The 68,237-nt window shown below is 46.7% G+C and overlaps 1 long non-coding RNA gene and 2 pseudogenes across 1 annotated transcript; all 3 read right to left on the bottom strand.

The window, feature by feature from the left end:
* Nucleotides 1–557: 557 nt before the first annotated feature.
* On the bottom strand, nucleotides 558–3,550 carry LOC135896985 (solute carrier family 41 member 1 pseudogene; annotated as a pseudogene).
* A 19,795-nt stretch (nucleotides 3,551–23,345) lies between these two features.
* Nucleotides 23,346–28,275, bottom strand: LOC135897013 (putative nuclease HARBI1; annotated as a pseudogene).
* An 11-nt stretch (nucleotides 28,276–28,286) lies between these two features.
* On the bottom strand, nucleotides 28,287–35,957 carry LOC139053804 (uncharacterized). The gene is made up of 3 exons (XR_011510792.1): nucleotides 35,795–35,957; nucleotides 35,375–35,464; nucleotides 28,287–31,101 (listed from the first exon to the last, which is right to left on the bottom strand). It is a non-coding gene; the product is annotated as an uncharacterized lncRNA (long non-coding RNA).
* Nucleotides 35,958–68,237: the final 32,280 nt, after the last annotated feature.

Below are 68,237 nucleotides of genomic sequence, written 5' to 3'. Positions count from 1 at the left end.
ATTTCGCTGTTATTCCATAAGACGGGTGTTTTGTGTGAAACAGCAGAATTCCAAGCGCCCAAGACAAACTATACTCAGTTCCATACATAACAGTTAACGCTGTGGATCTGGGACTCGTTGCAGTGGCTTTGTTTGCTTTTGGTTATAGGCCGATGTTTTTTGACTGCAGCTATGGGAAATTTTTTTTATATAGGCTCAGTATTGACTGAAACAAGTTTTCATTCCTAGAAACAAACACACGGTGGTACACGGCAGCTAATGCGTTCTTTTTGATCATTTTTATTTTTCTTGTGTTTGGGTTCTTTACTTGCAACCCATCGCGAGGAGCCTCACGTGCATGCTAGCGCGAGCAAACGCTCTTGGTGCGCAGCGAAGCATATACTGAACGCGCGCAGGAATAGCTATTCATGACCGAACTTCTTGCGTAGCTTCCACAGCGTTGACTGCTATGCATGGAATGGTGAACAGTGTTCTTACCCCTACGACGTACCAAATGCAATAAAACTTCTGGAAACGTCATTATTCCAAGAAAAAGAGAAGACACCAACCTTGGGAAATCAATAGCGTTAAAATTCCTCCGCAATAATTTGCAGACGAACGTCTTTTATAGAAGTGGCACATTTGAACACTTGGCGCAAAGATAACACTCCGAAACAGTTTACTTCACAGTATGTTACTCCAGGACTAGCCACGATATCCTTAGTCTTTCTTGCTTCTGTTAAAACGGCGTCTTTCGCAATCCGCAATAGTCTGAATGACGAGACGTTCACCAACACACACAGTCAGTCGAGAAGCATAAGGGATGCAGGGAAATGTAGTTTATATCACAAATGTGTTACTAGTAGTGCAGAGAAGATGGGCTTGTAGGGAAACCTGAGCGCTGGATGGAAGATGTGACGCCAGTTTCACTGCATGTACTGGATACGCATTGACACGCTATCAGACTCCATTTAACACCTCGTGAGTGTAATTCGGGGCCTTAGTGCGGTATGGGGGGACTTATAACCCTCAGAATCCAGAACACAAGGGCCAAGAGGCCACCGCCGAACAGGTCTCCAAGAGCAGTCAAAAACGGTATGGCCGCGTTGTCCGGATCCACTCCGCGGCTCCATAGAGTATATACTAGAACACGGGCCACGTAAAGCAGGATGCACACCTGAATGAAGGCTGCTACCACGTATAGCGCCACAAAGGGACCACGGAACGCGTCGCCTTTCCCTTCGACGCTGTCGATGACTGCTACAAATACGAGCTGACCCGGAATCAGTAGAAGCAAAAGAAGGCGAGCCGTTCTGGCGTGGAGGCAGCTACCGAAGAAAACAGATATGGGTCCTACGCAGCGGCTCTCGTCCGGTGGCAAGCTAGGCCGCTCGCTACTGAGATGCAAGTACGTGGATATTCGGCTTGCCTGCACGGCCACTAGGTTTCCCCCGACGCCGTTTATGACTGGCTGATAAGCAGCGAGACCTTCGTACTTGGTGCTAGCGATTTCCAGGATGTAACCGCCACCGCTGGAGACGACGACAGCAAAGAGGACGGGCAGCCATCCTTGACTCAAAACCTCCCGCGTGTAAGGGTTCCGGTAAGCCAAGAACGCCCACACCGGGGCTAGAAGCACTACTGCGCCCAGCAGTAAGCCGGACGCCCATTGCTGGTTTCGTAGTGGGACGTGCAGCAACGTGGCGAAGCCCGCAAGCAGCGCCAGGGTAATGACGTCGCCCAGGGAGGCGGCCACAGGCGTTGCCACGTTGTCCGGGTTCATGCGTAGTCGCTGGCACAACACTATAACAAGAACCATCACGCTTGCGAGCACAATGCTAGCGAGCTCCGCCGTAAGCGCCGCGCTAGCGACGAGCGTGAGGACGTGGTTCCAGTCTAAACAGCCTTCTGAGGCGAGTGACTTGACAACAGCGAGCATGGCAGCGACCAGGCCGGCAACGATTGCCTGACACTGGATAAGTGCGAGATTTCCCGCGGCGATGCTTAGCAACGCTGAACGGCTAGCTGCGTTGCCAAGGTTCGCCAGCGTGGACATACGGCAAGCTAGAGTCATTTCGAGATTTCCTTTGAGACCCAGCAGCGGAGGCACCATAACCATCAGCTCAGGGATTTCCTTGAATACGTCCAAGTACTTTGCCTTATTGAGCAGCACGCCGGCTGCTACCATGCCCAGCCCGGCTAGCATGAAAGGAATGAAAACTTGCACGAGAATCTCCAGCGGAGTCTCCACCACCTCTTCGTCCTTGGGCTCTTCGGGTATTGGCTTACTCGGGAGAAATGGCTCTTGCCCGATGATCACAATGGCACTGCCCTCTTCCGCGTCGCTGACGATGGGCTTAGCGGGAAGATCCTGGATGACGTCGTACAGGGAGCCGCGGGGGCAGAATCGCAGCAGCCGCGAGTTGCGGTTACGTGCCGCATCGAATTCGGGGTGCACGCCCGCGGACACTGTGCGTAGCCGGTTAGGGATGTGCGGTTGTCGAAGCACCGAAGTCTCCACTAAGGTGAGCGAGCGCTGGATGGCCGGGTGGCCCCTGTTGGTAACGATAGAAGATGTACAGTCCCCCGTGTGGCAGGAATCCAGGGACTTGGAAACATCTTCAGTTGACTCTGATGCTTCGAATGCTTCATTAGAAAAGCCGATAAGATGTACGCCGTTGGGACACCCGCTGCTGCTATTGACGTTGCTGCCCTTCAAATTGGGGACACCATCACCGATGTTGACGAGGTGCACGCCGTAAGGGTCGTGTGCACCTTCGGTGTTTTCGTTGGTCATGGTTTTACCGGTTCAGAAAGCACGCGGCGCTCCGTTGTTCGATGCTTCCGTGAGGCTACGCAAGACAGGACGACCACGCCTGGCGACCGCCGGGAGGCAGCTGGTGGGTATGAAGGCGGCGCTTGCCGATGTGTCTGCTGTGACAGTCCACGGCATCGGGTGATTGCGGAGGTGGTTCGTCTAAGGGACCCAGCCCGTAAGCGGAAGGCCACTTGCAGTCGACGCGGCTTAGCGGCACCGCGCAAATAAACCTTGACATGGAGCTCGGAACACTCACGCGAACAACACGGCTGTAGAGGCGCAGTCGTCCAAACTCGGCCAGTTATCAAAGGCACACGTTGCGACTGGCCGAGACACGAAGCTGAAACGCTGTCGGTCGCAGAACGTTGTGAACAACGCAGGAAATGACCGTTGTCTGCGCTGTCGAGTGCTTGACGAATGGCGTAATAGTATCTTCGGTGGGCGATAAGGATGAATGAAGTGGCCGCTGCGATGCCGTGCGGGTGTGAGCGCGTGATGTATCAGCACGACATGTGAATATCGTTTTCGGGGAAGGCCCACGCTTGACTAAAGGCTGCGACGCCATAGAACGGTGAATCGCTCGTTGGAACTAACCGTATTTTCCCGTTTTCAAGAGTGACGAAACCTTGACGATTCCATCCGATAAGCGACACCGTCGCGAAATACAATCGGTAACATCTGCGTGAGGGCACGTGGGGCCGGAGGAATTTAGATTGTCGACGACGTATAATCAGAGGTTGGCGCCCACGATATTGCCGTCTGGGCAGTGAAGAGGGGCACCGGCGCCTACATTATGGAGGTGACGTGCCGGTACCTTGATAAGCGCCTATGGGAAACATATATATATATATATCACATTGTAGAGTGCACACGTGAGGTGCGCATTTCATTTCACTTGTATTCTTTAAAGACACCGTGACGAGGTATTACGTAAGAGGTGGGTTACACAAAACTAACGCAGAAACCATGCGTTAAACTATGGTGAAAGCTGATTGGCGACGCTTTCTATGAAGGTGGATGAACAAGGGGTGGCAGCGATGTCGCCTCGAAGTCCATTCCAGTCAGCAGCTGTAAAAGGAAAAAATGACGTAGAAAAAGTAATGGTGTGGGGCACGTGGGCGCACGTCTTCAAGAGGACGGCTACTGCGATTAGATATGCGTGTTCGGTGAATAATGTATGGCGGAATGCCCATAGAGCTATGAAAATTTAATAGAATAAAGACTGGCGATACGGTGGCGACACGAGAGAAGGGGTAAATTAGATTCTGCTTTTAATGATGACATGCTCACATCATAAGAAAACGAACGATGAATAAATCTAGTAGCACGGTCTTGTTGTGACTCAAGGGCGTCTTGAATATATGCTTGTCGCGGGTTCCAAATTGGTGAAGCATATTCAAATTTTGTTATCACGAGAGTTTTATAAGCTAACAATTTTACGTTTTTGTGTGCGTTAGGTAGATGACGTCGCAAAAATCCAAATGCTTTATTTGTAGATGATATGATGTCAGTGCGCGTAAAACCCTAGAAATGTCATGGTAAAAAGTGACTCCCAGATATTTGAATGATTCAACTGCTTCGACAGGAACGCTGCTAATCGCATAACAAAAGAAACAAGTGAAAAGCGGTGGTGGTTCAAAGATAAGGCTGTGCATTTGTGAGGGTTAAGTTCCATTCGCCAATCGTCTCACCATTGCTTTACATCGTTAAGATCACTTTGAAGTGTTCATTGGTCAGAGTTGTTGGCAACAGTGCGATAAACAACACAGTCGTCGACAAACATTCGGATATTACAAGACACATGAGTTGGTAGGTCGTTACTGTATATACGCAATAAAAGCGGGCCAAGGACGGACCCTTGCGCAACGCCTGATGTTTCTGGAAGGGAAGCAGAGGTAGCATTGTTAACAAAAAAAACCCTGAGAGCAGTCATTTAGAAATTCGCGGGTCAACTTTATGATGCCGGGGTGAAGATTTAAGAGTGAAAGTTTGAGTAGAAGGTGCTTGTGGGGTACTTTATCAAACGCTTTCCCGAAGTCCAGGAAAATGGCGTCAGTCTAAAAATTGCAATCTCAGTTAGCATGTAAGTCGTGCGCAAACTTGGCCAGTTGAGTTTCGCACCAGAAAGCTCTGCGAAATCCATGCTGTGCAAGATTGAAGAAATTATTCGAATCGAGGAAGTCCATAATACCTGCGTAACTGGCATGCTCCACGATTTTGCACGGGATACTATTAAAGAAATTGGTCGGTAGTTTAGTGGTGATTCTCTGGTACCTGATGTGAAGACTGCAATGACCTTTCCCTACTTCCAATACGCTGGCCCGTTGAATGTGACTGTAAGTGCAGTAAACACGTGACAATATGATGCACAAATTTTTTGCGTGTCCCTTAGAAATTTTGAATTAATGTTATCGATCCCAGCTGATGAAGATAGTTTAAGTTTGTCAATCTATCGTCATTCTGGGATAATTTTCCGCGGATACCTGGCAAGTCATCAATACGTCTGTCACTTTGCTTCCTTAATACCTGACGTTTTGTCTGCGCAAACAAGCTATGATGTCTTCTGCCGGAAATGGGCGTCGAAGTTGTAATTAGGATTCTCACCCTTTATGTTCCTTGAGCGCTGTACCTAGGTCAGGCAGTCTGTCCTTCGAATAACAAATTCTGCATACATCCATACGTTGTGCATTTTACTAATCTTTTAGGAACCGTTTAATTAAGGACGCTTGGACGCACATGCGCAATAAAAGGGTCACTATACAAGTTCTCAGCCGGGCAGTTCGGCCAGGCTGGAAGACCATGCTTCTGCTTTGTTGGCTTCTTGCCAATCCCTCGAACAACGTCACCGCAGTGGCTGGTTACTTGCTGAAAGTGAATTTACTTTTACTCATCTTCAGTCACTAGCAGCAGATCTCTGCTCGCTCGTGTGAGATATTTTGATAATGGCACTAACAGCTACGCAGCTTTTTCATGTTTATCGTGAACAGCGATAAAAAATCGTTGATGTGGGCCACATGTGGTCCAGGCCGCGCATCAAAAGTAACCGTTTAGCGTTTAGCGGGCGTTTGAATATTCGCCACCCCTAGTCAATGATTCAGTATAGTATATTGTAAGTATATTGCCATGGTAGAATACTATGCGAGGCAATCTTTTTATTTAGTTGTAACTCGTTGCTGTAAGTAGAAAGATGCACAAACAGGATTTCCTTCGTATAAGCACGTGATAGATGAATAAGTTCTTGCCTTTGTACCTGCAGTTGCGGCACTTGGAGGGGCATTGTAAAAAAAGCATTTCGCTTTGAACATCTTGCTTCGACAGATCGCATTGTGCATTCGATAGTCATGGTAAATGACGCCGACCCTACGAAAAGACATGCTTGTTTGAGAAACGACTTTAATTAAATTTCGCTTCAGTGAGTGGCGAGAATGAATGACTGCAGAATTAAAGCACCAATTTGAATAACTGGGTCATTGAAACCAGTGACATTTCTACTAATATTTGCGATAGCATAATTTATTTGCTTATTTAGTCTTTCCTTCCCCTTCAGGGCATTTGGACACGAGAGAAGGTAGTGGGTTATAGAAGAAACGACGTAGGGAGAGTGGGCTAGAAATAAATTCGTCATTACAAACATTAATAATTTTGTCGATTATACATTTATTATTGAGTGCTTGTTGAATACCGCATTATAAGACTGCGTAATATGCGCTACATAAAAAGAACTCGCTTTATTACTGTTATTCAATATTAACTAATGCTTTTGAAAGCTCACGCTTTAAAGATTAACTTGCAGTCGGAAATTTGTTTCTTTCTTTCGATGATCGCGACAATAATGATTGCAAAAACACGCCGTGTAACATATACATCTCAAGCGTTATCCTGACGATCAATGATCTAAGATAAGTAACGGGATCTTGACATGAATTTCGAAAGTATATTATGGTGGTGACATAACATATGTAGCTATACATGAGAAATCATTCGACATGTTCCCAAAAGGCTGAAGACCCAGACTGGATTTCATCGTAGCCACGCTCACAGCACGGCGTTAGATCCGCATTATAAAACGAGTTAATTCCGATATTTCGATTAGACCAAGGGGATCTAATAGGTTTCAATGAATCAGGTCCCATAAAACTGCAGAATATTGTAAGCTTTGCACTAACAGGATTATGCGAAGCAGAATTTCAAAAGAGAGGAAGCACAAGAAAACTTACGGAATAACTGGAAGTGATAGCTTTTAAATTAAATTCTGTTCATCATGTCGAATCATCTATTTGCATATGGGTCACGTCCTAGTGGTAGTCCAGGGAATGAGATTTCATGACTTGGGACCGTTTTGAATATGCACCTAAATCTAAGTGCACGAGTGCATTTGCATTTGCCCACGCTGAAATGCTGTCACAGCAGCCGCAAGCACCAGCTCGACGGCGCAACTGTACATCCACTAGACAACCGCAGCGGGTATTGTTGGTTTTGTTATTTATACTTTCAACATGATCAGTGCACGTTAAGTTCAACGTTACGTGCATGCCTACGCAGTTGTATATATTTACTATTTCTAAAGAAACGGTACTGAGAGGTTACGCGAGCTGGTTAGATAGATTGAGATACTGTCCTAAACTTACAATTGCACTTGTGAAGCTCCATTCGTTTCATATAGTACTTCACGTTATTGAGTTCGGCCATGAGCAGGTTGACGCCATGTTCGGTACTTATTTCGCTGAAGACTACACAGTCATATGCAAATGAGTGTATGTCATATGTGATAGCAGCACCAAAGTCATTAACATAGATAAGGAATACAAGAAGTCGCAGCACGGAGCCATGTGAAACTCCTGACTGACCGCTGCTGTGGTGAATCAGGCTCATTATCCGTTACTGACTAGGAAGAATCAGCGACAAATGATTCAATCCACTTTAAAAGGTTATGATCATGGTTTACTTTCCTTAGTTTATAAAATAAACGTTATTGCAAACGTTGTTGAAGGGGCTTCTGAAAATCTTTAAAATTAAAAGTCGCTGGATCCTGGGAAGCCACTTTCAAGGATACGCCTTCACCAGTCTATCACGGAAGCGAAGGCCACCGAAGACAACCAGCTCAGGTAGTTCAGCATGCTTCCCACTGAATAAACCCTCACATGTTCGTATTGAAGTTCCTTTAACGTTGCGAATTTGGACGCTCCACTTGGTGCTTCAAGATGCTCGATCATCTCGAGAATTTCGTGACTGCATTTCATATACTGATCGGGGCCACCTCAGCTTTGTCAAGAATGGCGAGCTGCGAAACAAGATTGCCACACAGTTACGACAGGGCGACACGACGCGCACCTCTCCCTCTCCGTCGCTGCAGCTGGGAGGCGTTCAAAGAAGCGGCCTTTGCGCTGGAATCCGCCGCCTTCCACCCGCCCCATCGACACTGTGACGGAACTAGTTCGGCGTGTGTGAACAATGATTCCGGAGTTCCCCAACGCGGAGCTGATTTGACACGCATGGACAAGCTGCCGTGGGGACAACGTATTTTGGTGCGTCTCACGCTTCGGCACCCCGCCAACGCCGTCGTCGGGCCTCAGAGCGCGGTTGCCTTTGTGTACGTAAACTGCTCAGCAGAGCAGCGGCGAGTTGGTGATGAGTAAACGAACAGTCGCCGCGTCGTTGCACCGGCGGATCGAGTGTATAAAAACTGTGGTTGTGCGAATGCTGAGGACACTTCTCTTGAGCAGTCATGTTAGACTGAGTCACTTCTCTCATGCAGTCATGTTGGACTGTTACTCTTTTTCTCAAGCAGTCATGTTAGACTGATTTAATTTCTGTAAATAAACCCTATTTCCTCCAGCTCCATCCACAGACCCGTGATGGCGAGCCACGAACTCAGGCCGTACAGCATGCACAGCAGGTCGACTAGCGGACGTCGTTCTTTCGTGAAGAACCACCATTCCGCCATCGTTGCTCGTTGTCGGTTGCCTGTCCTGCTCGAATGTGGCTAGATCCACACAGCGCTGGGTTTGATCACCGGCTTAATCTGAAACAAGCGAAATGACAGTCTTGGTGCTTCAGCAACGCACGCTGCAGCGTCAAGTGGTTGACGTTTGGCAAGCTAAGTAAACACGAGGTAAACACTTTCGCGTCTTGGTTGCCAAGAGTTTATTTAGCACGTGGGCATCTTATTACAGACATATGTGGGCACTTTAACGAGGAAGTAGAACAGCATAAGTCGACAACAGCCTGAACTTGGCATTTCCTTATTTTATATTGGGCATCCATTCGACTCGGGCGTTATTTTGGTCCGACAAAAGACGTTTACCAGAAAGTCGTGTTCGTGAAGGGTGATATAAGAGTAACATATATATATTTCCCTGTCCCTTCTTCCCCCCTGGCCTCCCTTTATAAATTAAACATGCCCATGCATGTTCTTCTGAACGTAGTACCTCAGTAGAACCTTGGGACATAATAGCTGAAGAAGCCAGGCCCACCGATATTAGTGCAGACGCACAGGCAGACTTGAGAAATTGCGGAGAGTGCACGCACAGATGCGGTCCGCCGAAAAGGGCGAAACGTGAGTGAGTCAATACTCGGCCTTCAATGCATTATTTCCGGCAACCTATGTTGAAATAGAACTATTAGTCAAAGGGCAGCTCGGCTTCTCGTCGGAGGACCCGACTGAAAGTGCGTTGCTAAAATTTTAAAGATGCGGCTCATGCGGTTTTCATGCCACAGTGAAGAAAACAGATCGATCTCAATCGGAGTACATCTGATCCTGAACATCCGGATCGCAATAACTAATACACAGTGTGAATAAAAAAAAATGAAAAGAAAAGTAAAAGTAAAATGGATACCAGCGAAAGTATTGCAGCTCTTTTTGGCGCTTATTATTTGCGCATGTCAGCTAAGCATGAAAGGAAACGCGGCAACAAACGGAATGAAAGTTTGGCACGTGTGTGCGTGCTTCGCTGAAAATCACGCTTAAGGGCGCGGCGTACCAGTGCTGCGCTAGTATTTGAAAACACTTCAGTGGCGATCTAACAGCAACTCTGTTGCAGTGTGATTTTGATTGTGTATACTACACTGCCACCTCGACAGACCATACCATGGTGATATAATTCTCTTGAAATTACAACTTAAATTGTAAAAGAACACAAAAATACTGCAGGATTTTCGCGCAGGGTTTGTGAGGTTGCACACTCTTTCCACTTTGAATTTTGTTCAGTGAGCATGTGTTGTCGACATATTCACGCATTCTCTACCACAGAGCCACGTGGCGTCTACTGTAGTAGGCAGTGTGCACCCTGTGTATTTGCCGTCGAACGCGATAAATTAGGTACCGCTGTGTTCATTATGCGAGGTCAACAGAATGTCTCACTAGCTGCCTCGCAGTTGCTTAGTCGATGTCGTTTTGGGTTGGTAAGCACGAGATCGCGGGGTGGAATCCCAGCCATGGCGGCCGCATTTTGCTGGGGGCGAAATGCGAAAACATCCGCGTACTTACGTTTAGGTTCACGTTAAAGAACCCCAGGTGACCCAAATTTCCGGACTCCTCCACTACGTCGCGCCGCATAATCAGATCGTGGTTTTGATGCGTAAAACCCGCGATTTAATTTCTTTCAGCTGTCTTGCATAGTTTCTGCAAACCTTTTCTCATGTTTGGCGTAACGAGTAGAGGGCAGACAATGCAGCGATTAAAAGTTATTTTTGTTAGAATTAATTTATTAGAGAGTTTCCGTTGAGCATCCACGTTGAGATCCAGGTGCTCAGCATCTGCAGAGCATATGACTAATTTCGTAATCTTGCGAAGTGCGCCTCCTACAGGTACGAGCGACGTGCCCGTTACCGCGCAGACAAAATCATGAAGCAGGTTAATGCACGCACCAGTACGCGCAGCTCCATTGGCTTCACAGTGCAGAGAGTGCAGTGTCACACTAACGTCACTAGAGATGTAGCATGGACGAATTGTTACGATACAACTCTCTGACCGGAGTGCATAGTCAAACCTCAAGCTAGCGTTGTGTATTTACAGCATTCACCCTAATCCGACGTGTCCAAGAGTTTATATTTGATATCATCAGCGGTGGTGATTAGAGGGCAAGCATGCAGTGGCGATATTTCAGGTGTCATTAAAATAGTGTATAGACGCTAAATTTAGGCGCTAAATTGACTATAGCATAAGCTTTGAATGCTTCCGAGAAAGGCTTTCACGTAGTATGACTGACAGCAGAGGTTTAAAAGGTATTTCATTTCAATATTACAATCTATAATTCACGTGGCTGTTTGGTCATGTTCGTAAGACAGGCGTGAAGCTTTTAGCGGAAAACAAGACGAGACAGCGCTTGTGTGTTTCGTGTCTACTCCTGTCTTGCTGTGCGCTGAAAGCTTCATAATTTGTATGAATTAAACGTGGCTCCCTTCTCCGGACTCGTGGCGATCGCCACCTTGAAAACGTCATTGTTGGGAGTAAAATAGTGTGACGTCAAATACGCTGGTAGCGACGCAGCTTCGGAGCAGCTGCACGTGGGTTTGTCGAAACAGCGCCGGGAGACGCAAGTGCCCGTCTTCCAGGCAGCTCCCACATCGACGATCGTGGGGGCACGCGTGAAACTGAGCATTCGAGGGGTGACACGTGGTTGGCGTTGACACCTTGACGTCTAGTACACACGAATTACGTCACTCAAAGATTATCCACGCATGCTGGCGGGTATTTGAAATCGGCAATTGTGTCATGGAAATCATTTTGTATTCACTAATTGTGGACGCGATCGTGCATGTACTGGCTGATATTATTGAGCAACCTACGGGCTGTGTATTACCCAAGAGTAAAAAAATGATCAAATTATAAAGCCATCCCACTTTGTGAACGTGTAGGGCCAGCGAAGCTGTTTACCACGCGACACAGAGATGAGAGAGAATTTTCCTGACCGGTGATCATAGTGGCGATAGGTAGACTCTAACCTTCGCGTGTCACCTCTGTTATTAATTGCGTGAACATTTCTATGCCTACTCAAAGAAAAATTTTTCCGTCACTTAAGACAATGTATGGCTCATACTCCCGTAAATAAAACAAAAAGAATTAACGCACCCTCCCTATTACGACGACGTACAAGTGAATTTCTACACTGGAATTGTAAGCGGCAACGGAACAAGCCGACGATGCTCTAGCCATTGCTGATGATAGTTTTAGCTCAAGCAGATTTGTTGACGAACACGAAAAACGCACGGAACCCTAGCCATAAGTAGCTTCGCTCTATTACGACAATTTAGTGCCTCCGCTCCTTGAAGGGGAGGTAATAGAGTTGAGCGGGCCACGTAATGCATACGGCAGAAAGCGGGTGGTCCATCAGAGATACACAATGAGTGCGGAGAGAAGGCGAGCGCAGTCGAGGACGACAGAGATATAGGTGGGGCGACGAGGTTTGGAAATTTGCAGGCACTCGATGGTGTGAGCTACTGAGAGACCGAAGTAATTGATGGTTACGATGACGACAAAGATGAAGGCTAGAGAAAGGTCCCTGCTGGACAAGGCCAGTTATATACCACCAGGCATGGTGAAGTCATGAGTTGGGAGAAATATTTGATTTCAGAAGCCTATTTCAGATAATATCCTGCCTTGGTGTTTCGTGTTGCAACAAATGAAATTATTTTCGGTTCTCGATGAAGTAAACATTGAAATAAAAATGCTGCGGGATCCATCTCACTATGTATGTCGATGGCAGTGCGCTTGGCATCGAATCGATTAAGCAACAGAACGCATTGCCACCGTCCAAACGGGTTATGTGTGAGACGTGCATGGCGGTGGGATTCCTTTATTGCGCTTCCTTAAGAACACTCGGTGCCGTTTAGAGCTGCTGCCGCGAAGCCTGCCTATGGCGTCTGCAATGCACGAAGCGCCGGTACTTGCAAATGCTGAGAAACGCGTTAAGGCCGTCACACATTCAGCGTGTTCCCGGTGTTTCTGGCATTTTGTCACCCTGCGTCCCTCGGCGTCGACGCCTATAGGGTGGTGCGCTCAAGAGACACCGGGGCCGGCTTTCACGAACATTAATAACGAAAATAAAAATATCCAGTTCCTCCCAAAAGACGAAGCATCCATTGCGATAGCAAATTAGTAGATGGCTGTACGAAGTAAGGTAGTAGTTTTATTGGCCGTGTAGCGTTGTAAACATTAGCTCACTAACTAAATTAACAATGATAGAATATGCAAGCGTGACTCAACAAATACGTAGAAATAAATAGACACACGGAGACAGCGCTGTCCTTGTATGCCTGCTTCTTTTGATGTCCTTGCTCAGTAGCGTTTACACATTATATCATGTATTCAAACTAACTAGCCCTTCAATGTGTTTGAATTAAATTAACCAGCACGGTGTCACGTGCGCACAGGCAAACATGAACATATCTCGCTCCATGAGGGCGGCAACTCGCTGTCAAAACTCTAGAGAGGAATTATGGCAGCAGCAAGCGAATTGACCGTCATGCATTTCTCGCTTGGACAATAATGAAGCAATTAAAGAAACGGCATGCCTCATATACACGTGGAGATATTTGTAGTTAATCTGTGATCGTTCTAGAAGGTAAGCATGGCACCACATTGGGCACCCAGTTTTAATCGGTTACAGACGCGGTGATACTGTCAAAAATATGTGTTCCTTGCGTCAATGAAGTTTTGGGCACGTGCTAGTTGCTATTCCATTGTTTCAAACATCGCTAACAGCGCATGCAAGGACAAGGGACCAAAAGAACGAATAAGCGCTTGACTTCGTCATTCTTTTGGCCCCTTGTCCTTGTATGCGCTGTAAGTGATGCTTAAATCAAATTAGCAGATTTACAGGCTGCCCAAAAACGGGGCATTTATATTGAATAATCGTTGGGAACTTGCTTGGCAGAAACGATTAGCAAACGTACGTTAATTCTTTCAGGAACCGGTGCACCTCTGAACAATTAAAAGCAGCGATCTCCAGGAGCCCACACATTCGGAATAAAAGTCCAGCACTTGCATCGGCCCCTCACCTTAGAGATTTCAAAGGTGTTCTCATGCGTTACATTGAAATGGAAACAGCTATTCAATATTCTTAATAGTGAATGCTAAAGACGATTACGACCCGAATAGAAACAACCATTCTATGAAACTGTAAATTTCTACTTCATTCCCCCTGCTGGCACGTTGAAGAACAACGCCAGACAAGCCACGGATATTACATTGGTAAAGACTTCCCGGTCTCCCCGATTCAGTCTGAGTACATAGGCAATAATCTTTTTCCTAACACTGTTGTTCACATTAACGTCCAATAACTGCCTTGGTTCCTTTTCTCGGAAAGTCGATTGGTTCGCCTTGGCTGGTGCAGCTTTTAAAAGAAACGCAATATGGTGAAGTGCCAAGGGACGGTTTTAGGCTTCTAGCGCAGCTCGGAAGAGCAAAAAAGGAAGGAGGTAGGGGTAATCAAAGGGAACGGAAAACAGAGTGAGCGCTAACTTCCAACTGACGGTTTATTTCATGACACAAGACTACTTATACACTCGGCAAGCCATATGACATCAGGAGATAACAAAGAAACTAAGCAAGAAAACTGATAGTATCCAAGTGGTAACATATTCAGACAGCCTGTGGCTGCAGTTGGAGATACGCCAATTCATTGCTTGATAATGATAATGAAGTTGAGCTTACACATGCATGGCCCAGACCAATGATAGCCTTTGCTTCGATGATTTCTCTTGTGAGCTGATTACGACTGCGACCAAGAATGGCGCATTCCTCTAAGACAGGTTCGCAACCACGCGTTTTGCAGTGCTGCGCAAGAAACCCCCCAGCTGTAATACAATTCTTGGCATTGTAACCATGTTCGCGCAGCCTGTCATTCAGACATCGGCCAGTTTGACCAACGTAACGTTTTCCGCACTTGAGTGGAAAACAATAAACAACACAATGTGCGAAATTAACAAACTTATTTTTGTGGTTCTTGTCACAGGAAAGAGGAGCTACCTTATTGGGATTAGTGAGTTTGCAAATCCTCATTAGCTTGTTAGGGGCAGAAAACATTACACGTACATTCGCTCGTTGGGCGACTTTCTTAAGATTATGGGACATGGTGTGAATATAAGGGATGACGTTAGTCCTACCCCGAGTAGTTGCAGGATTACCTGCGTGCTGGTTGTCTTTTCTCGGTAAGCTGGTTGTACTCTCGGAAGGGAATTTTCACGCAAAAGCTGGTCTGGCATTTCTGCCGTTTTTAAGCGTCAGGATGCAGTGTCCTTAAGTAAGGTAAAAGCTAAGGCCAAGAAACTTTGCAGGGAATGCAACTTGGACAAAGTGGACAAACATTGCCAGCAGCAAACGAGATCACCTAGAGGTGTTCTTTAGCACAGAAAACGCACAAACCTGACGTCCCGTTGAGGGTTATTGTTTCAGAAAAGGACACGTGGCAGAAGTCTGTCGCACTGTTTCTGCAGGCCAAGCTAGCCATTTTTTCCGTGAATGACACGTTGTTAATACGCAACTCCGATGAAGTAATTGAATTTTTAAAGGACAACTCTGATGGAGCCTTTGAAGTCTTCTCCGTCGATGTGAAGGACCTCTACTATTCTATTTCTCACAATGATCTGCTGTCAGCTATTTCGCAGACAATTGATGAATTTGGCGTCACCCGTTTTCAAAATAATGCTGGGCTGTCTAGTAATCACTTTTTAGAACTTCTGAGCTTTTATTTGTCATGTACATTCATTACATGGAATGACACCATCTATTTGCAGAAAAACTGAGTGTGCATTGGTTCGTGCATTGCCCCGCTCCTCAGTGATTTATTTTTAGCTCGCCTAGACGTCGCCATGCCAGTCAACCTTTGTCAGACTAACATTTTTAAAATATTTCGTTACGTGGACGATTTTTTGTTTTGTGTTCAGTGTTCTCCGGCTGACCTTGAGACTGAGGTTGCCTCGGTAGTGCCAATAATCCAAGAATGCCTTGCGCCCCTTGACGTTACCTATGAGCTCCCACAGGATCATGAGGTCCGGTTTTTAGATTTGCGCTTCCCTTGTTCGGATATTCATACGTGTTGGTCCTATGAACCTCGTGCTAACAAACCACTCCTTCCGGTTCATTCCGCCCATTCCAAGTTGATCAAGAGAGGCATTGCTAACGTTTGCCTTAATAATGCTTTGAAAAAGTAGTGCCACCATACTGTTTCGTCTAGCTTTGCCTCCCAGTGCGAACGGCTTTCGCAGGCTGGTTATCCCGTGTCCCTACAAGTGTCAATAGCAGAACGAATTCTAAGAGAGCGTAGAAACGACAACCAGCATGCAGGTAATCCTGTAACTACTCGGGGTAGGACTAGCGTCATCCCTTATATTCACACCATCTCCCATAATCTTAAGAAAATCGCCCAGTGAGCGAATGTTCGTGTAGTGTTTTCTGCCCCTAACAAGCTAATGAGGATTTGCAAACTCACTAATCCCAATAAGGTTGCTCCTCTTTCCTGTGACAGGAACCACAAAAATAAGTTTGTTAATTTCGCGCACCGTGTTGTTTGTGTTTTTCCACTCAAGTGCGGAAAAAGTTACGTTGGTCAAACTGGCCGATGTCTGAATGACAGGCTGCGCGAACAAGGTTACAATGCCAAGAATTGCATTACAGTTGGGGGGTTTCTTGCGCAGCCCTGCAAAACGTGTGGTTGCGAATCTGTCTTAGAGGAATGCGTCATTCTTGGTCGCAGTCGTAATCAGCTCAAAAGAAAAATCATCGAAGCAAAGGCTATCATTGGTCTGGGCCATGCATGTGTACGCTCACCTTCATTATCATTATCAAGCAAGGAATTGGCGTATCTCCGACTGCAGCCACAGGCTGTCTGAATATGTTACCACTTCGTTACTATCGGTTTTGTTGCTTGGTTTCTTTGTTATCTCCTGATGTCATATGGCTTGCCGAGTGTATAAGTAGTCTTGTGTCACCAAGTAAACCGTCAGTTGGAAGTTAGCGGTCACTCTGTTTTCCGTTCCCTTTGATCACCCCTACCTCCTTCCATTTTTTGCTCTTCCGAGCTGCGCTAGAAGCCTAAAACAGTCATGACATACAAACTCGCCCAAACTGCCACGCTTTTGCCAAGGGACGCCTGGACAACGACGACGAAGTGACGTCGAAAACTTGCAATCACGTGCGCCGCGGGGTCTGCATCGTCTAGAAGGACAACACCTCTCTGCACGTGCGCACGTGGCGTAGCAAAATAATGAAACAGGAATAAAACTACGAATGAGCAAGCGCCCGATAAGCGCTCAGCGAATAGACAAGAAACGCGAGGCTGAGGCAGCCTAGAGAAGGCAAAGACGCTGCCTGAGCCTCGAGTCTTCTCAGCTCAATCTGCAGGGAGACGGAGCTGAGAAGAGGAGCGACGAAGAGGGGGGACGCGTTGACTTGGTTGGGACGTTCGGGAGGCCGAACGCTGTCGGAGGGACCCGGTCGAGCTTCAACGCACGAGGGGACCTATAATCGACAGGTCTTCCGCTCCCGTCAACCAGCCGACCAACCTGGCTCTTCTGGAGCCTGCCTGCCGCCTCCGCTCTTACCGTTCGTCGAGCGGCGCAACATCAACCGAACTTTGATTGCGCGGAGGTAATCGCTCTCAGCGCTGTGTAGAGACGCTTGATCTTGCTTGCCCGCATGCCCTCTTTCAGTGTGCCTGCCTTTTGGGCGTTTGAATATATGTTGGTTTGCGGTGAGTGTTGCCATGCGTCCCTTGCTGCCCTCGGAAGCGTCTCTGCCTCCCCGAACTTCATGCTAAACACGCTTATTCCACTTGGGACTTTTCGCTTTTTCAGTGTGTTGAGAATATTATGATAATTTTTCTCTTAGATGTATCTGACAAATGTATACATATATATATATATATATATATATATATATATATATATACCCTTAGATTTACCTAGAAGTACATTGGTCATATGCATCTCGTCGTGCCACGCAATAAATAAACCTGGTGTATTTCACTATAATATTATTCTTTTCATTATTATCCGCGATCAACATTCGACTAACAAGAAGAGCACGTAAAATAACACGATATCAATAAAACTTTTTTTCATAGCTTAATGGTGCGGATAGGCGGCTTCTCTTGCAAAAATTACGTGTTACTTTCAGAAAACAGTGTTAAAAAATCGCTGCTCACCTGCGTAAAACTGCACTTGGTATCGGCCGACGAGAGCCGCCGGCACACCAAAGCAAGTAAACTATAAAAAATTCTATTGCACTGACTTTCTGCGCGCCAGCACTCGCTAGGGGACGACGCACTTGACGGCCGAACAATTGAAGACATCATGTTGTATAACGCATGCCGCGATACTTGCCGCGATGCGACGCTATCCAGATGGTACGACTTGCACTGTCTCTGTGTGTCTATTTTTTTCTACGTCCTCATTCAGTCACACTTAAAAATACTATCGTTGTGAATTTAGTGAGTAAGCGAATGTTTTCAACAATATACGGCTGGTAAAATTAATATCGCACAGCGATATACTAATTTACTATAGTGATCGGTGTTTCGCCTTTCGGGCGGAAGTGCGACTTCTTTTTATAGGCTCAGTTTTGAATGAAACAAGTTTTAATCCTCACGAACAAGCACACTGTGGTACGCGGCTGCTGATGCCTTGTTTTAGATTCTCTTGGTTTTTGTTGTTGTTCTCTTCGGGTTCCTTATTTGCAGCCAGTCGCGGGGAACCTCACGTGCATGCTCGCGCGTGCAAACGCCCTTGACGCAAACCGAAGCACGGACGGAACGCGCGGACATTTTCGGCACCGAGCTTCTTGCGTACCTTACACATCGTTGCAAGTTATGTATGAAGCGCAGCATGGGAATTCCACAAGTTGGAGTGGTGTTTAAACGTGCAGCGGGCGCACGCTGCAAAAAAATGTGCGTGCGCGCGGACCGGTAAGCAAGGCGAAGGGCGTGGAAAACGAGCGAACGTTGCGCAGCGCTTCTTAAGGTTACTCTGTTTCCAAGACCATGCCTTTCTTCGAGCTGTTTGTTGGTCACTACGCAACTTTACCAATGTAAATCGCATGTCCACTGTAAAGAATATGTTATTCGGTACGCTCACACAGGTGAAATACGAACTGCAATATAACTTACACGGCACCGAGGCTGTCAGGGGAAGCAGCAGTCTCACCAACGTTGATCACGTCGACCACCGAGAGTACCAGAGAGAGGTTCATGTGTGCTTTGCTGAACAAGTTGGAAGAATAGCTTATTTTTCCTCCGCTGCTTTCTTTTTTTTTTTTCTTGATGGGGAAAGAACTTAGCAGGTTTATACGACGTTCGCCCGTTGGCGCCGCTTCGGCGTATAAGTTGCAAGTCCGGAAAAGCGATGTCGGCACTGTCTATATATATATATATATATATATATATATACATATATATATATAAGGCTGTGTGACGCGCACAAGGTATATACTTTCCGTGCATTGACGAGCTCATGTTGTCACCCATCTGGCGCTTCGCCCCCAGCGTACAGAAAGGAGCGCGGAGGCAGACTCTGAACGGCGAATATGAAAAGCTTCCACGACCTCGTGGCACCACTTGTGATCGCACGACGGGAAGCGGCGAAGCCGGGATGCGATCCATTGCCGGTGCACGAATACCAGAACAACAGCTGTAGACACGCACGCGGAAGTGATGCAACTACGAAAACCGCTTCTGCCATTGTTCTCTTTTTGATCTTGCGCATACTGCCGCCACTAGCGTGCGTGAAGCTGCCCAGTGTTGGGAACTTGTGTTGAAATGGATGGTTCTTAGAGGATGGCGCGCGAGCCTGCACCGGCAAAAAAGACGCGCCGTAAATATGACTTGACGCAACTTAAATAAATTGACAGATGATGATTCAGCGCAGGTGATGCTGCCCCGACTCTACGGTTCGTCCTCATCAACCTGATGACCATCACAAGCCTAGGTTATGTCTGCGACAAGAGGAATTCTTTGCTCATTGATCTCCAATTATTTCTCTCCCGCGCCAGCTGACACCACCCACGCATGCAAAGATCCTCAATTTAGCACACAGCCTAGTTCTCTGCCATCCCCGGTTGTTCTTTGCTCGATACCCTTTCTGCAGCTTTTATCAGAGCACCGGTTTGCTGCTCTACGCACAACGTTCTCTGTGTCAATGCAACCCGCAAAAAAAAAGAAATATTCAATTTACCGGACGAGAAAATGAGCCGCTCAAAGATTCTTACACGAGAAAGCACTATGGATATTAATAAAAAACTTTGTTAAAAATTCTAATAGCCAAATTCTCAGATAAAGACGGCGAGAACAGTGCATCTGACACGCTGTTCTGTGAGAGGTCTGAGATGTGGGCTGCATCGCTTTTTTCTTCCCTCAGTGGTTTAAAGGTGTGCGTGTGGACAAAGTGCACATGCACGCTTCTATCCCCGATGCGCTGCAACACATTCGGGCATCGCGTGAAAGAAAAATTAGTGGGTAGTGACGGAATTCACTGTCACGCAAGAAGGTGAGGCATGCAGACAGGACACAAGAGAAGTGGACAACACGAACGCCGACTATAAACTGAAGGGATCACTGAGGCGAAAAGAAGAAAGAAGACAGAAAACTCATCGGCGCAAGCTCTGGAATGGTATGACCACGTGTCAGTCGGGTGCATGGGCCGATGCACGTGACAGATAGGTGTTAAGGCACTTAATCTCTTCCGTATGTAAAGTCTATAATAAATCTTTACCAACTAGCTCAGCGTTCTGTCATTCTATGAAATTCGCGATGCAGAGCCGCAAATTATAACTGCACGAAAGACCTTTCGATTCTGTTATAATAAAGGTAAACATAGTCAACGGTGTTGGTTTGTGCTAAACACGTCGTTGTGCTGTAAAATGATTGAAATAAATATGTAGACATACAGAAGAATAGTTGGTTAGCGCGATCCACCTTAGGCAATTCAGACATGTTTCTTCCGAGCTCGAGCGGTTGGACGTAATACTTTCTAATAGTTAAGTTGGGGAATCTGATTCCAAAAGGGTTTTAGCCCAGTTTTTGTATACGGTCTCTCGGAATGTCTAAATTGTCGTCGACATTAATGAAAAATGGCGGTATTACCGCCATAGCGTTGAGCTCCCCGTGTCGCAGAAAATCCAGTGTTGGTGTTGGCGTCGGCGGAGTTGTCCGTCCACGGAAATTTCAGCTTATATTTAGGTATACGTATATGGCACGCCTTGCTATATGACATGCGGTACAAGCGAGTCATATTGCCAAACCATTCTATCGCTAAAGTTCCTCGCACCTTGTCTTTTATTCTTTACAAAGTTATTGCTTGCTATTTCAAGAATGACAGCCCACAAACAAATGTCATGAAACAAAACACCAACGGCGCACGGCTTTTGTGTTAAATCTTCATAGAATGAAACACTAAAAGTGCAAAAGAATAACAGAAACTTGAAAATAATGTAACATTTTGGCCCGGTTGAACACAAGCTCCGGGAACGGCCCACGCAAGAGGCCGCGTTTCGACCAGAAAACTGGCCTTCATACATAGCCCTCGCCACCAGCGTTTGCCGGTAAACATTATGGTTACACAAGGTGCTGTTTGCCGCGTAGCGTGCAAAGCAGTCAGGGATCTTTGTCATGACGGCCGAAAAAGGTCAGTTGAAAAAATAATCAAATCAACAAGCTTGAACTTACTAATACCGGTTTCCATTGGGCGAACAGGAGCAAGAGCAGCGAGCAGACAGAGCAGCGCACGAGGGCAGCGGGGACGCGGGTTCACGTCTCGCGACTGGAACGTTCACGCTGCTCCGAGAGCAACGCAGTGATGAGGAGGATGTGACGTCGGGAGTCCCGCGACCAAACTTTTCCCGCGCTCTCGTTGCCGCCTGCATTCCGTCGCGCGCGCGCAGCATATTCGGTGGCGGCCTTGCGTTCGTCGCTGTGTTTAGCATGACAGTGGGTGAAGAAGCACAACGGCTGTTCATGACCACGATTAAGGAGTCACCGCTACCGCAGCATCAGTTAAGCGTCGTCCCTCCCAGAAATAAGCTGTGAAAGATAGCAGCGTCAATCTCATTTTGTGCTCACCACAGCTCACATCGATGCCTTGGCCACTCCTGAGAACGTTGGCGAGATACCCGACGGTAAGCGACAATTACTATGCATGGGGACATGTTTGAGGATTCTTTTCATTAATTTCTTTTATTACTTACCATTTTTTGCGCCGAATGGAGTATTCAGGATAACGGCCGGGGACGTCACGACGTGTGAGGAAACAATGGGCGAGAACGCAGCCGTTAATATTCGTACTGTAACATCACTCGTGATAATGCCGCACCTTCTTGCTCTACTGTAATCTGCGGTTTACAGTCACTTCTGTCTGTTGATGCTTCAGATTACTGCATATGCCTGCTTTACTGTGCAGCATCTGACCAATCAAAGCGAGCCTCTTTATTTTTGCCCACAGCAAGGGCTGATTACATGCTTCGTCCGTCGCAAACATCAGACGCTTAGTAATCTGAAGAAAAAAGACCTTATTTCAGGTCGCACAGAGTAGGCACCTCGGTACATTTTTTACAGATGCAACTTTTATGTTCACTTGCAGAGAACACCGCTGCATCAGACGTGGGCGAGAGGGGACCGCAGCCAGCGCCAGAAGTGAAAAGACGCGGCGGAGGTGAGCTTGTAAAACGGAAGGTTGAGCTGTTGGTACATCTTTGAATACAAAAACGGCGCTGCAAGAGGAGTGAGACAGCGCTTGTACTCATTCATCAAAACGCGCCTCTCCTCCTCAGTTGTCCCGTCTCAGCGCTGTTTTTGCATTTATTGTCGAACTTGTGCTGCCTGCTTTGCTTGACGAATTCGACGTGTTTAGTAAAGTATCCGCATTTATATTTCAGCTCCCGAGTGGACACCAGGAGAAACCAAACTGCTATTAGATTACTATTACAAGTACTTTCCGCAGGTGGGCCCATTCAAAAAGTTTTAAAACAAAAAGATGCTTTTTCAGAAGGTTTCACAGGATTTGGCCGAGGTTCTTGGATGTAACAAAACGCCACAGCAGTGTGAAAATCGCTATAAAACAGTAATGAGGCAGAGGAAAAGGGCAAGTGACAACAACAACAAATCAGGTGCTTCACCTCATCCTGTCCCATTTGACGATGAAATGCAAAAAATCCAAAGCATTGATGACAGTCTCGAGCCAGAGATTCAAAGGGAGTCTTTTGGAGTGACCCACAAGTCAACGTCATCAAGCTCTGACAGCTCAGCTGATCCACTTTCACCTGTGCCTGAAATGTCCAGTGTTCCTTCAAGCAATTCAGAAAGTGGTGAAAGTATGAAAGGGTCAACAGAGGTGAGGAAAAGGGAATGCTGTGCCAGTACTGGTCGTATGCAGCAGATGCAATTTTTTTTTATCAAATGAGGGCTATAAGCGCACAGCGAATAGCTCAAAGGGAAAAGAGAGAAGAAGAAAAGGAGAAGAGGCGTGCTGAGCGGCAAGCTGAGTGCATTCAAGAACGCCAGGAAAGTGGCAAGATGCACGAAGATAAACTTCAGCTCATCCGTGAGGCCTTGGGGCTCAAGCAATAAAACAGTACATACACTTTGGATGAAAATGTTTTTATGAGTGTTTATTTCGTGCAAGACAAAAACGTTTCTGTGCATGGTCATCACGAAGCATTGCTTTGAACATATGTTTAGCCCTGTGTTTGCATCACTACAGGCTTTGTGGGTACCTCTTCTTCAGTCCAATCTTGGACTTAATTTTTTCTCGTTTAACTTCTACACCTGCCCGTAAGAGGCTCTCTTCTCTAGATGTTCCGCTGCAGACTTCATCGGCAGTAGCGCTCTGATCATTGTTAACCTGGGAGCTCAGACGCATGTCCTCAAGTGGACTATTGAATGATTCCCCGTTGTCGATGCAGATGCTGTGAAGGACACAGCAAGAGATAATAAATTTTCACATGTTGTCTACATTGATGGGGTCCAAACGCTGTAGCTGCCTAAATCTACCCTTCAATTCCCCAAATGCGTTTTCAATTAGCACACGGGTGGATGAAAGTTTGGTGTTAAATGCCTTGTCAGAGGCATCCAGGCTTCCATAGTCTCGAATGGGAGTCATCAAAAACTCTCGAGATGGGTATGCAGCGTCGCCAAGAATGTGGTATTTTCCAGCACAGAGTTGAGGCAATTTCTTCGAAATGTTTGAAAGCCGAAAGATCCTAGAGTCGTGAATTTTACTAGGTGCACCAGTGCTGGTATCAAGGAACCTCTTCCGGTTATCACTTACCCCCAGCAGCGTCAATGATGGGTAATGGTGCATATTCACGTACACTGACCGCACCTCACCAACAGGGCACCTAACAGGAATATAGCTCCCGTCAATGCAGCCAATGGTGTCTGGAAACCCCGAAACCTTAAAGTTGAAAAAAAAATGTTACGAGAAGCCGGATTGATAGCCGTCATTATAGCAAAATTCATGTACAACACATGCATAATGTGGAGGTCGTGGCCTCGGCTCTCATCGGTGGCAAGTTATTTTTCCATCCACCTTCCTCCCCTTTTCTTTCTCCTCCTTTTTTTCTCATTTCAGCTTCAAACACAGCTCATTTCCCCCGTGCTTTCCTTGGCTGTTGGCTTTATATGGTTGTAACAGTCTGCTAAACACGTTTACAAATGATGATGGCCTGCATGTTGCCCAGCATGACCGACAAGCCCAATGTTCAGACAATTATATTAAAACAATGGCCCTCACTAATATGGAAGCATTGTTTGCCGGGTGCAAAAACCTTACGGGCATACACATGCATGCAGCAAAGCAATCACGGCATTAGGGCAATGTGTGAAGAGACTGCAGCTAATGCTCAGTGACAGGAGGTCAGAACATAGACATCCAAATATATAGGTAGTGTATAGATGTGTATTTTATTTAGTTAGGTACGTTAAGCCCCCTCGTAGCAACATACAGCCATTGACATTGTTACATGTGCAGGAAGGCATCAAATGCATCCACAGTTTGTTCATTCAGGCTTTTTATTCATACACCAGGGTGTACAGGAGGCCAAGGAAAAGCCGTTCTAGGACGTCTTGAAGAGCCCCTGGCCCCCAACAATACATTAGCAGCAGAACACACAAAGAGATAGTGAAAAAAATTATTACAGCCTAGTGATAACAAAGATCAAAATATTAGCGTGTAAGCATGCACAAGTATAACAAAAAAACATTCAGAGTTACAAGTGTTTCGTGAAGGAAAAGACAGCTTTAAAGGGTAATATAGATGGCAGTGACGTGCTGTTTTGATTAAAGTCAAAGCCTACGCACGGCGCAAATCAGAAGTAGAGAATTTTTGGTCACCTGTTCAAACGCTTAGCAAGCTTCTGCAAGTCATCTGGGAAGGTCACGATACGGGGCGCGATGTCCAGAAGAAACGCCATGACGCGGTACATCATCCTGTGATGTGTGCTTTCCCCAACCTCAAATCACCCTGCGACATCCCGTATGCAGGATTTATTGGCAGGATACCTAAAAAAAAGGGGTAAATTATTTATTAATGCAAAATTGTTAAACTAGCATCTCATGTTACCATCAAGCCTTGCAGCGAAGTATAGGAAAAATTTGCATCTGCCCAGTTGTCTCAAAAAGCTTCACTTGTGTTCATCAGGCACCTTTGGTACAGCCATGCGGTATTTTCCTCCTGAAATACTTCTAAAAACCATAGGCAAGAGCAGGAATAAAAAAACTGGGCACACTGAATTAAGTGTGATCAAACCCATTTACATTCACAGGTGGGAAGATTGAGCCCTTGAGCCCTTCGCATGCAGAAGAGCAGTGACCTGTAAAAGCAATTTCCAGCCATCATAAGCATTTGAGAAATCGGTTGGTAAACCCTCACGCAGTGTATTGGTGCATTCAATTTCATGCTTCGCGCCAGCTTAGATGTACCATGACGCTTTTGTCATCAGATGCCTCCAATCACTCATCCTAAATCACAACTCTTCTCTCTTTATTAGCAAATAATTTCGATATGTTATCACTTAAAACCAGCAGCAGAGAAGAACCAGACATAAGGAAGAACCACACAAACGTGAACGAGCAGCTTCATCCACGTCTGTGTGTTTCTTCCTTGTGTCTGGTTCTTCTCTAAGGCCGGTTTTAAGTGGTTGATGCACCAATTAGCTCAACAATATACCTTATTAACGTTTATTTCGATATCTCACGACAAAAAGGACAGCACATTCTCTTGAGGCGACTTTGGGGGCAGGCCTCCGCGATCAGTTCTTGAAGGGTAGTGCGGCGATTTCGCGAACTCAGCAGCAAGGGAATCTGCAGCCGACCATGACAGTCGGAAATTCCTGCGAAACTAGTGAGGTACAAAGATAAAAACGCAGGTTGGTTATTGATTACAGGTTCTGAGTAGGATGCAACAACTCACCTCTTCGTCCGAATAGGCGGCGACCGTCTTTTCCACATATGACTCGACCTTCGGTCGCTTCTCCGGCGGAGTAAAAAGCTGCTCGAACATCTGCTCATACAATGCTAAATCCTCGTCATCGCCGCTGCTGTCCGAAGAGGAGCTTGTGCTCGAATCTGTGCTACAGCTGCTGTCATCACGAAACAGCAACAACAACTCTTCGTCCAGACGGCAGCGCTTAGCTACTGCCATTACGCTTGCTGGCACCGGCCGACTACCACCGCTACCACCGTCCGCCATTTTTCCACGGCTTTTCCGGGGATGAAACCAGAAGTGACGTCAAAAAAGTCATGTGACTTCCTTCGTTCTCCCTGCTACTCCGCCGCTGACGACGGAGCACCTTGGACTGCTCTCGACTGCTCTCGGCACCGTCAAAGCGCGCCTCCTCTGCCATTGAAACACGACGCTCGCACTCCTGTTCGACCAATGGTAGGCGCTGGAACTCGCGAGAGCACTTTGAGCGCAGTTTCAAGTGCTCCTGTTCTGTGTTTGTTAAGAAGTGTTTGTTAAGAAGCTTGTGTTTCTACTAAAGGCTGGTTGAGCGTCTCTTTATCTCAATTGGTGTGAGATATTGATAGCTTTCTGCGATGTTTTTTGTTCTCTGATGACGTTTTCGAGGATAAATATTCAAAATTGCACACAGTATCCCGAGCCAGCGTTCTTTTTGAATATTCGAATTAGAATCGATTTCAAGATGTGTTCCTTCAAACCTTCCTGCAATCAATATATTAAAAGGTTACATTGTGCAGTTATTGCGCATGTTGCACATCGAGTGCGAGACCTTTAGTTTTTCGACAACCTAGGTTTGTATGACAGTTTGGTTGCAATGTAGCGGCCACCAGTCACTACTGTAAGGTGAAGGCCATTCATGAGTCTTAGGAGTTACATTAAAGTTTGCCGGCCAATGAGAACTGGTGGTACCACAGAAAATGTAGCGCACTTCCAGCCATAGGTGATTCTAAAGACGACATCAAATAAAAGTATACAATCCACCTTGATTCAAAGACTAAACTTCTGTACAAACAAATTCGTCATTGCTAGCGAGAACAGAGCTTTTGTAAGCGAGAAAACAACGCAAGTGGTATACTTTAGTGGCACGGCCCATTTCAGAGAATGATAGATTTCCATGGAAACAAACTATAGATTTAACTCGGCCTGATATTTTCCTTCGGTGTACCCTTAATTCACGTGAAAACTGGCTCCCATTACCACCTCTACTATGTATCACAATGACGTCGTACACACCTGAAAGAGAGAACATTGTCGAGGGCCCCAAAGCTCTACCGCTATGTAGAACAAATTTTCATTGGGTGAGTTGGTATGTGCTATGTATTTATTTTGTGACGCGAAAATTCAAAAATGGAAAAGAAAAAAATTACGGGGGCCCAACGCGCATCTTGGAATGTATTCGAAGCGTAGCTTTCGGGGAGCGAGTTAAACACGTGCTGTAAATTTGCTCATTTCATTGCGGCGTCTACGGCGGGAAGGAAATTGACGCGCGCGCATTAGCTCTTACGCAACCGTGTTACGCAGTATGGCACACACATACTTCATCTCAAAGAGGTAGTTGGCGTTGGTCCGATAAAAACGTAAGTGCGATATGTGGCTAACCTGCTAGAATGCAATCGGACTCTTGTTATCGTGGGAGACTCCAGTTGCGTATGCCATTCATCTGACTGTACTGAGTTAGCAGGGGCCGGTCGAAGTGCTGATGCACTAGCATGCATTACTGATAACGCTGGCCTAATTGATACCTGGTTTTGTGCTACGAGTTCGTACTCCCAAGTGCATTTCCAAAGGCGTTGCCATGCTCGTCTGAATCGCATATATGTTTCTTGAGCACTGCTATATTGCCGTATTTCATGTGCAGTATAAGCTATATCATTCTCGGATCATAGCACGGATATTGCGCGGTTTGGTGGTAATGATCGCGCTCATTTCAAGCCGAAGTGGGTAAATATGAAAGCCTAATGTAAGCTTAATTAGCTATAAAGATTTAATGTGCGCAGTATGTTCACCTCTTTTAAGAATGTACACTCATTTGCAGCTTGGGAAATGTTTAAACTGGGAATTCGAGACATAGCGACCTAAAATAGCTCCATCAGGTCGTATTTTAAAAAAAAAAACGGGTGATAAAGAAACGTACAGGAAAAGTATTTATAACCTTAAAAAGCTGTAATCAGATGCACGTCGTGCATATACAAATGAAATCAGCCTTGTTGAAAGTCATCTTCAAGAGCACGATGCTGAGCGCTGTAAAGGTGCTCGTAATCGCTCACGCACAACCCGTGCCTTGCACTCTGGAGAACGAACGCGCCAAGCGCTATTTGATGCGCGTCTCCATGCAAATTGCAACCTTATAACAGACATCTATTTGAATGGCACGCATGTCCCAAACCTTGACGGCAAAATCAAGTGGCTTCAAAGATATTATTCAAATCTGTTCAGCTCCACTCCCGCGCCAAATAGTTATTTTCGGCCCCACTTCATCTCTTCACTGAATTATCCACCAGAGGATAAGGATAAGGTTCTGTTATTAGTTTATCATTTACCCAATGAGCAGCAGAACTTGCCATTTAATAGTTACCGCTTTCCAAAACAACATGCCTTCATAGTATCTCCGGGGAATTTTATAAAGCATTTAAGTTTACATTTGGTCCTCTCTTACGGTGTTTACTTATTGCTAGTTTTGTTGCATATTGCCTACCACGATCATTTAACAAAAGTGATATTATGTTAATTGGGAAAAGTCGTGGCAAGGAAAAACTATGGCCTGTAGAATGCGATAGACCCATTACAGTTAGGATTGTAGACTACAAAATTTATGCGGGTCTTATGCAATCATCTTCAGTATGCGACGTAATTACTTAGTATACCTCACCGGACTTACGAATTAAAAGGTCATTCGATACAAACGAATGTACATGTAATCCGAACAGCTCTTCTTATTGCTCATCCCACTGTAAACACGTTGCACTGCTTCAGATCGATTTAGTAAAAGCATTTGACCGAGTGAACCATGCCTACATTTCAAACTTTCAGAATACGTCAATGTTGGCTTCGTTGTTTACATAGATGTTTGCATGTGCTGCACTAACTATTCTGCCACTATCATTGTCAATGGCAAGTTGTCAGAGCCGGCGTCTATTCTTTCCTCTTTAAAACAGGTTTGCCTGTTATTGGCACTTCTATTCGCCCTTTATTTAGAGCCATTGTGTAAAACAGTCTAAAGTGCAGTGGCATTCATGGTTTTAACATTTTGGGCAACGAATACAAAGCATTGGCTTGCATAGATGGTCTAGCTTTTTTTTTTTTTTTGCTCAGGCAAAGCAAGCACTGGAAAAGTCCTATCATTCAAAGAAACGTTTGGTATGGATTCTAGTGTCCAGATAAACTGGTCAAAAAACTCTCGTCTTCGCTTTGGTTTATAGGGATGTAGGCCGACTCACTACGCTGGCATAGAATGGACAGCCGTGCCACCTAAATAACTTAGTCTTTATTTTTAAGCGTATAAGATTAGTGCACATGTCTGGTGAGAACATGTACAGGCGCTTCAACGTCATGCGGATACCTATACGCCCCATCGGCTTTCTGTATTTCGTAGGGCGGTGGCATGTAATTTGTTCCTGTTTACAAAAACATTTTATGTACTGCAGATACTTCATTGTGCCCCAATATGACAGTTGACGTTTTCATACAATATTCGCTACATTTTCACGGTCTTCTACCTATGAGCATTAGAGGCGACGCAGTATCTTTAGACATGTATGTACTGGTGAACTTGGTCTGGTGCATCTATTCGTGTGATAGACTGTCGTTTCTTTTTTTTTTCGTGACATTTCACACACCAATACCACAACCATTCATTAGATCTAACTTAGTCAATGCGTTACCCAACCTGGTAGTTTAATCCAATATTCTGAATGACCATGTTTGTCGGTTTTTATCTATGAAATGTATTTCGCTGCTCAATTGCTCTTGCTTCAGTTTTCTACTGACTATCTATACAAAGCGCCCAGAAAACAATTGTGCAAACATTTGGTATCAATGATTTTCCCGCCTTCCCTTTACCGCACTACATTCTCCAGTCTGCTAGGGCATGACGTGCTTGAGCGAGTCCGCAAGATACCCTTATCCCCATGTACAAAACATGTTTCTTTAAATTGCACAGTGAAACGTTACCTGTGAAAACTTGCTTCCACAAAAACGAAAATTTTGCATCCACTGTGAATTGTCGCCTTTGCGATGCACACAGGACCAGAGATCATTGTTGCAGAAGTTGTAAAATATGCGATAATATTTTGGGATTTGGTTCAAGGATTCTTAGCAAAGACTTCATTTTGAATCAGCATGCCATCGGCCACTTGATCGCACCCCACGGAGAAGACATGCCTTTTGATTTGTTTTTCCTAAATGAACTACATAGCTTACGGAAGACACGGATGTTGGACCGAAACGCTGAGCCCATTGTTTCGTCAGAAATTCAGTAATCTCAAACGGTTGGTCACTTGAAGGACATGTATGATTTAAGAGAGTTTGAAACGGACTGGTACTACCTCTTCATAAGTTGCTTGTCGTAGGCACGTTTTCAAGTGCAGAAGTATTTGTGGCTTTTGTTTGATGCATGGCGTGGTCAGCGTGATTTATAGACCTTTTCTGGCCACGAAATCGAGATATGTTGGCTAGTGCCTGCAGGTTTCTCCCGTACAGCATATTTCTGGCATACAATATGTTTATTATTATTATCCAAAATACCTTACAGGGCCCAGAAGGGCATGGAGGAAGAGAAACAAGAACCAGCATAAATAGCAGTGTAGCACTACAACGCCGGCAGATGACAGGGACATGTTCTTCAGGAACAACTGGACAACCTGTTGAAAAACAGTCAGAACAGACGCTAATGTTATTTTAATGTCCAGAACAGGTTAATGTCCCCATCGTCGCGGTCGTCTGCATAGAATACACGCCTCATTAAGAACAAGTATCAAATAACGAAGCAAGATCCAAATCAAGAAGTAAAAGGAAAAAATTGTACAGAGGAAATGATAACAAAAAATGTATATAGGCGCAAGGAACATCGTATTATACCATGAGTAACATGAATGCGTCATATTTGGCTAATACATATCGTAAGAAAAAACAGTGGTCATACAAGAACTGTCACTGATATAAGATGCACAAGATAACAAGGTATACCGCAATAGCAACGAGAATGGAAATGCAAACCAACTCAAGAGACCCAAGTCACTACGTCCCTCCTTAGAAAAAAGTTTCCGCAGCTAATCATGGAATGAGTGATGGCCACAAATGGATGTGTTAGAGTCGGGAAGATCATTCCAAAGAACAATTGGACGTGGAAGTGCCGATGAATTGAAAGTTCGGGTCCATCCTTGTATGCGCTTTATGCTAAATTAATTATGCAGTGCTTCCAGAAGTAATGGAGACGGCCGTGTGCTGTAATGATATTTATGAAATAGGCATAAAAGAGCAATGGAACGACGAAAATGTACTGGTTCGAGAAAGATATCAAGTTTTATCTGCGTTATGCTCGAATGAGGACTGGGTTTTATGTAATGGAACGAGCGGCTCTATTTTGTACAGTTTCTAGCATTCTGATTAGATAGTTTTTATATGGTGACCGAATAGCTGATGCAAATTCTAGTTGCGGTCACACAGTTTTTAGGTAAGCCAATTTGCTTATATTCTTGGGGGAGTTTCGCAAGTTCCGGCACAGATGCCCAAGCGATCTAGAAGCCTTGGCAGATATGTTCTGAATGTGCCTCTCTCATGAAAGATTATGCTTGAGGTGAACATGTAAAAACCTGTATGTTTATGCCGGAGATACTATTGCGTTATGAATGAGGTACGAGAAGTTAGAATTTGTACGCTTGCGACTGAAAGAGATTTCTTTCCATTTAGTCGAGTTAAGCGTCTTTTGCCATTTAGTACACACGCTTGAAATGTGGTTAAGGTCACTTGGGAGAGCGAGGTGATCATCCATAGAATTATTTGAGCGGGAAATCATGCAGTCATCACCGAAAAGAACACTGCCTTAAGATGCGCCAGATGATACGATGCAGAATTATGACGTGAAATTGTTAGCTGCAGTGACCTGCAGGCGGAAAGGAGGAAAATTACGAAGCCATGACAGGGTTAGAGAGTAAAGGCAAAGAGCAGATAATTTTGAGAACAAAAGGGAATGTGAAACGCGGTCGAAAACTTTAGCGAAATCTAAAAAGATACACTTAGTGTAAAGGTTAGCGCCCATGTCCAAATGCTAGTCAGTCGTAAAACCTAACTGTTGCGCGTCGCAAGAAAAACTTTTCCAGAAACCGTCCTGTTTAGGAAACAAGAAAGAATTACGTTCCACTGTATATGTGAGAAGCGATAATATGCTCCCGTAATTTGCAGCAAATGTGTGTTAGCAAAATAGGGCGGTAATCTTCCAGTGAAATACATTGCGGGATGAACTTTGCGAACTTCTTGTCTGTAGGGATATCATAAGAAGCTAACAAACACTGACACCAAGGAGAACACAGGGGAAATTACTTGCGCCTAATAAATGAAATAAAGAAATGATAAATATAATGGAAATAAAAGTAGATGAAAAAACAACTTGCCGCAGGTGGGAACCGAACCCACAACCTTCGCTTTTTGCGGGCGATGCTCTACCAATTGAGCTACCGCGGCGCCGTTTTCCCATCCACTTTCTTTGATATTTGTGTGTCCTAGTAGAACCCTGGGAGTGTTAGAACCCTGGTTCCCACCTGCAGCAAGTTGTTTTTTCATCTACTTTAATTTCCATTAGATTTATCACTTCTTTATTTCATTTATTAAGCACAAGTAATTTCCCCTATGTTGTCCTTGGTGTCAGTGTTTGTTGGCTACTTATGATATGACTAATAAAATATCGGGCCCCTTGGTTAACCCCCTGTCTAGTCTGTAGGGAGCAGGCCAGGTGATAATCATTGCTGGAAGATGAGGCAAAAGATTTCGCTAGAGATCGCTGCAGTGTTTTTCGTTTTTTTTTTTAGTTTTGTTATCAACACCAGCGCTTGCCGACAACTTCAGGTTCGCAACAAGATGAACGATTCCTGCAGCGGAGATGGTAATAGGAGCCATGTAGTGATGTTCATGATGAGAAACAGCGGATATGTTGGAATGATCTTCCCTTCTGAATACGGATGCAAAATATCTGGTAAACACATGTGGACATTCACAGTCCGAAAGTGGTGTGTGATAATCACTACACAAGGGAAAATGCTTGGTAGTATTGTCAGGAGATAAAACACGCCAAACGTTTTGGGATTAGGTTTAAGGAGAGCTGGTGAGTGATGCAAAAAGTACTTATTTTTGGAAGCGCGAAGGGAAGAACATTAAGATTTGAGGCAATCAGTGTATTTAATTCAGGCTGCTGGCATGCACGCCAGCTTAGCCTTTTTGTACAAATGCTTTGTTTTTATGGTGACGGAGAGGTTTCTTGAACCATGGGTTAGTTTTATCGCTAGAAATAGATACTAAAGAAACATATTTGTAAACTAGATTATTTATCATATTCCTCAAAAGCACCCTGTTCTGTTCAACAGACCTGTCCGAAAATGGGGGCAGGAACGTTTTAACGTAGAATTCGTTTCGCGCAACATTCATATTCGTATAATTGGCTCTATTGCAATCGCGAATTTTCCTGGATGCGATAGCTTGGTGGCACATTAAGTGGTAAATGAATAAGCCTAAGGTCATTAAAGCCATGTAGAAATAGACCTTCATCAGTCGTTTCAGGCACATTGGAAAAGGCAAGATCTAAAACGTTTGGACCGCGAGTTAGTTCATGAATCAATTGAAAGAAGTTAAAATCTAAAGTCAACTCAATAAGCGCAGTGAAGCGCGACACTTTGATGAGAAATTCGACCAATCTTTCTGGGGGAAATTGAAATCACCAACCAGGTAAATTATTTCAGCTGGACATTTTTAGATGGCAGAAATAGTACTGCTATGAAGTTCAGAAATGAAGAAATGATCCGCTTCGGGTGGACGATAGCAGGCACCTACCAATACTTTCACCGATGAGGCTGCACAAGCAGCACAGATTATTTCAGGGGATGAGTCTGTATGGATGCGAAGTGGATGTAATGCTATTTTGATGGCGTTTAGAACACCGCCACCTTTTTTGAAAGAACGATCACGCCGGCGTATGCTCTGTTATCTTTAGTGGGAAATATTTAATCGTCCACTAAATATCGGCGTAGCCAAGTTTCTGTTAATGCAATAATATCGCTGTTAGTATCATCTATGAAAGAACACACATCGTCACGCTTAGGGTGCAGGCTTGAGATGCTAGTAAACTATAACGATAGATGTAGAGTAGTGCCGGATGACCTGGAAATTACCAGTGTGTTTTTGCTCTTTCTAGCTATATTGTGAACACACAATTCAAGAAATACCATGTAAGAAAAAAATACATTTTGGACTAATTGTTAGATGACTGCGCTGCTGTGGTGCATGACCTGGGCTCGATCTCACCATGAACGTAATTCATTTTTTCCCCAAATATGAGCAACTAGACAAGACAGCACCAGCTGTCAGCCAGGGTCAGGAATGCACGGTAGAGTTCGTGAAGAACGCGTCGCTTTAAAAGTCAGTACATGTGGAATCACGGGAGGCACTACGCAAGGTTGTTCAGTCAAACACGTCAATCCCTACGTGAAGTGTTCCACAGAAAGTATATATAGGATTCCGCTAAGCTGTGGAAGAACCTACGTTTGACTAAACTGGCTGCGGCGTCGACCACCGAATCAGGGAACATGCAAGGTGTTTGAAGAAGCATTTGGGTGCAGTTTTTTTTTAACGCATTCCACACTTTCCTTCGGTGAACCGCGTTTCTCTGATGTGAGAATTCTGGGTATTGCGTGGAGGCTATTAGAAGCATGACAGATTATATTCAACAGCTAAGCATATGAGCCAAACCGCAATTTCATTGTGTATTGCGCAAATGACATTGCTAAGCTCTTATCTGTTCATCACTCGTCTCTGCTCTTCGTTGCCCCACATTTATTCAGTATATCTACGTAGCAAGCTGTGCTTTTGAATAGACACTTGTAAGTGAAGCGCCTGCCTTAGATCCTCAGCATATCTGTTGGGACTCACCGTCCTCCCCAAGAAAGCGGCAGGCTCTGATCTTTCAATTGACACGCATTGGAAGGCAAGTGCTGTCGGAAGGCGCCATTTTATCAGCATCTGTAATAAACCCAGTGGTGCAATAACTGCTATCAAATACGTGCAGCTATATTTGCGCAACAGTAAATTGCGGTTGCAAATTGGAACAGTTTGCCTAAGCACTACAGGATTTCATGGTCTACGTATATACGCGCTACAATTATGCGCGTCCCTACCATCAAGCGATATTACTATTTGTTCTATCGTTGCTTTCCTCCGATGAGCTGAGCAACCGACTAGTGCAGATTTGGTCTAAGTTAACTGCATAGGTTCTGAAAAAAGAACTCTACTACGTAATACTCTGGAGATATGGTTCACGTGTTCATAAACAAATGACGTATACGTACTTACAAGTAGGGCAAGCGCAGCGGCCTCCAAGTAATAGCATCCGGATCTCCTTGGACGTCGGCACCAAGGTTTGTCTTTATTCTGCGAAGAAAAGCGTCCGACGATGCAGTAATTGGGCACACCCTGTGGACGTAATCGATCACAAAGCCTAAGAGTGGCACGAGGACTTCCCTATCGTTGCCTAAGAACACATGACGTAGGAAGATAAAGCCATAAGAACTCGCACTTGAAAGTTGCTGTGGACTATGCTCACCATAGATAAAATGGTACTTGAATAAATTATCAGTAAGTGGGTCACAAGTCCAGAGAGAAGGTTTCGAAGCTCAGCGAGCAAGGCAGTGGAATTCGGCGGTTTAACAAAATAAGTATTCTTTTTAGAACGGTGAACGAGATGTTTGTTTGTTCTGTAAGAATATGAAGCCCTGTCTCCAGTTATTGTGGAAAAGAAAGATCACTACAATCAGAGAAGTGCCAGTTATAACTTTGTTCTTCGATCACCAGTAACAAAAATCTTCGAGACGATAATTTCTAAGAGCCAGTAGATTCGCCAAGAAAAGCGCTATCTGATGTCAATTACATCTACATACGAACTACTAAATCCATGGATTGTACAAAAGAATTAGAGAGCCGAAGTAGAGGTCATTACAGTGTATTCAGCTACAATCTTAATGGAGGGGCACGCAAGTGCGATCATTGCGTGCCCTGCCACCTTGCGGATGAATCCAAAAACGAAGAATCGCCGAATAGTGCGATCCACAAGTGCAGTGCAATGCACAAGTGGAATACAGCGCGGGGCACATCCATGTTGATCAAGCAATGCGGTGTCTTACAAATACGTGTTTATTGTTTGAGCAGTGGAGGTCGATAGTTGGATGCATCAAGAACCGCAAAGACGTCGAAGGTGTGGCAGAGAGCGATTATATATTTTTAGAGATATTCGTATTACTGATTACATCAGAAACGTCGAAGGGTTCATAGCCGTTATCTTTAAGCACTTCTGCGACTCTTCTTCACTGGAGAATTAGATTGGCAGCCACTTTCCCTTCGTCCATATTCATCATACGTGAACTTTCAACCTGATCACGAAATTAGCACCTGCATCAATCACATCTATGGCCCCATTTGTAAACCTAACCGCTGTGCGACGCTTCGCTGAACATAGCCAAACGTTGTGACTGTTTTCACTGCACTAAACAGCCACTGCTTAATAAGCGACGGAGAACCTCGCTTGTATTTGTCGCACCACCTCTTCCACAACATGCGCTGGGCCAGACGGTAAATGTGACCCAGCGAGAAATGAGGGCTCTCTAGACACGCAAACAAGGATGTTTTCTGTCGCGCTGCTCGTGAAAGATAGCTCTTCGCTTTGCATATTGCGGGAAGAAAGACAGATGAATGGTGACATGCCGAGGGACGTCAGCCGCCGCAAAGGGTCGAGAAGCTGTGATAAGGTCTCGCAAAAACAGCGACAAGTAGGCTGTCTGCCCGCACGATTGAATCGCTGCGAAGAATCTGCGGGATTGGTTGCGTCGCGGAGGCGGCCGCAGAAGCTCCACCCGCGAGCAGAAACGGCGCACAGTTGTTATGCGTATTTGATTAGACAATAAGACTGTAAAAGTATTTAGCTTTGCCTAATACCTGACACGTGTTACATTAGGTCCACTGTGCATGGGTGTCTTGTATCGTTGACTACTTGGGAAGGCTGCCAGAGCTGTGTACCAACATGGCAGCAAGAAGAACAGCCGTAACCAACCGCTTCAAACGAAATTGTGTCTTGCTACTTGCTCTTGGTCGTTTGTGCAATAGATAAATGGTAAGACCAGCCCTGGCATTGTGCCATCTCAGACTATAGGACAATGTGTTATCGATGTCTGACAGTTATTATTTATATGAGCTCTTTGCTGTCATGCTCCTAAGCCTGCAGAAGCAGCAGAGAGCCCGTGAAGTGTTTTGACTCCCTCCAAACCGATGGCGACATAGCATTAGGGTTGATGAAGCGTTCGCGATGCTGAAAGGTCGAAAAGCCAATAATGTATTGTAATGGGTCAGTTTGTTTTCTGACGCGATGGAACATTGCAATCCGATTCAATGCAGTCGACAGGGACATGAAAAACTAAGCCACTAAACGCACTTGAAGCCCAGAACCTTGTGCTTCACCGCGCTGCACTCCATCATAATCCAAAAGCATAATTCTTCACTGTATTAATAATTTTGTTAATGAAGGAAAGAAACAAAATTGGAGAATGCTTGACGTCACGTTTCTGAAACCGGAAATGCCGCCGTGTTGGTGCGCCGTCTCCCGTTGCGCCTCCAATCATCTCGCCGGAGCAGTAAGGCGGGAGATTCGAACTTGCTTTGCTACGAGTCGCTGGTACTGTGTGCAGCCGACGCGCATCAGAACAGAGCTTGTGAAACTTTTGTAACTGTTTCAGTGAAGCAGATGCGCTCCTGTACTTTTCCGTGGCACGTTGAAGACGCTGATGAAGACCCACACCATGATGACTTGTATGCGTCTGTTGTTGACTGACAAATCGCACTCACAGACCCAAAACACAACTTTCAAGCTTAGACACCGCGCTCCAAATTTAGGTTGTCTCGCGGATAGAACCTGCTGCGAGAAAGACACGGACCGTAAAAATCTACCTCACTTTTCAGATGCCTAAAGGAGCAGCAAGAGCTTCAGGAGCACTGTTGCTATGGCAACGTTGACGTTTGGGGTACCGTTCCCAGTGCGAATTTTCGAGAAACCACGCGTGACTTCCGCCACCCTTTCTCCAATACGTCCGTGTTGACCGGCGCCTCTGCTATGCTTTCCTTCTTCTATTATTTCATTCAACTGTGTAGCGCGGTATGAAACTAAGGTATGCTAAGCGGTGCTCTCGGCATGTTACCGCGGTGATGCGGAGTGTCGGCACATGCGCAGAGAGCATGACGTACCGCTTATCACGTTGGCGTTTCACGTATGGCGCGAAACTAAAACCACGGTGCATCGACATAGGTCGCCAAGAGAAGGCGATGCTGAAATACGTGCTGAACGAAATACGTGTCAATTTCTCGCGTGGGATTGCTGTGCGACTATATCTAGAAACTCAAAACATCTGTTTCCAAAAATAAAAAAAATAAAATTAGGGGTTGATAATGTGGAAGCTTGGGCGAGTTGGTGATGCAATATTGACATGTTTGCACAGCGCAATATATGAGGACCGAAGGAAAAACACAACACAGGCGCCTGTGTTCTGTTCTTCCTTCAGTCCTCGTCTTTTGCGCTGTGCAAACATGTCGATATTAAATTATCGGCTTTTACGTGCCAAAGCCACTTTCTGATTATATAATAATATTTGGGGTTTTACGTGCCAAAACCACTTTCTGATTATGAGGCACGCCGTAGTGGAGGACTCCGGAAATTTTGACCACCTGGGGTTCTTTAACGTGCACCTAAATCTAAGCACACGGGTGTTTTCGCATTTCGCCCCCATCGAAATTTCTGATTATGAGGCACGCCGTAGTGAAAGACTCCGGAAATTTTGGCCACCTGGGGTTCATTAAGGTGCACCTAAATCTATGTACACGGGTGCTTCCCCATTTCTCCTCCATCGAAATCTGGCCGCCATGGCCAAGATTCGATCCCGCGACCTCTTGCTCAGCAGCCCAACACAATGGCCACTGAGCAACTACGGCGCGTCATGATGCAAACTAGAAGTGAGGCGTGCAGACAGGACACAAGAGTAGAGAAGTGGACAACACGAACGCCGACTATCAACTGAAGGGAGCACTGAGGCGAAAAATGAAAGAAGACACAAGACTCATCTGCGCATGCTCAGGAATGGTAACACCACGTGTCAATCGGGTACACGTGCTGGTCTACGTGAGAGATAACTGTTAAGACACTTAATCTCTTCCTTATGTAAAGTAATCGAAGGCTGACTCACGCACGCACTTCCACCATTATAGATATGCCAAGCCTCTACCATAAGACGCGTATCTTCATTCTTATGCCTGTACAGTATCGCGCATTCATCTAACTTTGGCTTGCAGTTACAATCTCGGCAATGTAGCGAAAGATTAGAAGGCGATCCACCGGTTAACGACCTTTTATGCTCCATTAGCCTCTGATTGATACACCGTCCCGTTTGCCCTACGTAGAACTGGCCACAGCTAAGGGGAATTTGATATACCACACCCATAGGACATTCTGTAAAACTGTTGTTCTTATTGTGCTTCACTGGACAAATATCTGTTCGTTTTTTTCCTTTAACCCGCTCCTTTTTATTCTGTACGGCAGCGCATATCTTACCTAGCTTATTGGGAGCAGTGAAAGCAACATTAACATCATATCTACTAGCAACTTTTTTAAGCCTGTGCGACACTGAATGAATATACGGAATAGCGACTACTCTTTTTTTGCGATTACTGCTTTCTGTGATTACGTCCGTCCACCTGGAAACCGACTTCTTTAGGCGCTCAGCTACAGTGGCCACCGCTACATTAGGATAACCTGCTTCTAATAGGCGCCGGACCTGCGCATTAAAACTGGCGCTCATTTTGTGCATGCAGGATCTTGTGAGGGAAGACTTAAGGCACGACATGGCGATTCCGTTTTTTACTAATTTAGAATGCTTGGATTGAAAGTTTAGCAACGGCTTCGAAGATCTTGGGGAGTACTGCCAACAAACATGATTTTGTTCGAAGATCAAGGAAATGTCAAGAAACTGAATTACGCGTCGCTGAGGTAATTCCTTGGTAAACTTTAATCCTCCCCCATAAAGTTTAAATTGCTCACTTACTGAGGTAGCAGCCGAGTCTAATTCTTCCCTATTGCAGAAAATCAGGTAATCATCAACGTAACGAAATATCTTGATAACGCTATCACCTAACGCTTTCTCTAAACTGTTGTCAACCTTACTCAGGTAAATGTTGCTAAGAATAGGGGCAACCTTTGAGCCAATGCAAATGCCTGATTTCTGCAGAAAAACGCCATCTCTCCACCCAATCAGCGTCGACTTCAAGTACATTGAAAGAATTTCTAGAAAAGCTCCCGTGGAAACACCGCATCTGTCAATAAAAGCCGACTCTTGCACTTGTTCTTTAATGCACTCATTTACGGAATTTAGCAACCCGTAATGCGGCAAGGAATAATACAGGTCTTCGATATCCATACTAAAAGCTGTACAATCACCCGGATTCTCCTCTCTTAAATAGTGAACTAGCGCCTGAGAATTACGTAGGTAAAAGGGATCTGAAAAAATTAGCGAAGCTAGGCAGTTCTGTAGGTAACTAGCGACACAGACCTGCCACGTCCCTTTCTCTGACACTATAGCACGAAAAGGAATTTCTTGTTTATGGGTCTTGGCCGAGAAAAACAGTTCTAATGTGAGGCATTTAGCTTTCTTGACATTACAAACAAGCCTATCAAGATTATGTCTTGACAAGAGGTCAACCGCACGTTGCTTAACTACCGAAGGCTTGAGTTTGACAGGTTGCAAATTCTTTTCTATGGCTGAAATCGCTTTTTCTGAAAACACGTCATCTGGCATAATTACGAAATAACCTTCCTTGTCAGATATTGACACGTGGTGTTACCATTCCAGAGCATGCGCAGATGAGTCTTGTGTCTTCTTTCATTTTTCGCCTCAGTGCTCCCTTCAGTTGTTAGTCGGCGTTCGTGTTGTCCACTTCTCTACTCTTGTGTCCTGTCTGCACGCCTCACTTCTAGTTTGCATAATGAATCCTTACCAACTAGCTCAGCTTTCTGTCGTTCTAAGCGCGTCATGAGAATTAAACATCCATTGCGTCATTCATGAAAATTTCTTGTGAGTGTAGGGAGAATAACATTACAACGAGTAACTGGTGGTCCCGCGCTGTTTGCTTCTGTGCAAGAACATTCATGAGTGAGAAAATGTGTCACTCTTCTGCAGCTCGCTTTTTATTTCGGGGAGGTGCAAGCTGGATAGTTAACAGCCTTTGGCACTGTAGTGTCGTAAGACTCCCTTTACGTATAACCTTGAAATTGGTTAGTATATATAAGATAGGAGCACTATAAAATAGTCTGACTGTATTTTTAAATTATCTCTTACCCCTATTAGCCCAAACGTCTCCTGAGGAAGTTAACTATAATTTAAGCCAGCTTGTTGAAGTACATCGTAATGTTAACGTTCTCACTTTCGGTGATCTTAACTATCTAAACATTGGTTGGTGTAACCAACTTTCCTTAGTAAGTAACTCTGAAACAACTAACTTAATTATGTTTGCCTCAACTTTAACCTCACGCAATTAGTAACAGAACCAATACGCATCACGCAGGAATGGGCAAATATCTATGATTTAATACTCACGTACAGTTCTGAGGGCTTTTTATAGATTACTTACTCCAAAGACATTATTGATCATAAAGTTGCCCAACCTGCATTCAGCTTCACGACAGGCTCGGGCCAGACATTTAGAAAGACTACTCGCCCCTACGACAGAGCCGACTGTCAAGCTGTAAATGGCAAGTTAATAGAGTTCCTGGCTCTTTTTGAATCTAACATCTACAAGCGAAGCGTAATGACAATTGGATCCTCTAAAAAAATATGACGGACGACCTTGTAGATAAATACATCCCTAAAGTTAGTTTACGTGCTCAGTCCGAAAAGCTATGGCTTACGAAATCACTAATAACGTTAGAAAATAAAAAAAAGGAGCGGCTTTATCGTGGTTTCGAATCTGAAAGGCATTGCGCATGCGTGTGAAAAATACTACGCCGCTGAAAACACATACATGGAAGGAATTCGCTGCGTGAAACATTCATTCTTTCATATTGATCTGCCTAAACTATAAGACAACAATCCTAAGAAGTTTCGCGAAGTAATTAAACCTAACAATGACCGTACTCTATATATCACTAAGAAATTTATTGAAGTATTGTCTGATGTAGAATGTGCTGATACATTGAATTGTCACTTTTCATTTGTTTATGCCGTGGAAAGTGATGCACCGTGTTCGTTTTTATTCGCCCCTCCCCAATAAACCACGAATACCACTTATTGCAATCTCTGCCTGCGGCATAGCATCTGAGATAGACAATATGAAACTCTCATCATCGGGTAGAGATGATATTACCTCAAAGTTCCTAAGGAACACTAAATGTATTTCTGCTGCCTAAGTTTATCATACTCACAGTCTCTTGCTACTGCCAGCTTACCTGAAGACTACAATGGGGGAAGGGTTCCTCCCATCTGCAACGCAGCTAAAAAAAATAATACGCCGTTGGTCTACCAACACATTTCCCTCACCAGGATTCCTTGAAAGGTAATCGAACACGTAATGTACTATGATATATGAATTTACTAGGTTCCATCCAGTTCTCTAACCCTTGGCAGCAAGGTTTCCATAAAGGCCGGTTATGCGAAACACAATTGGTCGCCTTCCTTCACGATTTACACGCTAACCTCGATCACAACATACAGACGCCGTCTATGATTTTGCAAAGGCATTCGACAAAATAGCACACCAAAGACTAACGCTCAAACTTAGCCACGTAAACATAGGTCTCAACATCGTTGTATGGATTAGAACACTGCTGGCTAAGCCCTCTCGAAGAGTTGCTATTAATAACAAGATCTCTGGTTGCCTCCCAGTAGCCACAGGTGTACCACAAGGACCTGTCCTTGGGCCCCTTTTGTCCTTGATTTATATTAGCGATTTTCCCTCAAACTTAACAACTAACATCCGTATGTTTGCTGACGATTGTGTTAATTATCGCACTCTCAATAATACCCTCGACCAAGAAGCCTATAGACAGATCTTAACCACATCCTAAACTGGGTAACCAATGGGTAATGACGCTTAATCTAATAAAGGTAGAACTGTAACCTTCTGGCACTGTTCTAGCCCTTTTCCATTTCCGCACACAACTTCGGGTGTTCGTGTAGAAGCTGTTAACTCATTCAAACACTTCGGTGTAATTTTATGCAGCGACCTGTCCTGGCGTTTTCATATTAATAACACCACATCATGGGCCAATAAAACACTCACATTGTTGAAACGCGACCACTTCCATGTCCCCCTACATGTAAAACTTGTAGTACATGAATAGCTTGTCAGATCGAAGCTTGCGCAAGCATCCACCATTTATAGCACACACCACTGCGCTGGAAGCAGTTGAAAACCGTGCTGCTGGATTAATCCAGTCCACTTATCAATATGAAGGTAGTGTATCAGTTTTAAAAGCAGAATCCGGCTTATCGGCTTGTCATATCTCTGTCTTCGTCGTTGCATTGCCACGCTGTCCTTGTTCCACAAATTGTTTTACAGTTCTGTCGGTCACGGACCCTATACATCTCACCACCAGCTCGCATATCCCATCGCGTCGGCCATTAACTTCAAGTGTCACGTGCACGTGCCCACGGCGTTACGTTTTCCTCTTCATTCTTTTTGCGCACCGCACCAGAAGCATAACAAAATTCCAGAAATCAGTTGTCCACCAACTTTCTTGAATGATTTCGCGAATGTATTTTTTTCTGAGTGACATCATGTGGATATATTGTAAACACGCTGAGTACTTAATACCCGCTAGAGGGGTCTTTAAGGAAATAAGGTGATGGGAAGTGATATGTTTAAATGTATTTTCAGTACTAGTTATGGACTGCAGGTGCCATGTAGGCTAATTTATTGTAGATGGAAGGACCTTTTTTTTGTGAAGGATTTCTTTTTCCAATACGCATCATATACATCTGCAATAAAGATATACATCTGTTCGCGTCGTGCACATTCATGGGCACCTTACAATACGTACGCACCTGGCACACTTATAGCCCCTGCTGTTTATCATTTTTTCCCTTTCGGTTTACTAGACATTATACTTGTTTTATGCCAGTCCATCATAACTGTTCGTTATAATTAATGTTTTCCAGTGTTCTTACATTTCTTACCACTCGTACAATGTTGCCACCTTTTTTTTCTGAATCTTCCATTGCTTCTTAATTGTAACCTTGCTCCCCTCTTTAAAGCTTCAGCGATTGAGGGTATTTAAAATTAATAAAATAAAAAAGTAGACCGCTACTTCTATGTTAAAATAGGGTTAACAAATGTGCGTCAGTTCTACGGGCATATACAAATGCTATAAGTAGCTGGACATCTGAATGAGCTTAATGTTCCGAATAAATCCGTGTACATGAAGTTTCACCGGTTTCACAGACATGCATACGTCAATGATCCGATTCGTCCCACAGTAGAAGGGTTTGCTGAGGTAAAATTCTCGTTCATACTCGCTTTCGTCAATACCTGTTGTGCTCATCGATGCAATACATCGCATCCTTCATGCGCCTGTTTGTAGTCGTTGTAGACGTACGTTATCAATTGTGTACACTGTTCAAGTAGTGGTACCCGACAATTGATTGCTCTGTTTCCAATCCGATGCCATACGGTAGGTTGTAATGAGCGTGATGAATTGATGGTGTCTTGTTCATCTGCCTAAGAGGTTATGCGATATTGGCCATGTGAACAAGGTATTCCTTTTCTCTTGTTTTTATGTAACCCTTGCTCCGGTCACCATGAAAACAGAATATTTTTGTGCTTGCCGTGCTTTCAAAGTGGTGAGCCGACCACCCATCAAACGCACATTGGACGTACTCCAGCCTGCGCTTCATTTATCAGTAGCACGACGCACCGCATTTTTATGGATATAAGTTGTTGAACCATAGCGACCGCATGGCGGAACAAGTCTTCAACAAAAAAGTTGAATTTTTCTCGCGAAAGAGGGTCCTGCGTGCGCTTGCGCCTTTCCGGAAACAGAATCACTTCTGCTTAGTAGCTAGCCCCGTGAGATGTGGATGGCGCTTAGGTGCCCGAAAATCTGCTATTAGATTACTTGTGTATGTGGGATTCTATGCAGCTTTTGTTGCCGTTCTACGCATTCGTTGCCAACTCTATCTTGTTTTACTTTTGCGCTACACGTGACACTCTATACCGTGGTACGTTACTGTGAAACGCCGCGTTGGTATTTGCGTCTTGTACCATGGACTACCGAGGCTGTGGCAGCAGCTAACGCCAGTTACCAAGGTTGCGTAACTTGGCAGTCACAGGCCGCGCGCTTCCACCTCAGTTTCCTTTTGCTGCTTCTTGGCCGTAACGACAGCAAAACAGAAATGATAAATTCATCATCCCCTAGAGCCTTCTCATGCTTAGGACAAATTTTTCTTATTCAGACCTGCAGTGTCTTTTGACGCTGCTACACTTCAAAAACGCCGAAATGTTGAGGATGTGGACCATTCACAGACACCACCAGACTGTGAGATGCACGACAAAGGTGTTGAGCGCCGGAATTATTTGAATCACATCGAGTACATGAGTGTGTTCACATCCCATCCCTATCAAAGTGCAGTTCCTGCGGCCGGGAATGAAGAGCACGGCTTCGTGCCAAAAGTAGAGCGTCATAACCACAGACCAAGCGAGGCTCGTGGTAAAAACATATCGGTAGCGAAAAGTTAAATACAGTAAAAAGTATCCTCACCTACACTAGACGCCCAAATGTACAGTGGCATAGGGAACACGCTTTAAAAAGGCTTTCTCAGATGGACCAGAAAGTAATGTTTAGCTTCACTGAGCTTTCGCCTCATGTACACCGTCTGACCAAGGCTAACCAAATGCTCCTGTTTCAGACCCGTATGCCTTTAACAAACTTGCGTGAAACACATAGCTTTGGCATACACAGAAGATTGAAATTTCCTTACCTTCTGGCTAGGTTAATATGCCGCGGCCGCGTTTCAAAGGGAGGGACAATAAGTCATCATCGTCATGATAATTAGCATCGCATCGGGTCACTTGCATTGCCATGTGACATGCGCATCGCGTAGCATGTATAGACCGTTTCATCGGGCGAGGAGAATAGGGCGCGCGGAGAGCCTTTCCTCCTCTCTGGCTTGGGCGATCCGGCGCGGCGCTGCTTGAAAGTATTGCTGTCGCGTGCTGCGGAACGATTTTGAGATGTTTTAGATGGTACTTTAGGAAATTTACGCCATGTCCGTTCATATAAGGTGGTCAGGGAAGCCTTTCGGGGCATCAATAACTATACTGCAGGCAGAAATATGTCTTAGGGGCGCGAAAATGTGACGCACATAATCAGCCGCGGTGTACGCGCGATATCAGTCGCGGTGCGTGTATGTGTTGTTTACTACTTTGCTTATATCGATTTTAATTCAACAATCAAAACCGGCGTCTCTGTATTACCAGCATTAAATGGTAAATCTGCTCAATATCTGATCGCTTGGCGTAGGAAGTAAAACATAAAGCATAAGAGCGCATGCTCGTGCACGGCCAACCTAAGGATACCACGAAACATCTAAGCGGCAGGCGCAATCAAATATTTGTGACGCACCGGCATCGTTCTCGCGCATTTGAAGTCTAGTAGGGTTCAAATTACCATATGTCTACGGTAGCCTTCCTGCATGAGGCAGACGGCGCTGCTCAACACAGCGATCACTGCGGTTGGTGAACCAGCACGGTACATATGTAAGCTGTGCGCTTCGGCATTGCCTTTTTTGCCTGCATACAGCCATAATATATGAGCGATCGCATAAAAAGAATGCGATGCCTATTTCTGAGGACAAAATTTCCGTAATACATGTGTGTGCGTCGTAGAGAACGGAACGAACACAACCAAAAAAGAAATTCTGTTATCATTCTCTTTCTCGAAAAAGCAAGAGAAAACGGGCTAACGCCGCAACGGCCTCGCATGGTCACGCCGCACAACGTTTATAAATATATAACCGCTGATGCCGTATGCTTGGACCATGCGGTATATATGGAACAAAGATATATATAATCCAGCACCTACCGCTGCTTAGGACGCTCGCGCAGTTCATAAACAGTCCCTTTGCTGGACAAGCGTAATTCAGACTGTAAGGTATGCTGCTATCACTTGCCAAAACTATTTTATTCAGGGGCGGAAACCTCATCCATCGAACCAAGTAGTCACGCAATGTAACCTACAGCGAACAGTTTGAACGCTTGTCAAAGTATAACATCACAGCTCCTATCGTAGCAAAACGGTACCCACACTCACGCTGTTACGATCGTCGCGTATGTTTCATGGCTCCTAAACCGCAGCTCAGAAATAGAGGATAATACTGCAATAAGGTCACATTAGTGACTGGAACATTCAGAAATGCACAAGTGATCTCCGAGGCTGATTGTAGGCACGAATATGCATGCGCGCACACATCGCGCTGCGTGCTCCGTCTACCTCAACGCCAGCAGAAATTCCGGCCACGACACCTCAAACCACTTCAGCACGTCTCACAGAACCGTTTACCACGTAGAAGACGCAGGTCATACTAAACAGACCGCACGACCGCGAAAACAAACGCCAGAACCTGCCGCCGAGCGTATACCTGCCATGCAAAAGACCGCTTTCACCCAAGCCAGTATGGCGCTGCTCATAGGCGGCGCCACTGCGCTCACAATATGGCGGCGCCTACGAAAAAACGGTGTATACATGCGCCCTTTGCTTCAACGTTGCGTATAATTGCACCTCGTGGTATGCCATAAAGCAGTTACATAAGTACATAAGTCTTCAGGAAGAAACATTATGCGGATCCCGCACATTGTGGGAGTCGATGTAAGCAAAGATTTCTGTGCTGTTTGCTTTGCATGACGATAATTTCCAGTGATGTTGACCGCGAATGTTTAATTTCTTCAACATTTAAGCCAACCCATGAACGGTGAGTTGATGTTCAATGCTATCGTGCGTGCACCACTGTTCTTCGTCTGCGTAGCACACAGGCACGCAGGGGAAGGTGTTCGCTTGAGGCGCTGTTGTGCGCCATACTTTATAACTTCTGAGAAGGTCGAACATACTCATTGCCTGACATGGCATCACATCGCACATCGAATTGGGGGAGAAGTATTAAACATTATTTGAATTGGGGGGCTGTACGTGCCGTAATCCCCATGAGATTATGAGGCACGCCGTAGTGGCGGACTTTGGAACAATTATTACACCTTGATGTTGCTTAACGTGTCCGTAAATCTACGCGTTCGAGCGTTTTTCATTTCGCCCCCGGCAAAATGCGACTGCTGCGGTCGCTATTAAACCTGCGACCTCGAGAAATGCAATAGCCGCAGAGCTACCGCGGTGGGCAAATAAATGTTGGTTTGACGTGCTACCGCTTCCGTAGTGTCGCCTAGATCCTACGTTGCAATTTATAGCGGCTGTGCTTTTGAACGCCCTGCTTAAGTTGTCCGCTTGACAAATGCGCATAGTGTTTATTTTTCAGCAATAGCAGAAACGTACCGTATCAGATCTTAAACTTAAATTTATTCCGTTTGCCCACAACTGCTGTCGTGTCTAAAATAATAGCGTTTCCTTGCCTACTCACGTCACCTTTTACCTATCACCCCCTCTACCTCCCCCGCCCCCGCCCTTGTATGAGAATTGTGAGCGAAGACTGGCAAGGCCGTCAATAACTCGTTTCGCGACTTCGTTGGTTCCACCCATTCTCTGCCTCCTCTTCCTCTCCTCTCTACCATGCTATCCAGCTTCCCCCTGGACTTGCCCGTTAGTAGAAAGATAAGTGTTGCCTTTTCTGCAATCCTTTTGCGTGTCATCACGGATAATCAAAGCTATCAAGAGGCTATTGTGGTGACGCCCAGAGAGCTCAAGAGGGTATTGTGGACATTCGACGTAGTGCAAAGCACAAACGAGTTTGTTGTATCGGATTTCTCCTCTGTCGTGCTCTTGGCACGTATACATACGCTCTGAATCCCCCCCTCCCCCCCGACGCGGTGTGCCTTTCAGCAGCAGCGACAGCAGAAGCACTCCCAAAGTCGAAGGAAGACGCAGAGAAAGCTTCACTTTTAAGTGCTATAGCGCCGTATAAGTATTGATGTAATTGAAAACATGTGCGGCATACCTGATTAGCTCAAGCAGGCTACGCGACTGTTGAGGGAACGAAATGATAATGATAACCTTTGTCACCTTATCGGACCATAAGACACGATGTGACATGCGCCGCGCATGGCGTCGATACGTACAAACTTTGCATTGCTGTTCTGTTATACTCCACCAGATGTCCCGGAATGTAGCAGTTCCATATAGCAATTGCTTACTGCATGTAGCTGGTGCTGGTTAACTCGAACAGGCTAGGCGACTATTAGTCACCACCGCGTTTCGATGGGGATACAATTAAACCACCATTATCATTATCAACAGGAACGTACCGTGCCACCAGTAAGCGGATGTGACATGTTTGCCAGGCAGTGTGGACACCAGCGTTTAATCTTCGGTACATGTTATGGCGCCTCCTCACAAGGTACGAACCGCTGCTGAAGTAGCGAATCGTAGAGATACTAGAGCGTGTGCAACCAGGCAACATCGGGCTCAGCGGACTGCTGTGCTGACAACCGGACAAACCGTAGCCCTTCGGCTACGCCACCCAAAAGGGTTCAGATCGTTCTTCTGAAAACAATGAGAAGAGACTTCGCTGCGATGTCCCTGTAGTGCGCAGTGCCGCAAATGGAGTTCCTGTGAAGCCGCTACTCTAGCTTACGCTGTGATTGTACAGCGTGTGTCGCGGATAACTTTTCTAGAGCGCAGGTCTTAATAGCCCGTTCCTGCGGCGAGCGTCGGCAGCGTAATTGAGCAAACGAGCGCCGATAAGAATGAAAGCGTACGTGAAGCGCCGCGCTGGATGAAAGAATGGCCATAGCGAAGAGAGAAGGGAAGCGCAGAAGGAGGATTCAGCGGAACAATGAGGCGGAAAGCGGAGGAATGCGGAGGGGAGGCCGGCCTGCGCATGCGCTGAGTTTCCGATGGCCCCGGCATCGATAGCCGTGTGGCTGATCTCCTCTGCGCTTCCGAGGGAGGTACAGGGTTCCGTGAGTTGGGGAGTGCTACGCTCGTCCGCGGCATCTTCTGCTGAGGTCATCGCGCAGTATCAGCGTATGAGAAGAGTAAGGCTCGATGTTACGCTCCTTTGGGTGTTGTCGCCGCTCACACTGCTGACATGACTTTCCCCCTGACGAAGCGCGGCTATCGTCGCCGGTGGAGCAAAAGCGTGAGAGGCGTAGTGCCACGCAAGACGTGCTCTGCGGCGACGATGTCTTTCATAAGGTGGCAGAGTAGCACAAGCCGTCTGTATGGAAACAAAGCGATGCATGAGCACACCGAGGAATGACAGAGCGAACCAGGAGCGGAGCGGGGGATGTAAGACGGCGATAGCGAACAGAACGCGAGTAGGAAAGAGGGGGAGAAAGGTGCAGCGGAACCATGGGGCGGACAGCGAAGGAGGGGGTATAGCAAATGCGTCAAGAGAAAAGCGTAATGCCGCGCAAGACGGAATCTGCGACGACGATGGTTAAGAGATGGCGCTAGAGTAGTGCGTGTCGCCTCTTCACCGATTACCCCATCATACGATATATGGAAACAAAACACAACATGAGCGGATGTATGTATGCAGCGGCTGCTATGAATCGCGCCCACGCGTCACCCAAGCGCTGCTGACTGGCATGTGAGATCCAGTCTAGAGAAAAGAGGACGAAAAAGGGTAGAACACCGGATTCTTGTGTCCTTTGGCAGAGAGCGCCGTGCCGGAACGTGCTGTTCGACGTTACATTTCGGTGGCAGCAGTAAGCCATGATCGTCCGAAGCGAGGCGACAGCGATAACGGCAACAGCCGATACGTACAGACACAGGCTGTAGCGGGTGACGCATCGCCGACAATCCTGGAGCCTCCCGTCCTTGCAACGGTGGTATTCACAGAACACGCCGCAGTGCCGGCATCGAGAAACACGCCACACGTGCCTCATGGCGTACCTCAACCACAGCCTTCTGTCGAGCGTACGCCCACTCCACTTCGTAAATAAAGCGCGGGTCAGCCATCGCTCTGACCGACTCCATCGAGGCACTTGCTTCGCTAGCTGTAGTTGACCGCAGAGTGCTTATCCAAGAACTTGATGATCGCTTTGGAACCCGCCTGCTCTCCCTCGAGACCGCGTCCGCTTAACGTACGCCGGCTGCTGATGGCGTCATCGCTGACTTCGCTGCGCGAATCTGCCATTGAGACGCAGTCGGGCCATCAGCCCCATGCGTTGCCATAAGCCGACCACAGCGTTTTCACTTCATCTCAGTCTCCTTTTCTTGTAGCGCAACTTCATCCACATAGCTTTGATGACACATAATCGTGGGCACCATTCCGTGTGCTATTCGAGTCCATTGCTGCACTTAATGCCTGGGCAACTGGAGACAAGGCTCAGGTACTTGTGGCATAACTCTGCGGCGCCGTGGCTGAATACCTCGAATACATTCCGATAGTCACCCGTTGCAACTATGATGCTTTGGTCTTGACGCTTGAAACCAGATTTGGTGACCACCACCTTCGTCGGCCCTACCTCACACAGCTGAAGCACGTCCGACAAGGGGAACGGGACCTTCAAGGACTCGCCGCTTACGTCGACAGCCTTTCACAAAAGGCCCTGTCAGGCTGCCATACCACTACCATGGACCCTTTTTCCACTACCTGCCGTGGTTTCTCAGTGGCTATGGTGTTGAGCTGCTGAGCACGAGGTCGCGGGATTGAATCCCGGCACGGCCGCCGCATTTCAATGGGGGCGAAATGCGAAAACACCCGTGGTATTTAGATTTAGGTGCACGTTAAAGAACCTCAGGAGGTCGAAATTTCCGGAGTCCTCCACTACGGCGTGCCTCAATATCAGAAAGTGGTTTTGGCACGTAAAACCCCATAATTAAATTTTTTTTATTCCCGCTAACGCCTTTGTGGACGCCATCGGTAACAGCCATGTCCAGTGGTTCGTTCGGCTTGCTCGCCCTTGCCATTGTGGTGGGGACAGCATAGCGTGCACAATCAGCTGACTGCGTATACAGACCCGCCTTCACGGAACCGGCGTCAGTGGCCCGACATACAGCTCGATGGGGACGGCTCCGTCGGATTTCGCTAGTTCTCACGTGCTACCAATGCGGTGTCACCGGATATTTTGGTCGGGACTGCCGACGAACTTTCGAGCCTTCGGCACACTCGCCTACCACTCCGGAATTTTACTCGAGAAACTAAAATGCGGGCCACCGAGGCCAGGACGCCGCGTAAAGTCTGAAGTCTCCCTCCGTTCACTAGGCCCCTTCACAGAGATGTCAACTACGCCAGTGAAGCTTGGCGACCCGCCTCAGCAGGCTGAATCACATGTGCAGACAGGAGCAGCCTTCAGCTTCTTCGCTTTGAATATCTTGCCTTCGAGAGTTTCGTCAGAGCCTCTTCCTTTCGGCAAACCCCATCTCATTCTGGCTGATGGGACCGCACTACAACGGCTCGATGAAATCTGGCTAAGTGTGTGCGCGCTCGGGAAAATAGCTCAACAGCAGTTCCTTGTCTTCCGAAACCTGTGTGTGTCAGTGATTTTAGGATGGGATTGATGCACCACGTTCGGGGTCCGCCTGTAGTTTAGCGAATATGATTGGGCAATTGAGCTCTCCTCTTCCACTTCAACACTGTCTCCTGCCGTTCCCAAAGTCTCCAATACAGCTCACTGTAGGTTGCCGCACGTGCAAGTGCATCAGTTTATTTCCAGGGCTTTCAGCAAGGCGCGAGATGTGCTGGCTAACAAGTGCCACAGGTTGAGAAATCTTAGCGACGAAATTTCGTTTGCAATTTGGCATTTTAACAACGAGGCTTTGTGCATGAAGCTTGCTGCCCTTGTGGGCTAACCGAAATGGGGCTGCACGACCTGGCGCTGGAGAATTCTCATCATTTTGCAATCTGTGGCTACAACAACCACAAATATGATCCCTTTTCCCTCTGCTCGGTAGGTGTCTGTGCGCTGCAACGCAGCATTAATATCCAACGCATGCATTCTTGTGGAGAGCGTGGTTTGTTCCAAACCTGCAGGATAATTTGCGATGCCTTGTGCCTTGCTTCGCTGTTCAAGCAGCACCTTTGCTGTACTTGTGTTCATTCTTTCCGACAGCGATCTACGCCTGCCTCCAGAAACCGTTCTCGCAACCTGTACTTACCTGGAAGAACCGTCTGTCTTAGCACTAGTGCAACCTACAGCACACTCGGCGCCCACTGCTCTCTTCTTAAAGTTGAACAAATTCAACGTCGGTGCTGAATTAACTCTCTCATAGACGTTCGAGATTCAAGCGCTGCAGTGAAAGTACCGTGATTGTGTGGCCTAATGAACTCGGTCACTTCTGTACAGCGGCACAGTATCGGTACCGGCTCTGAAGTACCTGTACGGCACCACCCGCGTCGAGTATCTGCCTACGAACGCGCAGAAATTTCCGCTCAAGTGGACGGCATGCTTAACGGGGGTGTTATATCCCGCTCGCTTAGCCCGTGGTCGTCCCCCGAAGTCCTCGTGAAGAAGTACGGCACAACCCGCTTCGGTGTTGTCTACCGACGCCTGAGCAGTGCGACAAAATTAGACCTGTATCCGCTGCCTCGTCTTGATGGCGCCCTTGGCCACCTGCATGGGGCCCGTCCTTTCACTACGCTGGATCATTCTTTCTGGTTATTGGCAAGTCGATTTAGAGCGAAATGACGCAGAAAAATAATGCATTCATAACGCCAGAGGGGCTTCAGGAGTTTAACCACTTGCGATTTGGTTTCTCTAATGCTCCTGCTACATTTCAGCGACTAATGGCCCGCATACTTCGACATCTGAAATGGACAATGGCTTTGATCTACTTGGATGACATTATTTTCTACACCTCTACTTTTCCTGAACATATCAGGCGCTCGTAAATGTTCTTGCCAGCTCTCCAAGACGCTCTCCTTCACATTAAGCCTTCAAAGTGCTTCTTCGGTTTCTCCGGTCATCTACATGGGTCACGTGGTCAGTGCTATAGGCGTTAGCCCTGATCCCATCAAGCTCCACGTCATTGTCTGTATTCCGCCTCCCACCATGGCATAGCAGCTTAAATGCTTTTTGAGATTTGCTCTCTATATCTGCCGCTTTATACCAGACTGTGCTTCGCGCGCGGCACGTCTTAACTTGCTATTGAAGAAAGACCCCCTGTAAATGAGGTCTTGACCAAGATGCTGCCTTCCGTGACATCAAGACTGCCCTTCACATATCAATAACGCTCGCATACTATGACGAGAATGGACGGACTGTGCTTCACACCGATGCGAGTGGCCGCGACCTCGGAGCTGTCATTCTACAACTCAGCTCGGATGGGCAGGAAAGGCTGGTAGCTCATGCTAGCTGCCGACTCGTAGAGCTGGAGAGCCGGTCCCACGCCTCTGAAGTTGATTGCATGGCGGTAGTTTGGGCGGCTGCAAAATTTCGCCGGTACCTTTGTGGTAAAAGTTTCACTGTGGACACCGACAGCGTCGCCCTTCGCTGGCTGCGAACAAAAAGAAAGACCACAACGTTAAGTTTCTCAGGTGAGCTATCAAGTTGCAAGATTATAATTTTCACATAGTGCATCGCAAGCCCACTTGACACAAAGACGCCGATAACCCCTCTCATAACCCAGCGGTTCTAAGCGCCACCTCACCAGCACTGGCAGTCCTTGATTTACGCACAGGAAAGATGCAAGACAGAGAAATTGTTGACATCGTCCGATGACATTCCGGTAAGGTACGCACCCACAAGCGTCGTCGCAAAAGCCGTCTAGTCTCGTATGTCATTCGAAGTGGCATCTTTTGTCACCGCCATCGTCAAAATAATTCTTACCTACCCGTCGTGCCGGTGGCCATGCAATGATCCGTGCTATTTATGTGTCACGACGCTCGAAGTGCCGGTCACATCAGGCTCCACAAGACACTGACACGCATCTAGGAAAAATTTTGATAGCCAGGCGTGCACACTGATGTCTCCCACTAAGTTTCGTCGTGCACGGTCTGTCAATCTGTCACCGGTCCCCACGCAACCAATCCCTTCTCCTGAAACTCCCTTTGACATCGTAGCACTCGATCACTTGGGACCGTTTCCCAGTACGTCGCTCGGCAACAAGTTCCTACTTGTGGCCACGGACTACCTCACAATGTGGACCGACATTAAAAGCATCCCCGGCTCTTTGGCACAGCGCGTTCAGACTTTCCATAACGAGTGCATCGTTTTTCGCCACGGCATGCCATGCCTGCTCTTTACCCACCGCGGCATGGAATTCAAGTCGCGCACACTTAGCAACCATTAAATAGACATGGAATTCGTCATGCCGCAGCCACCCCTCAGCATCCGCAAACGAACAGGCTGCTGGAGCGTACAAACCGCACCATAAAAGATATCTTGACGTCATGCGTAAGTCCAACTCGTAACCACTGGGATAAATAAGTCGCCGCCACACTACTCGCGCTCAATACGTGACAGCAAGAGATCACATGGGAATCGCCATTCAAGGTCGTCAATGGGAAGACGCCGAGACTTTCGAAAGAAAGTTTCCGTTGTTGTGATGCCACTCTGCACCACCGTCCTACTGGAGTCAGCGCCTCCGAACTTAGAAAGACGCGCTCCAGAGCTCGGCTGGCCATAGCGCACCAGCAGGCAAAACAGCCTTCATCTTTCCACCAAAGCATATATCTTTCGTTTCAACCAGCAGATATAGTGCTGGTTCGACGCATACAGCGAAGAATGAAGTTGTTTAGAATGAACGAGGCCATGTCTTTTGCTGATGTGGCAGGCAAGGCGGCGGTTTCAGTATACCGTGTCAAATGATCTATGGCGTCAACAATCAATAGATTTCCAGCGCCAGTAGATGGAAGAGGCCCGTATATATCAATGCCGACACGGTCGAATGGCTGAGCTGGGCAAGGAAGTGGTTGGAGAGGTGCGGTGGAGAGATGCGGGACACATTCGCGTCGCTGGCAGGCAATTCAGGAGCGTACGTATTTGTGGACGAAGGTGCACATCCCTCGCCAATAATATCGTACGCGAAGCCGAGCGTAGGTTTTTGACGCTCCGCCGTGACCATACTGCGGGTCAGAATGAAAAGCGGAGCATAAATCTTGTCGTAGGTGGCGAGGCACTACTAAGAGCCAATTGCGGCCGTCATTGTGGTAGTTGTGGCGGTATAAAAGTCCGTCACGGATTGTGAAATGCTGCGCCTGTCGGCGTAACGCTCGAGGTGCGGAAGTTGCCGGAGGAGTTGACAAAAAGTCGAATATCATGACGATCCATGGGTCTTTCCGTTGCTCCGATGCCATGTCCAGGAAGTCAAGTGGTGATATGTCATGTCTGTAGGTAGAAGGGCTGCTGTCTGAAGTAACTGGGGAGCGCGAGAGGACATCGGCGTCAGGGTGTTTGCATCCAGAACGATAGAGGACACGGATATCATAATCCTGATTCGGAGGGCCCACCGAGGAAGGCAGCCCCACGGGTCTTTTAGGTTGGACAACCAGCAAAGAGCGTGATGATCCGTCACCACGTCAAAGCGTCGACCATAGAGATATGGATGAAATTTCTGAAGAGCCCTTACGATAGCCAGGCACTCTTTTTCTGTGACTGAGTGCCTACGTATTCGGCATTACACCTACGTATTCGGCATTACGTAATGCCGAATACGTAGGTGCCTACGTATTCGGCATTAGTGTTCTTGCGTTGTGCGAGCACGGCACCAAGGCCGACACCACTGGCATCAGTGTGAAGTTCTGTAGGTGCGCTTGGATCAAAATGGCGCAGGACTGGCGGAGACGTGAGTAGGTGACGAAGAGTCGTAAAGGCATCATCAGAGGCTTCCGACCAAGCATAAAGTTGATTGTCACCATGGAGAAGTTGGTTAAGTGGCGCGATCACAGTAGCGAAATTGCGAACGAAATGTCCAAAATAGGAGCATAGGCCAATGAAGCTGCGTAGTGCTTTCAAGTTAGTGGGCTTCGGGAATTCGTATACGGCGCGAAGTTTATCAGGATCAGGAAGAATGCCTTCTTTGGAGACAACGTGGCCTAATATAGTCAGTTTTCGAGCTGCAAATCGGCACTTTCCTAAGTTAAGCTGGAGACAAGCATTCCGGAGACAGGTCAAAACTTGATGTAAACACTGGAGATGGGTCGGAAAATCAGGGGAAGAGACAACAACGTCGTCGAGGTAGCAGAGGCAAGTATGCCACTTCAGGCCGCGTAGGATGCCGTCCATCATGCGTTCGAAGGTGACGGGCGCATTGCATAGACCGAACGGCATTACAGTGAATTCATACCAGCCATCTGAAGTTAAAAACGCAGTTTTCGAACAGTCAGCTTCAGCCATGGGCACCTGCCAGTAGCCAGAGCGGAGATCTAAGGAGGAAAAAAACTGCGCTCCTTGCAAACAGTCAAGTGCGTCGTCAATACGTGGCAACAGGTATACATCCTTTCGGGTAATCTCGTTAAGCCTTCGATAATCGATGCAAAATCGTATGGTGCCGTCTTTTTTTAAACTAGGACGACTGGTGATGCGAATGACTACTAGCAGGCTGGATGACGCCGCGATTGAGCATATCGTTGACCTGGTCATGGATAACGCGTCTTTCAGTCGCCGATACTCGGTAGGGACGCTGTCGAATTGGTGCATGACTCCCAGTGTCGATAGTGTGCGAAACAGTCGTTGTGCGGCCGAGTGATGTTGCTGGGCAGTCAAAAGACGAAGAGAAGCCTTGGAGCAAGCGAAGAAGTTCGTCGTGCTGCGTCGTCGTAAGGTCATTGGCAATAGCTGGCGCAAAAGAACGCGGCAGTGACTGAGGACGCGATGCCTCGAGAGCAGCAATATAAATGGAGTCGTCCATCGTGTCAAATATTGAAGATGAGGTCAGTGGCTCTGCTCTGCCAAGGCTTTCACGGCGGCGTAAAGTAATTGGTTCCGCCGATGGGTTTGAGACGCACATGAGAGAGGCGCCAGCTTTGAACTGGAGGACGGCGAACGGCAGTGGTAGTGAACGGCGGCGAACTAAGAGTTCAGACGGAGCGAAGAATACTGTGCCGTCATCTACATAGTCACAAGAGATACTGACAAGAGTGGGAGACCAGGCAGGTATAACGGTGTCTTCTGAAACAGAGATTTTGTGACAATGGTCCTTAGGGTCAGTGATAATATCGGTTGAAAATTGAAACAGCTCGACTTCAGCGCGGGCGCAGTCAATTACCGCATGATGTGTGGAGACAAAGTCCCAACCTAATATGACGTCGCTTGAACATGATGGCAACACGACGAATTTTATGATATAGAGGACCTCCTGAATTGCGACACGAGCAGTGCAGGCGCCGGATGGATCGACGTGCTGCGCGTTGGCAGTTCGAAGAGACAGTCCAGAAAGCGGCGTCGTCACTTTTCCTATCTTGCGGCCAATACGGGCATCTATCGCTGAAAGTGCAGCGCCGGTGCCGAAAGTGCTAGCGTCAATGTTCCTTCTATTGTGACTTCAATAAGGTTCTTCGGGGAAGTGCGAGGCCTTATACATTTCGCTGGTACCGCAGTTCTCGCCTCCTCAACTGCGATATTTAGTTTTCCTGGCGCAAAGGGCTCCGACGTCGGTGCATGGGGGAAAGCGAGTGGCGGCGAGGAGAAGGTGAACGGCGAGCGGCTGAGAATACGGTGTTGACGACAGGAGGAGATTCAAGGGTTTCCGAATAGCTGCGCCGTTGTTGGAAACGTGGCGCATATGGACGCACATTGTTGGGAACGTTTGGTGTAAGGAGGCGACAGTGACGTGCTACGTGTCCAGCACGGCCACAATAAAAACAAATCGGGCGATTGTCTTCCGTGCGCCAGTGATCTTGAGGTCGTGCATACTGCACCAGTGGCTGGACTGGAGCGGATACGGGCGGGCGCAAAGGCGGTCGAAGGGGGCCGTAGGTCTGTGGTGCCAGCCTTGAAGCGACTTCGACGTACGTCAGGGGAACGGCAACCGGAGTCTGCTGGAGAGAAGGTGGAATGTGGTCGGCTACCTGCTCCTTGATGACAGATAGGAGAGCGGGCGCCAACGGAGAATTCGACTGGCCGTGTGTAAGGGGAATCAGAGAAAGCTGACGAGCCACCTCTTCACGGACGAACTCCTTGATCTGTAGCAGCAGCGACGTGTTATCCGGAGAAACAGCCAAGCTCGACATTGAAGTCGCCTGAGGAGGAGATTGGCGGGTGGCTATGCGTTGTTTGCGGAGTTCGTCGAAGCTTTGGTAGAGACTGACGAGTTCAGAGACTGTCGCCGGATTTTTCGCCAATAGTATCTGGAAGGCGTCGCTTCAATGCCTTTTAAGATATGGCGGATCTTCTCGGCATCAGCCACTGTGACGTCAACGCGGTTGCAGAGGTCGACAACATCTTCTATATAACTTGTAAAGGTCTCGCCACACTGTTGCGCACGACTACGCGAACGTTGCTCGGCGCGAAGCTTGCGAACGGCGGGGCGCCCGAATACCTCTGTCACGTTAGTTTTGAAGGCTGTCCGCGTCGTGAGATCACGTTCATGGTTGCGGTGCCACACGCTGGCGTCACCGCTCAAATAAAACGATACGTAATTCACTTTTTTAGTGTCGTCCCAGTGGTTGTGAATGCTCACCCGGTCGTAGTCAGCGAGCCAGTCTTCTGCGTCATGGTCTTCGGTACCGCTGAAGATGGGTGGGTCGCGTTGACTCAACGGGCCGGGGCAGGCCACGGTAGTCACCGGGGCAGCGGGTTGTGGTTGCGGTGGTCCTTCTTCCGGCATAATGAAGACAAGCTGCAGTGTGCGGTAGTGAAGTTCCAGAATTACGGTCGTACCCAGCATCTCCACCAATTGTAAAGGGGGTTTATTCGAGTCCTAGAGAAGCAGCGACCAACGCGGCAACAGCAGGCAGGGCGCAGCCAGCGAGCGAACTGGGTACGAGCCAGGCGATGGCCGGGGGGTTATCAGCCTGCCGATCTTCTTCGTCACAATATATATATATATATATATATATATATATATATATATATATATATATATAGAGAGAGAGAGAGAGAGAGAGAGAGAGAGAGAGAGCCAAGGGAGCGTCGTGAAGTTGTCGGAGGACAGTCGAACGCAGGTGCGATGAAATTACGAGCAGAAGGTCAAGGCCGTGTGGATCGAGATTGCGGCGCTACAATGTCCCCTCCTTAAGAAGAAACATTAGGAGACAGGCGTCGCCAGGCGTTGATTCCAGATGGTCGATGAGGGCTTGTAATGAAGGATCGCGGCGTTGCTCGTAGCCGAATTAAAGCAATCGGGACACCGCGAAAACGCAAGCGATGGGGTCCGCATCAGCCGGTTCGTCGACGGGGTAGCGGGGACAAAAAATTTGCATCCCGGTGCAAGCGTCCAGTCTTATATACCACGGAGAAGGTATATTCTTGCAGGCGTAACGCCCAGCGAGCGAGTCGTCCCATGGGGCCCTTAAGCGAGGATAGCCAGCAGAGCGCGTGGTGATCAGCGAGGACACAGGAGGGGCATCCGTACAAGTATGGACGAAACTTCGGAACAGCCCACACAAGAGCGAGGCACTCGTGCTGTGTGATTGAATAATTGCGCTCGGCGGGTGATAGAAGTCGGCTTGCATAGCTATAATGGCCAGAATACATGGAGCGAACTTTCACGACGAAGTTCGGGCGGCAGGAAATCTGCCGCGGCGCGACGCCGTATCTTCGTCGGACTGCGCTACATGGAGCGAAGACACGGCGGCCGCCGCCGGCAAGTCGCTGCGTTGTTATCAGTATGGTTAGACCAGGCAAATGCGCTGTAGTGAAACACATGACACACAAAAAAAAACTTTAACGACAACTATTATCGCTTTTGCATTGCAGAACACTCTAAAAACGCGTAAAATTTTGTTTAGAAATGATTTCTAGTGTTTTTTATGTGTTTGAGACATTCATCTGCCGATGTACTTTAAAGAAAGCGGCGATGCTATGCGTTGTGGCAACACTGGGCGGGAAGCCTAGTCGGAAGTCGGGGCGGATAGTGAGACCTGATTGGCTCGCTTTGGGGCGCCGCTCGTTTGCCGCTTCCGGTATCGTCGACGCCCGACGAACTTTTCTGCGCCAGCTAGATCGGCGGCGAACGACGGTTTCTCCGCCGCCGCGCGTCGCGCGTACGCCGCCGGGCGTCGAACGCCGACTATTCGTCGCATATTTGCTCTCTGTATTCCGGCCTTAATGCGATCATGTCCATGCTGGCGCTGTGCTCCTATGCCGTGGCCACTGGCATCAGTTCGAACTTTCGTTGAGGCAAACGGGACAAAGTGGGCCAAAATTGGAGGCGTGGTAAGGAGAGTAGTTAGCTGCGAAAAGATGCAGCATGGTCAGGTCCCCAAGAAAATGGGGCGTCTTTCTTCAAGAGGTCGGTAAGGTGACGTGAGGTGGTCGCAAAATCCTTCACAAAGCGTCGGAAATAAGAGCACAGCCCTACGAAACTACGAACGTCCTTGGTAGACTTCGGAACAGGACACTTCGTAACGGCGCGAATTTTTCCCGGATGAGGTTTCACGCCTCTGGCATCCACGAGATGTCCAAGGACGGTGATTTGGCGGCGAGCGAAGTGACATTTTGACGAGTTCAGCTGGAGAACGGTGCGGCGGAACACGTCAAGAATCGCTGAAAGATGGACTAGATGCGTGTCAAATGTGAGCGAATAAACGATGACGTCGTCCAGATAGCACAAACAGGTGGACCACTTGAACCCCTGAAGCAAAGAGTCCATCATTCGTTCGAAGGTGGCGGGCGCGTTACAGAGACCGAAATGCATCACCTTGAACTGATAAAGGCCGTCAGGGGTAACAAATGCAGTCTTCTCTTGGTCCATGTCGTCGACGGATATCTGCCAGTAGCCGGACCGTAAGTCGATAGAAGAAAAATAGGTGGCACTGTACAGGCAGTCTAGAGCATCATCAATGCGTGGCAAAGGGTACCATGGTAGAGTGTATAAGCGCGACTGGACGAGGACGAAGAAAGAAACAAATACACAGACACAGCGCTTCACTTTCAACTATAGATTTTATTTTCGCACGCATCGATAAATATATACCGTGCGTGCGGAAACAAACGCAACAGCAAAAAAGGAACAAGGAGTGGTACATTTCGTTGAACCGGACACGTGTGAAAGGCAAGGGAAAAAAAGAAAAGAAAGAACATGTACTACAATTGTCACAAAGACAAACTAAGGAATCGTATCTCCTTTTCTGATAGTGACACCGAAGGCTTGCTTACGCACTTTTGCTCTAATTTTGCTATCTCGTAGGCCTCTACAATCTCCCTCGTCATCCTGCTATGAGCCTTATACAGAACGGAAGTGCTTTCAAACATGGGCTTGCAGGAACAATCGCGGCAGTGAATACCCAAATGACTCGAGATTACCTTAGTGACGTTATATTGAAGCTCCTTTAATTTCTAGTTGATGCATCTGCCGGTTTGACCAATATACGTACTTCCGCATGAAAGTAAGATGGCATAGACAACGTTATGAGTACAGGTTACACGGAAATGTTGTCAAACAAAAAGATGGCATATGCATTGGGTCATGTATTGCTTCCTGCTTAAGTGACTTGTTTCTAGCTAACCGTGACCAGGTTCTTGATGAACGCCTAAAAGATGACACCGCTGTCGCGAAAGTGTTCAGATTCGTTGACGATTTTCTAATCATTTAAAATAACAAATCAGACAATTTTGACTCGCTGGTTTCCAAAACCGTAACCTCATTCACTAAAGTGTTATCCCCTTTGTCTTTGACACATGAAGTCCCCATAGGCAATTTCATAAGGTTTTTAGACTTGGGATTGTACTTTTATCCACAAATAAGATGCTGGAGTTATCAGCCGAGAGGCAATAAGCCAGTCCTACCATTTCATTCCGCTCATTCAAAACTTGTAAAACGCGCAGTAGTTACATCGTGTTTCAACAATTCTTTGACGAAGTCATGTGACCACAAAATGGAAGCCAGTTTCAAAGAGCAGGCCAAGCGCCTGGCAGATTCTGGTTACACGATGCGCATGCTAATTTCTGTCGCGGAGGGCTTAAGCAAAAAGTGCAAAAACGCGTCGAATGCAAGCAGTACCAATGCTAGTGCAAAGAAAGTTGCTGTGGTACCATACATTCATTGCATTTCACCTAATCTCAGAAGAATAGCGGTGAAATCGGGAGTAGACGTGGTTTTCTCTGCCCCTGAGCGTCTACAGAAGCTATGCAAACAGGTTAACACAGAAAATAACAAAAGGGACTCAAGGTCTACCCCACATCGCAAACAATTTGTAACCTGTACTCATAACGTTGTCTATGCCATCCCACTTTCATTCGGAAGTACGTATATTGGTCAAACCGGCAGATGCATCAACGAGAGATTAAAGGAGCATCAATATAACGTCATTAAGGTAATCTCGGGTCATTTGGGTATTCACTGCCGAGATTGTTCCTGCAAGCCCATGTTTGAAAGCACTTCCGTTTTGTATAAGGCTCATAGCAGAATGACGAGGGAGATTGTAGAGGCCTACGAGATAGCAAAATTAGAGCAAAAGTGCGTAAGCAAGCCTTCGGTGTCACTATCGGAAAAGGAGATATGATTCCTTAGTTTGTCTTTGTGACGATTGTAGTACATGTTTTTTCTTTTCTTTTTTTCCCTTGCCTTACACACGTGCCCGGTTCAACGAAATGTACCACTCAATGTTCCTTTTTTGCTGTTACGTTTGTTTCCGCTCGCACGGCATATATTTATCGATGCGTGCGAAAATAAAATCTATAGTTGAAAGTGAAGCGCTGTGTCTGTGTATCTGTTTCTTTCTTCGTCCTTGTCCAGTCTCGCTTATACACTCTACCATGGATTCTAACCAACTAGCCCGTCAACGTGCTTTAGCGAAGGGTACACGTCCTTTTTCACCAAAATCTACAGCAAAACGCCACGTTCCATCTTTCTTTTTGAGAAGTACGACGGGAGAAGTCCAGGGACTACAGGAAGGCTCGATAATGTCCTTTGCAAGCATCTTTTTGACTTCCTGTTGGATAACAGCTCGTTCGGACGCAGAAACACGATATGGACTTCGGTAAATAGGGTTCGCATCGCCAGTGTTTATGCGATGGGTCACGACGGACGTTTGACCTGAGGGTCAATTGTCAAAGTCAAAAATGTCGCGATAGCCTTCAAGAACGCGGCAAAGAGCTTCAGCGTGAGCAGGTGTAAGGTCAGAGGAAACCATCTTCTCAATGTTGACGTCAGTACCGTGCGATGACGTCACAGTATGGGCAGAGCTGTGACGATCTTCCACTATGAATGGCTCGATCTCATCATCTTGCAAAGCGCTAATTATAGCCAATGAAATCCCCTGAGGCAGAAGTTGCGCGGTTGGCGTGAAAATGACAAGGGTGAGGCAGGTGTGGTTGCTAGTAATTGTCAGCACAGTGTGCGGCACGGTAACACCACGTGTAAGTATAACTGCCGGAATTGGTGCGACCATATAATTACCGTCGGTAATTACCGACGGCGAAGAGCAGCACTCATAATAGACACATGCACCCCGGTGTCAATCAACGCACACACAGGAAAATTGTCGACGAGAACGTTCAAAAGACTCTTGTTCGTGGGGAATATGAAGCGAGCATTTTGTGCCAATGTCGTCATTGCATCTTCACCTCCTGAAGCTGAACTGTCTAGTTTTCCGGTCGGAGGTGCGGCGAGCAGGTCGAAGAAGGAGCATGGCGTGACGGCGGTGAACGAGATTGATGACGGGAGGGGGAAGGCGAGCGGGAGTAGCGGGGTCGTGTTAAAGGTGTGGCAGAGTCAGATGATGGAGCGGGCATAGAAGGGGCGAAGGAAAAGGATGCGCTAGAGGGGCGAGGGTGGTAATCAGGAGAATAGCGCGTCGGAGACGTCCAGCGGCTGTGGCAGTGGCGAGCGACATGTCCAATGCGTCGGCAGTTAAAACAGATCGGCTTGTCGTCCACGGTTTGCCATTCGGAGGGATTGCGCTGTCCATAAGAGTAAGAAGAACGCGGTGGGGACGTGCGAGGAGAAAGAGGTTCCGAGCGTATGGAACGAATGCATTGCAGGCCGACGTTGGACAACTCTTTACGGACTACGGCCTGCATCAAAGAGATTGTCACCGGAGAATGATCAGGTGACGGGAATGAAAGGGCCGCCGCTTGTGCCGCTTCGACCTCACGACGAATGATGCGGGTCAAGTTGTCACATCGCGACGGTTGGTGGAAGAGGTCGTCACAGGATGAAGTAGCAGCTGTGTTGGGAAGTCGCGTGATGTGCTGGGATACCCGGCGGCTTTTCGCATGCTCGAGACGGCGGCACTCCTTGAGGATCGTATCGATGCTGGTGACGCTCGTAAACACCAGTAAATTGAAGGCGTCGTCAGCAATGCCCTTGAGGACGTGATTAACCTTATCATCCTCAGGCATGGTCAGGTCAGCCTTGGCACAAAGGTCCAAGACGTCGATAATGTACGACACGTAGGATTCGGTCGACGTCTGTGCACGTGTCGCAAGGGCTTTCTTGGCATTGACTTGGCGACCGAACGTATTGCCAAAAAGGTCGCGGAGGTTCCCTTTGAAGAGATCCCTGCTCGAGATATCCTCTTCGTGAGTCTGGAATCATGCAAGTGGGGCTCCGTCGAGATAGAAAAGAACGTTCGCCAGCATAATAGTCGGATCCCACCTGTGACTGGTGCTGACACGTTCGTATAAGCGGAGCCAGTCGTCAACATCAGGACTGCTGACTCCGTTGAAAACACGCAGGATCCCGAGGGGGGGAAATGGCGACGTAGGTCGGGGCTGTAGGCGAATACGGTTGTGTAGATGGAGTGCCGCCAGCAGGAGCTGAAGTTTCACTGTCACCGTTGCGACCCCTGCGAAGCTCCATGACGGGTACGGGGTACGTCCACCTCTACCAAATTAATGTTACGTGTAGCTGAAACCCAATGCTATATACAATTTATTTACAGGAATGCTAACGGAACGCCAAAATGGCGACGCTATCAAGCGGGCCCACGTCGTCTTGCTCCTCCTCAGTGAAGCCACACTCTGGCGGCTGTTCCGTACCAATATTTAGCGACACCTTATGCACCATCTGCATGGAGCGCTGGCTTGAATCTCAAAGTTACCGATCTTCCTGAAAGCGGACAATCGCAGTCGTTTTCATACTGGTTCTCACAGAATAAGGCGTCCTTCAATGGATATTTCGAAGACATATTATGCAAGCAGAGAAGCGAAAGAGCGTGATTGTGCTCCTGACATAGTAAAAACCTCCCCATAGTGCACGAAGCACACAAATCTACTTTTAGTCCGTGCCTTTGTGGGAGACGGTTTCTGTATACCAGACAGCAAAAAAAAGAAGAACACTAACAACTGGATTACCAACGATGCCCTCTTAATTCTGAACGACCTACAGGTGACTTCAAATAGTCTCAGTAAGCGCGACTGCGTTATGTCGGCAAGAATTGTAAACGCAACGAATTCGGGACGATAGTGCTTAAAATTTATTGCAGGAGATGTCGCTTGCTTTGTAGCAGGAAACGAACAAAACGTGCAAACGAGCGCGAAACAAGTGGCAGCACAACTACGCCATATGTTTTTTTTGTGCGTGATTGTCCAATAAACTGAGAAATAAAAGGGCAATAGTTTGTATAAAGCAGCTAGCACGTCTTGCAAACATTCTTTTCGCAAACAGTATAACATAAACTTTGGCAGCACGATGAATCATGGTACCTCAAATAGCTTCAGCTCCCTGCTCCAGGCTGGCAGTATGCAGACAGGGGAATGTCGAATATACCGACGAAGGACAATTTTTACTGTTTGTCCGGTCACCACAAGTACTCGTAATGACGACACCGCAAAACGCACGTTGACACAGAGAAAAGTAGTGCACAGGAGCAGCGCCGAAGAAACTAACGGCATAGTTTTGATAACGGCAACGACCCATGTAGGTGCGGCCACCTTAATACAACTAGGTTAGGGCAAATCTTTCAAGAAGGCCTATTTCGCACTTAGGCAGAATGACAGATTGAAGCGCTTTGCATAACTGATGGTTTATTTATAATAAATGTGAGGAGAACGTGCGCACGCAGCCGGGATTTTTTTATTTATTCCTGTTTGCCCCTTCTTAGTTGGGCGTTTGCTCCTACTGTGCGCAGGTTCATACTGCCCTTCGTAGAAGGAAAAAAAAGTGAACTTTGTATACCGGTTCCTTCTATCAACCTGCTTGATGTGAAGTCAGCTTTCGTGAATAAACTTGGCTTAAGCTAGTGATATCAAAGGTGCGCGAGCAGACGGAATTCGTTGCAGCTTGCAATAAACTATCACTTGGTAGACCCTCCCTTGTCCTCTGTACTTTCTTTCATTTGAGTTTCCGCCCTTCTTCCGCTGCCGTCCTAATGAATATGAACCATCCCGTCCACGTTTACACCGTACTACGTTAAACATCGCTTTCCTGCAGCTCGAACCGGAACATGTGGGACTTGCGCGAAAGGGCAATCGTGCAATTTTCTACAAGTGCGGTTCATTCGGTGGCAATAAATGTCCTAAAATGATGTAGAAGTAGTAGTGGAAAGTGCTATTTCACTTG

This window comes from Dermacentor albipictus, unplaced genomic scaffold (assembly GCF_038994185.2).
Source record: "Dermacentor albipictus isolate Rhodes 1998 colony unplaced genomic scaffold, USDA_Dalb.pri_finalv2 scaffold_223, whole genome shotgun sequence".
Taxonomy (NCBI): Eukaryota; Metazoa; Arthropoda; class Arachnida; order Ixodida; family Ixodidae; genus Dermacentor; species Dermacentor albipictus.
Note: the sequence above shows the minus strand (reverse complement) of the source record. Positions and strands in the feature narration are given on the sequence as shown.